The sequence below is a fragment of the Eubalaena glacialis genome, chromosome 6 (assembly GCF_028564815.1).
Source record: "Eubalaena glacialis isolate mEubGla1 chromosome 6, mEubGla1.1.hap2.+ XY, whole genome shotgun sequence".
In the NCBI taxonomy this organism is placed as follows: domain Eukaryota; kingdom Metazoa; phylum Chordata; class Mammalia; order Artiodactyla; family Balaenidae; genus Eubalaena; species Eubalaena glacialis.
Genome location: NC_083721.1, coordinates 14795334 through 14859478, shown reverse-complemented (window position 1 = coordinate 14859478; position 64145 = coordinate 14795334). Strand labels below are relative to the sequence as shown.

At 36.1% G+C, this 64145-nt stretch overlaps 3 pseudogenes; all 3 read left to right on the top strand.

The window, feature by feature from the left end:
* Positions 1-39284: 39284 nt before the first annotated feature.
* On the top strand, positions 39285-39872 carry LOC133092923 (keratin-associated protein 13-1-like; annotated as a pseudogene).
* Positions 39873-44139: 4267 nt separating this feature from the next.
* On the top strand, positions 44140-44685 carry LOC133093174 (keratin-associated protein 13-1-like; annotated as a pseudogene).
* A 6529-nt stretch (positions 44686-51214) lies between these two features.
* On the top strand, positions 51215-59203 carry LOC133092922 (keratin-associated protein 13-1-like; annotated as a pseudogene).
* Positions 59204-64145: the final 4942 nt, after the last annotated feature.

Below are 64145 nucleotides of genomic sequence, written 5' to 3'. Positions count from 1 at the left end.
AAAAGAAACATTAAATAAATAAATAAACAAATAAAGCATTAAGAAAATGCTAAATTAGGTTACACCCAAGGTAAAAAATTATACTATAAAGAAAATGGATTAGAACATATTTATTTGCATGTTTATGAGCTTTGGGAGGGAATGGAGTATACTATTGTGTACTTTATTGCGTATTTAAAATGTTTAGGAATTGAGAGCATAAATATTTGGTTTTGGGCCAAATGAAAGATATGATGTTTATGGTTCACCAGAGAGTTAGGTCAAGGGAGCCATATGCATTTATTTTTTTGGACATAAGTTACATACATTTATAGTCTAATAATAGGTAACATTTATAGAGTGGTTTCTGTATTCAAGGAACTCTTCTAGTTGCTTCACATATCTTATCATTTGCTCCTCATTGTAATCTTCTGATATAAATACTATCATCATCTCTATCTTACATTTAAGGAAATTGAATTTTTGAGAGGTTCCACACTATGTACAAGACAAATAGCCAATAACTGTTAGAATCAAGGGATTCAAATATACATAGTGTTTCTTCTTAAACCCAGTTTAAATGAGTTCACTCTCACAGCAGACAAACTGATGTCCAAGTGAAAAAAAAAATTATTATCGAAATGCTTACATAGTCTAAGGACTCACTCTGAAGCATGAAAACTTGGAAATTCTCTAGGTGGGGAAACCAAAGTGGGGACCCAGACTGAGGCATCCTGAGGATCAAGTGATCTCGTTATCTGGAGGGTGACAAGGGAGCCCAGGCCCAGGTTGGGAGGTCAGTTGGTTAATGGACAGGACAGCACTGATTCCTTTGTCTTATTAATGGGCTTGATCCCTAGCGGCTCTGTACCTAATATCAGATGAGCTATCCTAGTTGCAGTTGCATTTTGGGAAAAAGGAGTCACTGCTGATAAACACATTATGACTTACCAAATAGGCTTGCTATTCAGGAACCGTGTGCATGACAACGGGCAGGAATTCTTTGGACAGTATCAGTTCTACATTGTTTCAGCAGGTTGAAGGCAATAGGCCTTCATTCTCTACTCATATTGGCAAGACTTCAAAGTTCAAGAAGCAATGATAATAACTTACGGTATTCATTTGTTTTGAATTTCAAGACCATTAGTAAGCAATTTTCTGTTTGGCATTCCCAAGAAAATCATGATAGAGACATGACTGGTACTATTACCCCCAAGAATAGGATCTGGTGGGCTAATGTGTGGAGCTTTGTTTCCATAGTCATGTTTTTCTGACTTCAGTGTCTCTCATCATATGCTACAGTGATTTATAGAGATTTATCCAAAGTAGTGTCTCAACTGGTAAGGACCCTCTTAAAGAAGGTTTGAATATTTTTTGCCTGTTTTGCTCTCACCCAACATAGCAATCAGTGAAGACTTAGGCAAGAAAATATATTAAACTAGTTACAAGTAAACTTTGGAACACACATTTATTTTTCTCCATATTTGAAAAAGCAGTTGTTATTTTGCTCATGCTTGAAATAGAGATGCCCTTTGCATACATTTTGAAATCTCAGTAATGCAGACCAAAGTCTATTGTATGCTCTTCCTGCTTGCTAAAAGGAGATTAATATGTTAACACTAATTGCCAAATATATGATAATCACATTATATATCAAGGGAAATGCGCTCATATGAACAAAGACGTCTGAGGCACAATACCTTCCATAAATTCAAAATCTAAACACTCCTACTCTTCATTACATAATTCTCATATATATTCCTCATAACAGCTCTATGAATTAAGTAGTATTATTTTCACTTTTCAGGAAAAAAAGCATATTGATATGTTAAGTAATGTGTAAGAAATTATTTTAATAAAAACTTTATAAAGCCAGAAAATGAGACCAAATCTCTCTGTCTTCAGATATTTCATTACCCAAGCCTACTTTCTGTTTGTTAAGCCACAATATAAAGCTAACAAATGCTGAGGACCAAATGCATGACACAGATGAGTCGAAGTTTTATTACTAAGCTCTTGAACGCTTAAAAATAGGATTTAAATAGAGAAAAAGAGGATAATATCCTAGGCAAAGTGTTAAACCACATGACAAAAGGTGTTGGGTAGGAAAGTAAAGGCAAGCCATTTTAGAATTCACACCACATTCTTGTCTAGAATTTGAAAATGAAAAACTTGCTGGGTAGAATTCCATCTTATGACTTCAATAAAGACAGGCTCGCTGCACAAAGCATTTCTCCCCACATGTTGACAATCGATTAAGAGAACATTTCCACATCACTATCCCAGAATGAAGTTTGTAGCTCCAGAGGATGTGCTAAATGTGGTTTGACTGTTTGTTTTTCTTGCTTTATCTCGTGCAATAATAGACCGTGAAAAATCACCCTAAAATTTTTGAAGCGAAAGCATTTTTCAAATTTGGTTTATAAGCTGGAGAAGATGAACAATCAATGACACCGTTTCACCTTGCAATATCCAATATTCATCCACAGAAAGTGTAGTCCCCTGGAATCAATTTTATGGTCAAGACATTAACCTCTGCGGTCATTTGCCCAGCAGGAAGAGTAAGCTGTTAAAAACACAGAATCAGCCACTATTCACTTCTTTTTATGATTATGAGTGTGATAACAGCTTCCCCTTCAATTACGTGACTGGGATTATTTTTCTGGTAAAGTACCAAAAGGAGTGTGTATTTCAAAAACAAATTTTGTTTTTATCTCTTTGCAGAAATTCCCTGAAATAAGAGAAATAGCTCATTACCTGGAGTTTGGATTTATTAAAATTAATTTTTACTAAAAATTACAATATTATCTGGACCAAAAAACTTAGGAAAACTTATGCTGTGTCTCTGCCCACATCACCATGGAGAAGAGAGGGAAGGAAACACTAATTCTCCCCTCTTCATTTGGAAATTCACAATATGCTTAAGCATAATTAAAAACTCTGAAAGGGGAAGAAAGCAAACCTGATTAACTTGGTTAGTCCAATATTCATTGTGTAAATGCAAACACTGTATCTCATCTACTAATATCCCTTAAGAACAGTGTTCCAAGAAATAAACATTGGCAAGTGGAGCTTTAGTCATTTGGGATTGATGGGAGTGGAAAGATTGGACTGATTCCATCAGGAAACAAAATAGAGATTCATGGGGAAATCTTACCAATTCTGAAATAGACACGAATGGAACATGGAAGAAAAGAAAAACTCTGGGCAATGTCTAATTTCACTTTATTCACTTCATAAATTTTATAATTTTCACTTTATTCCCAAGGCCCACATTCACCCTTAGCAGATTAGGAGCTCCCATACATCAGTGATAACTGCATCTTGTCACTTTAACTGACAGACATTAGTGTGCCTATATGAATCTTCCAGAAACATCCATTATACAACTTATAACACATTTTACCAATCAGTACCCTACTTATGTTCTCAACATACGGTTAACGTTCATTAAGCTTGTGTTTTCAATAATTATAGGTTTACAGGAATTTGCAAAAATAGTTCATAGAATCCCTTTAACCTTCACCCTGTTTCCCCCAAAAATGACATCTTATCCAACTGTACTACAGTACCAAAACCAGGAAATTGACATCACTGCAATACTGTTAGCTAGATTACAGATCTCATTCAGTTTTACCAGTTTAAACACGCACTCATTTGTGTATGTGTGTATGTGTATAGTTCTATATAATTATATTTCATGTCTAGTTTTCCCATAACCATGACCACAATCCAGATGAAGAACCGTTTCTTTAATGGTTAACTTTTTAATGTTAGAAAAATTAAAAAGTGTAATGAATCAGAAATATGGACCTCCATTTTGCTCTTTCATATTTAAGTATGTTATTTAAGTTAATTAAATCTGAGGTTTTTAAAGATGAGTAAAGCTGACAGTAGCAGTGTGGGGATTGAGGTGACGTGAGGGATGGAATAGGGCAGGAAGAAAGATCAAGTCAAAATATTGCACCCCTATGTAATCATCTTTTCCTCCAAATTACAAGCAGATGCAGTACCACTAGAAAAGAGTACACTAATAGACTAGATCCTTCTATGATATTGTGTAATTTCTTTTTTCTCCTTAGTTTCTATATTGAAGAAAAAAATGATGTTTACACTGTTGCAATACATCTATTACTATGTTTTACAGTGAGCGTTACTGATTTCACATTCTGTTGTCAGCCAAAAAAAATACTCTGAGACTTTGAAATAAGGGACATTGGAATGAATTACCTTGTGGCCGATCTAGTTCACTTTTCAGGGTATTGCCACTTTTCATTGCTTTTCATCTCTTGTATAATTCTATATACTGTAGAAAATTGATAATAATGCAAATGATTCTTGTCTGTTAAAATAAAAATGGTTTCTGTCTAGTGGAGTTCCATTGATTTTTTCCTCTGTGTACAGTAACCACTTTGTATCTATCTTTGTAAATTTATTTCAGCATCTCTGACAGCCTATGTAAGTGTGTTCTTTGAGTTCCCTTTGAACCAGTTGTGGTTTCTTAATGGTGATCCCCTCATTCATTAATGAGTTAAATAAAATATTTAATATGTGTGTTTTTCATTTGCATGAGGATCTTGATTTTACTTATTTGAAAAGTTCTCTCTTAACACTGTTATGTTTTACATTGCATCACATTTTAAACATTTTCCTTCTGTTTTTCCCTCCCCGGACAACATAGAAGAATTTAAACTATTATGGGGGACATTAATAGCTCACCTCTCACATGCCGCTATTAACCTACTATTATCATATATTATGGATATGTCAGTAATGTTGGAATATTAGGGATCACAGATCATCAAGGACCATCTCACTTTACATATAAGGAAGATGATACCCAAAGAAGTTAAGTGATGTGTGTATGATCAAAATCTTTTTTTTTTAATATAATGTCTCCATTTCCTTTTTTAAATTTATTTATTTATTTATTTTTGGCTGCACTGGGTCTTCGTTGCTGTGTGCAGGCTTTCTCTAGTTGCAGAGACCCGAGGCTACTCTTCAAGTGGGGTCTACTCTTCGTTGCGGTGTGTAGGCTTCTCATTGTGATGGCTTCTCTCATTGCAGAGCACAGGCTCTAGGCACACGGGCTTCAGTAGTTATGACACACGGGATCAGTAGTTGTGGCTCATGGGCTTAGTTGCTCCACAGCACGTGGGATCTTCCCGGACCAGGGCTCAAACCCGTGTACCAGCATTGGCAAGTGGATTCTTAACCACTGGGCCACCAGGGATATCCCTAAGATCAAAATCTTGTTAGCAGAAGAATCAGAAATAGAGCCTAACTCCAAACATATTTTTTACTTTATTTTCCTTTATATGTTATCATAAAAAAGAGAAAATTAAGAGATTTCAGAACTCTAATCTACCTATAGTAATCCTATATATAACCACATTCTTATAAGTTGAAAATTTAGCATATATTTCACAGGAAAAGAAATATTTATTTAAAACCCAGAGTATTCAAAGAACGCACCAGAATACACACACTAATGACAGTTTTGGTGCCAATGAGATAAATCTCCACAATCTTATTTTTCTCTGTCATTTTCTACTTGCTTGTAAGGATCTACTTCATTGCAAAAATAAGCCTTGATATAAAACATTCTAAAATTTAATAATTTTTAGTGGATTAATCAAATGGAAGGGTTAAAGGACAAAGGCTACTTTTCTCTAAGTAGATGGCTACTTGTCCTATTATAAGGGGGATCTTAGAACAAGTACTGTTGATCCAGGGGAAAGACCACAGTCCAGTAAGAGAATGTTCATATTTGACAACAGTTGATTGTGTAGGAAGGGTTTAACATCACTAGAAGCTTGTGTAGCCTTTGCATGAAAAATTTGATCATGCAGCAGTTTGATGAGTAATCCACATATACAGATTTCTTAGTAAAATATACAAACAATTTATAGAAGAAAGCGTGTTTGTGCAAAATGGCATTATTTTGTTCTTTTTTATGTCTGAGTAATATTCCAATGTATGTATATATCACATCTTCTTTATCCATTCCTTTGTTGATGAATATATGTATATGCATAACTGATTCACTTTGCTGTATAGCAGAAACTAACACAACATTGTAAATCAACTATACTCCAATAAAAATTAATTTTAAAAAATAAATAAATAAAGGGAAAGTAGGTTGGGCAGCAGAAACAGAGTCCACAACCTCCAGTTGGCAACCGTTGTGTCCTTAGACCAAAGACTCCGTGTCAGGAGTTTGGCAGGAACTGCAAAATGCAGCAGTTCTCAAGCGACATGCATGTGACTGCCCACACAGGGCATGATTAGAGAGCAGAGGTATATGCAGACAAGGACCAGGGCTAGGGTGAGGCCAGTGGAGAGACTGACATGCAACACTGAAGGATGCCATCACTTGCACAACCCTGAAGTGAGTGTCCCCATAAGAATGAGACGCTCCCAGAAACCAAATTGATGGGATGAGAACAAACATAGCAGGACACTAGGATATCAGAAGATCCCTAAGGGCACAGTTAGGGGAATTCCCAGAGCAGCACTATGTAAGACATGGTGAGAGGTATAATTTCCTGTTGAGTAGCTGGGTAAAGTATTTTAAACTTGAACTGTAACTCACATTGTCTTGGAGTGCACTGTCTCTCAAGTTATAGACTGCATCCCTGAACTCTGCCCTGTGTGTGTTAGCATTTTATTAGACTGCTATTTGCAACTGAATGAGTCCCCACTCACATACATAATCACATTGATTTTGCAACCCGAGAAAAACATGAGCCCCCAAATCATTCCTGCATATTAAATGCGAAGGTTGATCATCGACATCTTGTCACCCCAGACACAAAGCTCAGGTTTTTTCAGGCATAAGTGTTACTTCTGTCTCTTTTCCTGGACCTGTAGGGTTAGGCAATCACACTTTTTTTTTTTTTTTTTTAAACATCTTTATTGAAGTATAATTGCTTTACAATGGTGTGTTAGCTTCTGCTTTATAACAAAGTGAATCAGTTATACATATACATATGTTCCCATATCTCATCCCTCTTGCATCTCCCTCCCTCCCACCCTCCCTATCCCACCCCTCTAGGTGGTCACAAAGCACCGAGCTGATCTCCCTGTGCTATGCGGCTGCTTCCCACTAGCTATCTATTTCACATTTGGTAGTGTATATATGTCCATGACACTCTCTCACCCTGTCACATCTCACCCCTCCCCCTCCCCATATCCTCAAGTCCATTCTCTAGTAGGTCTGTGTCTTTATTCCCATCTTGCCACTAGGTTCTTCATGACCTTTTTTTTTTAATTTTTTTTTTCCTTAGATTCCATATATATGTGTTAGCATACTGTATTTCTTTTTCTCTTTCTGACTTACTTCACTCTGTATGACAGACTCTAACTCCATCCACCTCATTACAAATACCTCCATTTCATTTCTTTTTATGGCTGAGTAATATTCCATTGTATATATGTGCCACATCTTCTTTATCCATTCATCCGATGATGGACACCTAGGTTGCTTCCATGTCCTGGCTATTGTAAACAGAGCTGCATTGAATATTTTGGTACATGACTCTTTCTGAATTATGGTTTTCTCAGGGTATATGCCCAGTAGTGGGATTGCTGGGTCGTATGGTAGTTCTATTTTTAGTTTTTTAAGGAACCTCCATACTGTTCTCCATAGTGGCTGTATCAATTTACATTCCCACCAACAGTGCAAGAGTGTTCCCTTTTCTCCACACCCTCTCCAGCATTTATTGTTTCTAGATTTTTTGATGATGGCCATTCTGACCGGTGTGAGATGATACCTCATTGTAGTTTTGATTTGCATTTCTCTAATGATTAATGATGTTGAGCATTCTTTCATGTGTCTGTTGGCAATCTGTATATCTTCTTTGGAGAAATGTCTATTTAGGTCTTCTGCCCATTTTTGGATTGGGTTGTTCGTTTTTTTGTTATTGAGCTGCATGAGCTGCTTGTAAATCTTGGAGATTAATCCTTTGTCAGTTGCTTCATTTGCAAATATTTTCTCCCATTCTGAGGGTTGTCTTTTGGTCTTGTTTATGGTTTCCTTTGCTGTGCAAAAGCTTTTAAGTTTCATTAGGTCCCATTTGTTTATTTGTGTTTTTATTTCCATTTCTCTAGGACCTGGGTCAAAAAGGATCTTGCTGTGATTTATGTCATAGAGTGTTCTGCCTATGTTTTCCTCTAAGAGTTTGATAGTGTCTGGCCTTACACTTAGGTCTTTAATCCATTTTGAGTTTATTTTTGTGTATGGTGTCAGGGAGTGTTCTAATTTCATACTTTTACATGTACCTGTCCAATTTTCCCAGCACCACTTATTGAAGAGGCTGTCTTTTCTCCACTGTATATGCTTGCCTCCTTTATCAAAGATAAGGTGACCATATGTGCGTGGGCTTATCTCTGGGCTTTCTATCCTGTTCCATTGATCTATATTTCTGTTTTTGTGCCAGTACCAAACTGTCTTGATTACTGTAGCTTTGTAATATAGTCTGAAGTCAGGGAGCCTGATTCCTCCGGCTCCATTTTTCGTTCTCAAGATTGCTTTGGCTATTCGGGGTCTTTTGTGTTTCCATACAAATTGTGAAATTTTTTGTTCTAGTTCTGTGAAAAATGCCAGTGGTAGTTTGATAGGGATTGCATTGAATCTGTAGATTGCTTTGGGTAGCAGAGTCATTTTCACAATGTTGATTCTTCCAATCCAAGAACATGGTATATCTCTCCATCTATTTGTATCATCTTTAATTTCTTTCATCAGTGTCCTATAATTTTCTGCATACAGGTCTTTTGTCTCCTTAGGTAGGTTTATTCCTAGATATTTTATTCTTTTTGTTGCAATGGTAAACGGGAGTGTTTTCTTAATTTCACTTTCAGATTTTTCATCATTAGTATACAGGAATGCAAGAGATTTCTGTGCATTAATTTTGTATCCTGCTACTTTACCAAATTCATTGATTAGCTCTAGTAGTTTTCTGGTAGCATCTTTTGGATTCTCTATGTATAGTATCATGTCATCTGCAAACAGTGACAGCTTTACTTCTTCTTTTCCGATTTGGATTCCTTTTATTTCTTTTTCTTCTCTGATTGCTGTGGCTAACACTTCCAAAACTATGTTGAATAATAGTGGTGAGAGTGGGCAACCTTGTCTTGTTCCTGATCTTAGTGGAAATGGTTTCAGTTTTTCACCATTGAGGACAATGTTGGCTGTGGGTTTGTCATATACGGCCTTTATTATGTTGAAGAAAGTTCCCTCTATGCCTACTTTCTGCAGGACTTTTATCATAAATGGGTGTTGAATTTGGTCGAAAGCTTTCTCTGCATCTATTGAGATGATCATATGGTTTTTCTCCTTCAATTTGTTAATATGATGTATCACGTTGATTGATTTGCGTATATTGAAGAATCCTTGCATTCCTGGAATAAACCCCACTTGATCATGGTGTATAATCCTTTTAATGTGCTGTTGGATTCTGTTTGCTAGTATTTTGTTGAGGATTTTTGCATCTATGTTCATCAGTGATATTGGCCTGTAGTTTTCTTTCTTTGTGACATCTTTGTCTGGTTTTGGTATCAGGGTGATGGTGGCCTCGTAGAATGAGTTGGGGAGTGTTCCTCCCTCTGCAATATTTTGGAAGAGTTTGAGAAGGATAGGTGTTAGCTCTTCTCTAAATGACACTTTTAATTATTATGTAATTTCTTACCTCTCATTGCCCACATCTCACAGTTTAATGAAGAAAAGATCTTGCAGTTTTCCTCCCTAAACCCCACAACATATTCTTTCAAGCAACTGTGCCATAACTTATGCAGTTGGATCTTCCTAAAGGTCTCTTCACACTCACCCTTCACACCCACCCTTCCCACCAAGATAATGGGAGTAAATTTGTCTCTCTCACTAGATGTGAACTAACTCTTGGAAGACAAAGGTCTTGGTTTTTTCTAAGTTCCCTTGTGCATTTTTCAGAGAAGAACTCTAGACAAGGTTAAAGTTCAAAACATATCCAGTGAGCTGAGTTCAGAACAAAGAGCTGATGTTAAAGGGCATTAGACTTGGGGTAGTTGTGAACGAGCCGAGTGAGCTGGAGAGGCAAGTGCCCTATGTCACGCTGAGCTTTTTTGTAACGTCTGATAGATCCCAGTCTTCCCTTACGCTCTCTGTCACCATCATCCAAGTCAGTCACCCACCTAATGTTAGCTGGTACCTAGAGGGGGGATGTGGAGAAAAACAGAGTGTACATAGGCGATGGAAAATCACTGGGAGAGAGAGAGAGAGATGGGGGAGGGGGGGCGGGAGGGATAGATAAGACAAGAAAAATGGGAAATATAGAGAGATATTAGCAGTGATGTGATACTAAGAAAATATTGCAATGCAGAAAATGAAGGATGCAAAGAGTATTCATCTTGCCTGATCCCTGCAATCTTCACACTGTACTTTGAAAAGTTTCAATATTGAGGCATTCTAATGTATGCATTTCCTCTCCTACGCTTTGGCTCCTTGTTTCTATTTTTGACCTCTCACCTCAAAGATTCCATTAGAATGGGAAATTCTCCAAGTCATTCCAGAACTAGATCCTCTATGTCACTGGGTATCCCTTCCTTCCATCTTGGTTTGTTCTCAGTTTTAAACGTTTCTCTCTACTCATCACTCCTTGGTGGGCCTGGGGCTTTCCTTTACTTGAAGTTAGAAGCTTCTAGTTCCATTAGGTTTGCTGAATGTGTTCCCAGGCCTTTCTCATGGGCCATGTTAGTGTGACCCCTTTGAATTCATTTTCCCAGTGGTTTCTTTAGTCCACATGTTACTCATTCCACATTACTTCAAGAAGAATTCTTGCTCAATGCTAATGGCAATAATTCAGACACACAGGATCTTTTCATCTTACTAATGAAAAATTTAAATGCCTATTTATACAAAAGTCAATGAGTAACTCTGCATCTGGATGACACGTTATTATTCATTATAATAATAATTATGTAATTATACTTATTACATTAAACATATGTGACAGAAATCTTATTTTATTTTAATTAGTTTAAACCAAAAGAAGACTTTATTGGTCCATATAATCAAAGTGCATGAAGGACTAGTAAAACTGGCTTAAAGGATGCTGGGAACCAGAGACTCCTGGATCAGCAGGAACCTTTGTGTCACTCTTCTCTATTTCTTTATTTTCTGTCTCTTGAGCAGATTTCCGTACACAGGGGACCTGGTTCCCACACCCCTGTGCTTAGCCATGATTGTCTTTGAGTGTAAGTGAAAAGAGGCCCTCTTTTCTCAAATTCACTTAGAAAAAGATTAAGGATGAAGGAAGGCAAATTAATAAACATTTGTAGCACATGATTGGAGCAAATGGTAATCTTTGATATTTATTTTCCCACTCATGGAGAGTTATTACTAAGTATGTTATGAAAAAGTTTTAACTGAATTCTGGCCCTACATTTAGCTGCTGAGACAAATAACTTGTTCAAATTAAAAGAAACCCCAAATGTATCCTGTCACAGATCTGAATAGATCTCCCTCTTTCTCTCTCTCTCTCTCTCTCTCACACACACACACACACACACACTTAATAATCCATTTCCTATATATTTAAAGACAACCATAATGTCCTTCAACCCATGGTACTTCATATTTTCTCTTTTTCATACCAATATATCAAATTTATACAAATATTTGTTATACTATAACTATTTCATGACCAGAAGTGACATCTTCTGGACAAACTCTAACTCAATACTGTTTTGAAAACGTAAAATCAAAATAATATATGGTTGTCAGCACAAGGTGTCCTCCTTGAAAACATAATGAGAATATTGACTTAATTATGGGCATACTCAATAATAAAAATCCTACCAGTTTTGTTGGTGGAAGACACGCACACTTGTTAGCCCTTAGGCAATGGAGTGCCCAGAAAATTTCCCACACACCAGGCTTGACATCATTTCCTGAAGAAATCCAAACCCATTCCTAGAAAAAAGTACTCTGAAGGCCTGGAGCCTCAGAGATAGATTATAAATCAAACTTAAAACCAATAAAGAACAATGAGAACATATCAGATGCAAGAGTGAATGAGTTTATTAGGTCAAACAAAACTGAATTTCCATGCATCTTGTAAGAAAAAATTTATGTAATTGTGAACCAATTGTTTCAACAAAATTACAGACATGGACTAAATATTTTGGTCATTCATTAATCTCACTGTCTGAAAGAACTAGTCTGTCAGCCAGTGCTTGATGCTAGAGAAAGGATGAAGAGCTGATGGAGAGAGGAGTTAGCTAACATTTCTGAAAAAGGCTATGATAGCAGCTTTAAATAGAGACAAACATTTTGCTCACAAGGTTTGGAAAATCAAAAAGTTGATCTACAGAAGGCTGATCTATAAGTTGGCCTGTAACAAGAAGACTGAAAGCTCCTAGAAGCCAAGTATGTTGGGTAGTAAATGATGATTGTCCTGGCCATTGTAAATAGAGCTGCAAAAAAATTCTGGTACATGACTCTTTTTGAAATATGGTTTTCTCAGGTTATATGCCAAGTAGTGGGATTGCTGGGTCGTATGGTAGTTCTATTTTTAGTTTTTTAACGAACCTCCATACTGTTCTCTATAGTGGCTGTATCAATTTACATTCCCAACAAGAGTGCAAGAGGGTTCTCTTTTCTCCACACCCTCTCCAGCATTTATTGTTTCTAGATTTTTTGATGATGGCCATTCTAACAGGTGTGAGATGATATCTCATTGTAGTTTTGATTTGCATTTCTCTAATGATTAAAGATGTTGAGCATTCTTTCATGTGTTTCTTGGCAATCTGTGTATCTTCTTTGGAGAAATGTCTATTTAGGTCTTCTGCCATTTTTTGATTGGGTTGTTTATTTCTTTGATATTGAGCTGCATGAGCTGCTTGTAAATTTTGGAGATTAATCCTTTGTCAGTTGCTTCACTTGCAAATATTTTCTCCCATTCTGATGGTCATCTTTTCATCCTGTTTATGTTTTCCTTTGCTGTGCAAAAGCTTTTAAGTTTCATTAGGTCCCATTTGTTTATTTCCCTTTCTCTAGGAAGTGGGTCAAAAAGGATCTTGCTGTGATTTATGTCATAGTGTGTCCTTCCTATGTTTTCCTCTAAGAGGTTTACAGTGTCTGTCCTTACATTTAGATCTTTAATCCATTTTGAGTTTATTTTTGTGTATGGTGTTAGAGTGTTCTAATTTCATTCTTTTACATGTAGCTGTCCAGTTTTCACAGCACCACTTATTGAAGAGGCTGTCTTTTCTCCATTGCATATTCTTGCTTCCTTTATCAATGATAAGATGACCATATGTGTGTGGCTTTATCTCTGGGCTTTCTATCCTGTTCCATTGATCTATATTTCTGTTTCTGTGCCAGTACCATGTTGTCTTGATTACCGTAGCTTTGTAGTATAGTCTGAAGTCAGGGAACCTGATTCCTCCAGCTCCGTTTTTCTTTCTCAAGATTGCTTTGGATATTCAGGGTCTTTTGTGTTTCCATACAAATTGTGAAAAATTTTGTTCTAGTTCTGTGAAAAATGCCATTGGTAGTTTGATAGGGATTGCATTGAATCTGTAGATTGCTTTGGGTAGTATAGTCATTTTCACAGTGTTCATTCTTCCAATCCAAGAACATGGTATAGCTCTCCATCTGTTTGTATCATCCTTAATTTCTTTCATCAGTGTCTTATAGTTTTCTGCATACAGGTCTTTTGTCTCCTTAGGTAGGTTTATTCCTGGTATATTATTTTCTTTGTTGCAATGGTAAATGGGAGTGTTTCCTTAATTTCTCTTTCAGATTGTTCATCATTAGTGTGTAGGAATGCAAGAGATTTCTGTGCATTAATTTTGTATCCTGCTACTTTACCAAATTCATTGATTAGCTCTAGTAGTTTTCTGGTAGCATCTTTAGGATTCTCTATGTATAGTATCATGTCAGCTGCATACAGTGACAGTTTTACTTCTTCTTTTCTGATTTGGATTCCTTTTATTTCTTTTTCTTCTCTGATTGTTGTGGCTAAAACTTCCAAAACTATGTTGAATAATAGTGGTGAGAGTGGGCAACCTTGTCTTGTTCTGATCTTAGTGGAAATGGTTTCAGGTTTTCACCATTGAGAATGATGTTGGCTCTGGGTTTTTTATATATGGCCTTTATTCTGTTGAGGTACATTCCCTCTATGCCTACTTTCTGGAGGGTTTTTATCATAAATGTGTGTTGAATTTTGTCGAAAGCTTTTTCTACATCTATTGAGATTATCATATGATTTTTCTCCTTCAGTTTTTAATATGGTTTATCACATAAATTAATTTGTGTATATTGAAGAATCCTTGCATTCCTGGGATAAACCCAACTTGATCATGGTGTATGATCCTTTTAATGTGCAGTTGGATTCTGTTTGCTAGTATTTTGTTGAGAATTTTTGCATCTATGTTCATCAGTGATATTAGCCTGTAGTTTTCTTTGTGACATCTTTGTCTGGTTTTGGTATCAGGGTGATGGTGGCCTCGTAGAATGAGTTTGAGAGTGTTCCTCCCTCTGCTATTGTTTGGAGGAGTTTGAGAAGGATAGGTGTTGGCTCTTCTCTAAATGTTTGATAGAATTCGCCTGTGAAGCTATCTGGTCCTGGGCTTTTGTTTGTTGGAAGATTTTTAATCACAGTCTCAATTTCAGTGCTTGTGATTTGTCTGTTTTTATTTTCTCTTTCTTCCTGGTTCAGTCTTGGAAGGTTGTGCTTTTCTAAGAATTTGTCCATTTCTTCCAGGTTGTCCATTTTATTGGCATATAGTTGCTTGTAGTAATCTTTCATGAGCCTTTGCATTTCTGCAGTGTCAGTTGTTACTTCTTTTTCATTTCTAATTCTGTTGATTTGAGTCTTCTCCCTTTTCTTCTTGATGAGTCTGACTACCTCTTTATCAATTTTGTTTATCTTCTCAAAACAACAGCTTTTAGTTTTATTGATCTTTGCTGTCGTTTCCTTCATTTCTTTTTCATTTATTTCTGATCTGATCTTTATGATTGCTTTCCTTCTGCTAACTGTGGGGTTTTTTTGTTTTTCTTTCTCTAATTGCTTTTGGTATAAGGTTAGGTTGTTTATTTGAGATGTTTCTTGTTTCTTGAGGTAGGATTGTATTGCTGTAAACTTTCCTCTTAGAACTGCTTTTGCTGCATCCTACAGGTTTTGGGTCATAATTTTTTTCATTGTCATTTGTTTCTAGGTATTTTTTGATTCCATCTTTGATTTCTTCAGTGATCTCCTGGTTATAAAATCCATATAATTCTTGATATCCATTAATTTAGCTTAATTAAATTGTGGATTCATAGGCAAAGCCCTCATCCTGCCTCTTCTGTGATACACTTGGCCTTCTCATGTCTGAGCTCATGATCAGAATTAAGGGGTGCAGATAGCATCCTTGGAGTTCAGGTCAATGGATTGCCTTAAAAAGAATGGAAGCCTAAAATGTTTCCTTGGAGGATGTTCTTTTAAGAAACAATAAATATAACTCTTTGAGAGAGATTTTGAATAGAAGTGTTTGCCAGACTTGAATATCTTCATGTATTTTCTGATACATCTGTCTTGTAGTAGGCATTATTCTCTGCTTATGCCCTAAATCAACTCATAGTTTTGTTTTGTTTTGTTTTTTGATGGAAAGACAGATTCTTAGCAGCAATTATTAATTTATACCTTAAGTAAATTTTCAGGATTGGTTAACAGTTTCTGAAACAACTAACTTGAAGTATTAGATCTACATGGGTCTTTACCATCCTCTGACCAATGTACACATAAAAAAAATGTCCCAGAGAATTTTAATAAATTTCCTTTAATTGTTCAGTAAGATTGAAACAAAATTGAAGCTTGAACTATGATTTCCTCATGCAGTCAAGATTGAAGTACTCTGCAAAGAAAAAAGCAAATTCAACTTTTACTTGTCTCAAAAATGAATCTTAAGCCTATTTATACTAAGATACAAATGCCTAATAAAGCTTTATTTACTTCTCAGAATATTTGCTTTGAATAGTGTTCCAGAGTAGAATTCCATGATTACATGCATCACTGGTCTTTATACATTTAAAGTATATTTTACCTTCTAGCCCAAGAAAGAGAAAAGATCCTGTATAATCCATACTTAGATTAATGGGAAAAAAAAAGAAGAAGAAAAAGGGCTTTTTAAATCTGGTTTTGTGGCCATCTGTCTTCTTTTAAATCTAACATTTTATTTGGTTTAACTAAGTGAAATAGCATTCACAATTGTCATTGGAAAGAGAGCTCCTTAACTACCTGAAAATTAAGTTGCTTTATTCCAAAGCACGCTGCTTCAGAGCACTTAGTGACTTTGTTTTATGATTATCTCTCCCATGCAGAATCCAAAGTGTGGCATGCATCACATGAAGTGCCCTTGTGCAATACTTAAACCATCATTCTAATTCACTGAAGTAAAATAAGCTATGCTTTATGAATGGATACCTATTAAATTTACTAAAGATGTATGTGTCACCCCCAACACATGGGATTCCTTATAGTGCCAGGTTTTAACTCCTTTAGAATGGATAATATTTATCTCTTCCTATTAATAGTTGGCTTCTGCTTAAAAAAAGAAAGATGTTCTAATATGCAGAAGTTCTTGCTTTTCCAGACCAGCTCTCTGTGTCTGGGAATTAATATTAAAATAATTCAGGAATAAGTCAATTCCAGTTAACATTCCCCCCAGCCTATTCCTAATAGGTGAACACTTTTTGTTAGTCATTTGTGCACTTTGTACAAATGCTAATTAATAACTCATGAATGCTAATAAATGTGTCCCTCTGAAAGGAAGAAAAAGCAAAACAAAACTAGAGTAGTTTTAATAGTTCAGAAGTACATCCTGGAACTAATAAAAATACTCTGTGTGCTCTGTACACACAGGCAAAGTGTTTAAGAGGAAAAAAATATTACTATCTGGATAAGTCAGAGGAAAAATGCAATACTGGAAAACTTTTTTTTTTTTTTTTTTTTTGAGAAATAGAGGAATGCCAACATTACATAGGATAGAACAAATATTAGAGTACCCACTAGTCATAAGTAGCTTCCGATCTGAATGACTTGAATAGTGATGTTTTTTCCAGGTCACCATATTAATGTAGCTCGGTCTTAAAGATAACAATCTCCTTTGCAATGAGTTTTCAGAGATTTTTGAAACCTTTCTAATTAGGCAAATACTAGGCAGAAATAGAAAGAGTAGAAATCCATATGTTCCAGCCTAGAACTTTTTCCCTTCCTGTTCACTTTTCTCCTGTGTCCTCAAAACTGCCTTGTTTAGACCTACAAAACCCGTGTATTGCCCCTTCCCCAAAGGCTCTTCTTCATAACAACTATTCTTCACTACGATTTAAAAAAATTTTTTATAAAGTTTTATTTTTATTTCTTTGTTTCCAGTTTTTTACTCATCTTATTTTTTTATTTTTTATTATTTTTTGGCCACATGACACAGCATGTGGGATATTAGTTCCCCAACCAGGGATTGAACCTGGGCCCCCTGCAGTGGAAGTGTGGAGTCTTAACCACTGGGCCTCTGGGGAAGTCCCTTCACTAACATTTTACTTTCCAAATTTTCTTACTCAGTAGGTGATCCATCTGTTAAGCATTATTGCTAGGTATGGGTTGAAAGATCATTTCTCGGTAAAGGACTTGAGATAAACCACTTGATCTCTTTGCTCTGGCCTCTGTCCCAGGCACTCATGGAAGTCTGCCCTTGGCTGCTGCTTTTCCAGAGGTCATCCTGCTTCACTGTTAGAGATTCTTCTTGATACGGGTACTCCACTTGCATGACTGAAGCTTTTTCCTGCTTCAGATTGGCCCATTTTACATCTGCAGAACTGCATCATCCATAACTTTTATTTGAAGTGAAAAGGCCAGGGTAGCTGACTTCTAAAGGGTTCTTCTTACAGACTCTCTGATCTTACACTTGCATTTACCCATTGAAAAATGGAAACCATCTTTAAAAAATAACGTAATACTAATATACCTGTCCTCTTTCAGATGTTCATTCAAATCAAATTTTATTGCTTATCTTTATTAAAAGTTTTTTAAAGAAACCAAACATGTTTTAAATCCTATTAAATTTGATTGCTTCAAAATAGAATACACGCTCCAGCTGAATAGATGCCCCAGTTGTCTTATTGCCGTCATTTTTTATGGACATGCCTGGCCACTTTTCTACCTCACTTCTTCTTGCTGCCACATTTAGCGGTGTGTTACTAAGGGGCAGAAGGTGGTGATAGGTTTCACCTTGCGTTTGAAGTGAAGATCCTTTCCTGGGGGCTGGATGGATCATTTAACTGGTAGAGGTTAGTGGAAGTCCTCAATCTCCAGTTTGCTGGTCAGTTAATAAACACTTCTGACTCTTCTGAGAGGATTGAAAAATATCTAACTCCTATTTCCAAAACTTAGCTTTCAAATCTCCATCTGGAAAACTTTTAAAGATGTGCATAATCTGGAAAAAATTCTTAAGGGACCAGAAAAGGAGTCCAGTATCATATTCAACTGTAAGTTTTTTTTATTTTATTGTTTTGTTTGTTTGAATTCAGCATCGTGGACAAAACAGAAAAGCGCCTAACTAGGAATTGAGCAAAGCACAGACATATTTCACAGAATTAGATATTACTGAACCTACCAAGGAAATGCTAGTGTGTGAAACCATGGATTATAAAGTCTGATTTCTTACACTGATAAAGATAAGTTTTAGTGTATTGTGATGCGAACAACATTGAGTTACAGCACTGGCTATTACATACATCAGAGGCAGGACTGGATGGCTGCTGAAGGTCCTGACAATGGCGAAATTCTATGACTCTGAGGCAAAATTCATGTTCTGATAATTCAATCTCCACCAGTTTTCTTATGACTACATTTTGTTCTTTTTTTTTTCGTTTTTTTTTTTTAAATTGAAGTATAGTTGATTTATAGTTGATGTTATATTTGTTTTAGGTATACACAGTAAAGATTCAAAATTTTTATAAATTATCCTGTATTTAAAGTTTTGAAATATTGGTTTTATTCCCTATTCTGACTGTGAAGGAAAGGGTACATTCCCTCCCTAGTGAAGTTCAAACAAGATTTGAGAAGCACATGGTCAATTTGATTAGAGAGGATACAGATAACAAACATTAAGGAAATCATCTATTTCTTGAAGAGTGTATTAGAGTTCTCCAGAGAAACAAAGAATGAGATGTGTGTGTGTGTATATATATATATATATATATATATATATATATATATATAAAATATGTGTCTTTATACAAGATATGTATACAGTATACACACTTATCTGTAATGTGTACTTATATGCAAATGCATGTGGAGACAGAGAGAGAGATTTATTCTTAAAAATTGGCTCATGTGGTTGAGTCTGAAACCTACAAAACAGACCAACGAGTTAGAAGTTCAGACTGATGAGGTAGTCTTAAGTCTGAATTCTATAACACAGCAGGCTGGAAGCTCAGGCAGGGTTTCTATGTTGCAACCTTGATAATTCCTTCTGAAAGAAACCTCAGTGTTTGCTCTTGAGGCCTTCAATTCATTGGTCGAGGCTCACCCCCATTATGAAAGGTAATCTGCTTTACTCAGAACCTACTGATTTATATATTAATCACAGCAACATCTGGATTGGTGTATGGCAAACAACTGGACACCATATCCTTGGCAAGTGGAAACATTAAAGTTAACCACTAGAGATGGTTCTTAAGGCTTTAAACAATACCTGCAAATCAAGTATTTTCAGGCATTAAAGTGTTAGCAAACAATGTTTTCATCAGAAAAATGTAATTATTTGTTGCTGTACCATGTTCTCCTTTTGTTGATTTAGTATTTATATGTTTGTTTCAATAATATTGATAAAATAGAACTTGTGGAAATCTCAATACCTTTGAGTCATCAGGATGAAGTTATATTTCAAATTGCAAGCTTTAAAACCTCAACAGCACTTAAAAAAAAATAATAAGAAGCTCTTGATACAAGTATTTTGCAAAAGTAAAGCACCATCTGGGAAAGACGAATTCATCTTGCTTACATATATAAGAAAGAATGTTTCAGAATATTCATATACCAGTGCTATTAAATGTAAACTAAATCTATATATACTCTAAACCTCATCATAAAGTTGAGGCTTGTGTATTTATTTACCAAAAAGTATAAATTAATTTCCCATAATATTGAAATGTTTATTATAATAGTTTTAAGAACTCTTGGCTTTGAAACATGAGACTCTAAATCTTTGTTATATAGGAAGACACATTTGTTAAGATATATTTATTCACTTAAAGTTGTAAACTATATTTGCCATTTGCTGTAGGATGTGAATTTTCCCTCACTATACTTGTGGTTATTAATATTTTAACTATGACATTACTGAATTAATTATCATTAACTCGTGCAAGCAGTGGGAAAGCCCTGGAGAGATCTTTGAAACTAGAAACATATAGGAAAGCATTCTTAGTTCTTAAAAACAGAAAAGTAGGTAAAATAGATTGCATGGTCTAATGACTAATTTTTTAACACAATGCCTAATCTCAATTTTCTCTCTTAATAAAATAACATTAGTGAATAATATTTAATCAGTGTTTTATATGGGCCAGACATTGTGCTAAGCATTATACATGGTGAATAAGGAATCCTATTTTACTCACAGTAGTTCTATAATGATTTATATCTTCTCACAGATGAGCAGAGACTATATACCATTATAGATTTATCTGTGTCTACACTCTTAACCGTGTACTGTCTCAGTAACAAGGAAGATGGATAAGGATGGTGGGGAGGGTCAAGAGTAAAAAATTGGAGGCAGGCTAAAGAATGAGAAAATATTAGAAGATCAAAGTGAGAAATATTGGAATAATTAGGGTTGAGGAACGCTTAGGATCTATTTTGGTTGCAGTTATCCAATTCTGTTGAAAATAAATTTTAATTAGACTGTAGTCTGTGTATGATTGAACCAAACCAGAAAAACCAATACCTAAGACCTAAATACTACAACTTCATGCCACCCTAGGCTTCAATGACACCAAAAATGTTCTATATTCCTTAATAGAAAAAACAAAATCTTCCATCCTGATTTTCTACTTATTACAAATTCTTGAATCTTTCCTGAATATCTTCGTCTTCTTTTGATTCAACTTTTGATTCAAAGAGTTGAACTTTAGATCCACCTCAAATAATGGTACTCATGAGGACTTTCTAGCTTTGCTCTGACAAGATCCCTTTGGTGCAAATATATTCATCAGCATTATCCTTTTTTGTCAACTCTGAAAATTTTAGTTTCTAATTTACATGTCATAGATTATAAGCATACAAAAATCATTAAAAAGACAAATTCAAGACTACTAATAATCAGAAGCAAGCTCATACAGGAGAAAACATAGTCACAAATAATAAGAAGTTGAGAAAATTTAATCCAGAAAGTCTTTCTGGGTACAGAGAGATTAAAAAAAGGGGATATGGAGTAGCATAGAGGTTAGATGGAAAGGAAAGAAAGTAGAAGATTCAATATGTATTAAACAAACAAAAAAAGCAACTACATACCAGGAATTTTACATATGCAAACTAATTTAATTCTCTTAAGAAATACATGCCATTATCACTCACATTTTCCAGATGCAGAAGCAGAGACAAACAAAATTTAGCAACTTATGTAAAGTCATTTCTTATAAGTGATAGATTTAAGATTCAAGTTCAGGCTTATTTTACTCCAAATTCCATTCTTTTCATTCATTAATTAATTTACTTTTTCTATTCATTTAATTTGCTCTCATAAGTGTGAGCTTCTTACACAGAATAGGTATTTTATTAACTTTGAACAGATGAGTTGATATATAGATACACAAACAATAGAGCAAATGAAGAAAGTCTGAATTATTAGTAGCAAATCCATTCCCACATTCTCCCAAACTATGACTTTGTTAGGAGCCTGCAATATATTTCTGGATGACAAGAACTGTATTCTGAACTTAGTTTGAATTTGTATTCTGCTTCTTTGAGATAACACTTAGGTCTCAAATGGAACAGCTAACATGAAAGATAGATCTTTCCTCAGCACATTTCTTAAGTTGTAGTCATTGCTTTACCTCACAAGGGATGGGGAGAGGCTAATTATTGTTTGGACTTTTAAAAAATATCTTGCTTGGGGCTCCAAGTTTGGATAGAGACCAAGAGAGGAAAATAGAGAAAAAGGAGAGATGATTAAGAAACTAACTATAACAATGACTTCAATATCTGGGGCACCTGGCTTGCATATTCTCCAGAAACTCTATACCTTGCAGTTACATGGTATTGCTTAGGGGAAGCAGGACCAATGTATGTTCATGCCAAAGAAAACTGAGCAAAGGCACACAGAACACACTGAAATACATAAATAGAAACATAAACCTGACTTTTTATCCTAAGTTAAGCAAATTATTGTAAAATAAGCTGGAATCTTTCTATTCTTTTGTGACATCCTAGAAAGAGATGATCCAGAAAGTAGGGAAAATAAAATGTGTTCTGGAGGAGAGGACCTTCAAGATGGCAGAGGAGTAAGACATGGAGATCACCTTCCACCCCACAAATACATCAAAAATGGATCTACATGTGGAACAACTGCTATAGAACACCTACTGAACGCCGAAAGAAGACCTCAGACTTCCCCAAAGGCAAGAAACTCCCCCAAGCACCTGGGTGGGGTAAAAGAAAAAAGAAAAAACAGAGACAAAAGAATAGGGATGGGACCTGCACCTCTGGGAGGGAGCTGTGAAGGAGGAAAAGTTTTCACACACTAAGAAGTCCCTTCACTGGTGGAAATGGAGGGTGGGCAAGGGGGAAGCTGCGGAGCCACAGAGGAGAGCTCAGCAACAGGGGTGCAGAGGGCAAAGCACAGAGATTCTCACACAGGGGATTGGTGCTGACCAGCACTCACCAGCCTGAGAGGTTTGTCTGCAAAACCGCTGGGGCTGGTGGGGGCTGGGAGCTGAGGCTTGGGCTTTGGAGGTCAGATCCCAGGGAGAGGACTGGGGTTGGCTGCGTGAACACAGCCTGAAGGGGACTAGTGCACCACAGCTAGCTGGGAGGGAGTCTGGGGAAAAGTCTGGAACTGCTTAAGAGGCAAGAGACAATTGTTTCGGGGTGTGCGAGGAGAGGGGATTCAGAGCACTGCCTAAACAAGCTCCAGAGATGGGCGCAAGATGCGGCTACGAGCGCGGACCCCAGAGACAGGCATGAGATGATAAGACTGCTGCTGCAGCCACCAAGAATCCTGTGTACAAACATAGGTCACTATCCACGCCACCCGTCCCAGGAGCCTATGCAGCCTGCCACTGCCAGGGTCCCGTGATCCAGGGACAAGTTCCCAGAGAAAACACACGGTGTGCCTCAGGCTGTTGCAACATCACACAGGCCTCTGCCACTGCAGGCTCGCCCCGCATTCCATAGTCCTCCCTCCCACTGGCCTGAGTGAGCCAGAGCACCTTAATCAGCCACTTCTTTAACTCCCTCCTGTCTGGGTGAAGAACAGACGCCAGAGGGTGACCTACATGCAGAGGTGGGGCCAAATCCAAAGCTGAACCCCAGGAGCTGTGCAAACAGAGAAGAGAAAGGGAAATCTCTCTGTGCACCCTCAAGAGCAGTGGATTAAATCTCCACAATCAACTTGATATACCCTTTCTCTGAGGAATACCTGAATAGACAACAAATAATCCCAAAATTGAGGCAGTGGACTTTGGGAGCAACTGTAGACTTGGGGTTTGCTGTATGCAACTGAATAGTTTCTGATTTATATATTTTTCTTAGTTTAGTTTTTAGTGCTTGTTATCATTGGTGGATTTGGTTATTGGTTTGGTTGCTCTCTTCTTTTTTAAAAATTACTTATAAATTTTAATAATATATTTTATTAATTTTTATTTTAATAACTTATTTTAATTTTTTTCTTCCTTTCTATTTTTCTCCCCTTTCTTCTGAGCCATGTGGCTGACAGGGTCTTGGTGCTCCGGCCGGGTGTCAGGCCTGATCCTCAGAGGTCAGAGAGCCAAGGTCCGAGTTCAGGACATTGGACCACCAGAGACCTACTGGCCCCACGCAATATCAGTCCGTGAGAGCTCTCGCAGAGATCTCTGTCTCAACACTAAGACCCAGCTCCACTCAACGACCAGCAAGCTCCAGTGCCAAACAACTAGCAAGATAGGAACACAATCCCACCCACTAGCAGAGAGGCTGCCTAAAATCATAATAAGTTCACAGACACCCCAAAACACACCACTGGACTCAGTCCTGCCCACCAGAAAGACAAGGTACAGCCTCATCCACCAACACACAGGCATCAATCCCTCCACCAGAAACCTACAAAGCCCACTAAACCAACCTTACCCACTGGGGGCAGAAAACAAAAACAACGGGAACTATGAACCTGCAGGCTGTGAAAAGGACACCTCAAACACAGTAAGTTATGCAAAATGAGAAGACAGAGAAATGGGCAGCAGAAGAAGGAACAAAGTAAAAACCCACCAGACCAAGCAAATGAAGAGGAAATAGGCAGTCTACATGAAAAAGAATTCAGAGAAATGACAGTAAAGATGACCCCAAATCTTGGAAATAGAATGGAGAAAATACAAGAAACTTTTAACAAAGACCTAGAAGAACTAAAGAACAAACAAACAATGATGAACAACACAATAAATGAAATTCAAAATTCTCTAGAAAGAATCAGTAGCAGAATAACTGAGGCAGAAGAACGGATAACTTAGCCGGAAGATAAAATAATGGAAATAACTACCACAGAACAGAATAAAGAAAAAAGAATGAAAAGAATTGAGGACAGTCTCAGAGACGTCTGGGACAATGTTAAATGCACCAACATTCGAATTGTAGGGGTCCCAGAAGAAGAAGAGAAAAAAAAAGGGACTGAGAAAATATTTGAAGAGATTATAGTTGAAAACTTCCCTAATATGGGAAAGGAAATAGTTAATCAAGTCCAGGAAGCACAGAGAGTCCCATACAAGATAAATCCAAGGAGAAACACGCCAAGACACATATTAATCAAACTATCAAAAATTAAATACAAAGAAAAAGTATTAAAAGAAGCATGGGGAAAACAACAAATAGCATACAAGGGAATCCCTAAGGTTAACAGCTGATCTTTCAGAAGAAACTCTGAAAGCCAGAAGAGAGTGGCAAAACATATTTAAAGTGATGAAAAGGAAAAGGCCTACAACCAAGGTTACTCTACCCAGCAAGGATCTCATTCAGATTCGATGGAGAAATTAAAAAATTTACAGACAGGCAAAAGCTAAGAGAATTCAGCACCACCAAACCAGCTTTACAACAAATGCTAAAGGAACTTCTCTAGGCAGGAAACACAAGAGAAGGAAAAGACTTACAATAACAAACCCAAAACAATTAATAAAATGGTAATAAGAACATACATACCGACAATTACCTTAAATATAAATGGATTAAATGATCCATCCAAAAGACATAGACTTGCTGAATGCATAAAAAAACAATACCCATATATATGCTGTCTACAAGAGACCCACTTCAGACCTAAGGACACATACAGACTGAAAGTGAGGGGATGGAAAGATATATTCCATGCAAACGGAAATCAAAAGAAAGCTGGAGTAGCAATTCTCATATCAGACAATATAGACTTTAAAATAAAGACTATTACAAGACACAAAGACAGACACTACATAATGATCAAGGGATCAATCTAAGAAAAAGACATAAAAATTGTAAAAATTTATGCACTCAACATAGGAGTACCTCAATACATAAGCCAAATGTTAACAGCCAAAAAAGGGGAAACACAATCATAGTAGGGGACTTTAACACCCCACTTTCACCAATGGACAGATCAACCAAAATGAAAATGAATAAGGAAACAAGTTTAAATGACACATTAAACATGATGGACTTGATTGATATTTATAGGAAATTCCATCCAAAAACACCAGAATACACTTTCTTCTCAAGGGCTCATGGAACATTCTCCAGGATAGATCACATCTTGGGTCACAAATCAAGCCTTGGTAAATTTAAGAAAATTGAAATCATATCAAGTATCTTCTGAGACCACAGCGCTATGAGTCTAGACATCAATTACAGAAAAAAAAAAACTGTAAAAAATAAAAACACATTGAGGCTAAACTCTATGGTACTAAATAACCAAGAGATCACTGAAAAAATCAAAGAGCAAATCAAAAATTACCTAGAAACAAATAACAATGAAAACATGACAGCCCAAAACCTATGGGATGCAGCAAAAGCGATTCTAAGAGGGAAGTTTATAACAATACAATCCTACTTCAAGAACCGAGACAAATCTCAAATAAACAACCTAACCTTATACCTAAAGTAATTAGAGAAAGAAGAACAAAGTAAACTGCAAAGTTAGCAGAAGGGAAGTAATCAAAAAGATCAGATCAGAAGTAAATGAAAAAGAAATGAAGGAAACAATAGTAAAGATCAATAAAACTAAAAGCTGGTTCTTTGAGAAGATAAACAAAATTGATAAACCATTAACCAGACTCATCAAGAAAAAAAAGGAGAAGACTCAAATCAATAGAATTAGAAATGAAAAAGAAGTAACAACTGACACTGCAGAAATGCAAAGGCTCATGAAAGATTACTACAAGCAAATATATGCCAATAAAATGGACAACCTGGAAGAAATGGACAAATTCTTAGCAAAGCACAACCTTCCGAGACTGAACCAGGAAGAACTAGAAAATATAAACAGACCAATCACAAGCACTGAAATTGAAACTGTGATTAAAAATCTTCCAACAAACAAAAGCCCAGGACCAGATGGCTTCACAGTAGAATTCTACCAAACATTTAGAGAAGAGCTAACACCTACCCTTCTCAAACTCTTACAAACTATAGCAGAGGGAGGAGCACTCCCAAACTCATTCTACGAGGACAACATCACCCTGATGCCAAAACCAGGCAAAGATGTCACAAGGAAGAAAACTACAGATCAATATCACTGATGAACGTAGATGCAAAAATTCTCAACAAAACACTAGCAAACAGAATCCAACTGCACATTAAAAGGATCATACACCATGCTCAAGTGGGGTTTATCCCAGGAATGCAAGGATTCTTCAATATAGGCTAATCAATCAATGTGGTACACCTTATTACTAAACTGAAGGAGAAAAACCATATGATAATCTCAATAGATGCAGAAAAAGCTTTCGACAAAATTCAACACACATTTATGATAAAAACCCTCCAGAAAGTAGGCATAGAAGGAACGTACCTCAACAGAATAAAGTCCATATATGACAAACCCACAGCCAACATCATTCTCAATGGTGAAAAACTGAAACCATTTCCACTAAGATCAGGAAAAAGACAAGGTTGCCTACTCTCACCACTATTATTCAACATAGTTTTGGAAGTTTTAGCCACAGCAATCAGACAAAAAAGAAACAAAAAGCATACAAATTGGGAAAGAAGAATTTAAACTGTCACTGTTTGCCAATGACATGATACTATACATAGAGAATCCTAAAGATGCTACCAGAAAACTACTAGAGCCAATCAATGAATTTGGTAAAGTAGCAGGATACAAAATTAATGCACAGAAATCTCTTGCATTCCTATACATTAATGATGAACAATCTGAAAGAGAAATTAAGGAAACACTCCCATTTACTATTGCAACAAAAAGAATAAAATACCTGGGAATAAACTTACCTAAGGAAACAAAAGACCTGTATGCAGAAAACGATAAGACACAGATAAAAGAAATTAAAGATGATGCAAACAGATGGAGAGATATGCCACGCTATTGGATTGGAAGAATCAACATTGTGAAAATGACTCTACTACCCAAAGCAATCTACAGATTCAATGCAATCCCTATCAAATTACCAATGGCATTTTTCACAGAACTAGAACCAAAAATTTCACAATTTGTATGGAATCACAAAAGACCCTGAATAGCCAAAGCAATCTTGAGAAAGAAAAACGGAGCTAGAGGAATCAGGCTCCCGGACTTCAGACTATTCTACAAAGCTACAGTAATCAAGACACTATGGTACTGGCACAAAACCAGAAATATAGATCAATGGAACAGGATAGAAAGCCCAGAGATAAACCCACGCATATATGGTCATCTTATCGTTGATAAAGGAGGCAAGAATATGCAATGGAGAAAAGACAGCCTCTTCAGTAAATGGTGCTGGGAAAACTGGACAGCTACATGGAAAAGAATAAAATTAGAACACTCCCTAACACCATACACAAAAATAAACTCAAAATGGATTAAAGACCTAAATGTAAGGGCAGACACTATAAAACTGTTAGAGGAAAACATAGGCAGAACACTCTATGACATAAATCACAGCAATATCTTTTTTGACCCACCTCCTAGAGAAATGGAAATAAAAACAAAAATAAACAAATGGGACCTAATGAAACTTAAAAGCTATTGGACAGCCAAGGAAACCATAAACAAGACGAAAAGACAACCCTCAGATTGGGAGAAAATATTTACAGACGAAGCAACTGACAAAGGTTTAATCTCCAAAATTTACAAGCAGGTCCTGCAGCTAAATATCAAAAAAACAAACAACCCAATTCAAATATGGGCGGAAGACCTAAATAGACATTTCTCCAAAGAAGATATACAAATTTCACAAAAACACATGAAAGGATTCTCAACATCACTAAACATTAGAGAAATGCAAATCAAAACTACACTGAGGTATCACCTCATACCTGTCAGAATGGCCATCATCAAAAAATCTACAAAAAATAAATGTTGGAGAGGGTGTGGAGAAAAGGGAACCCTCTTGCACTGTTGGTGGGAATGTACATTGATACAGCTACTATGGAGAACAGTATGGAGGTTCCTTAAGAAACTAAAAAGAACTACCATATGACCCAGCAATCCCACTACTGGGCATATACTCTGAGAAAACCATAATTCAAAAAGTGTCATGTACCACAATGTTCATTGCAGCACTATTTACAATAACCAGGACATGGAAGCAACCCAAGTGTGCGTTGACAGATGAATGGATAAAGAAGATGTAGCACATATATACAATGGAATATTACTTAGTCATATAAAGAAATGAAATTGAGTTATTGTTAGTGAGGTGGATGGACTTAGAGCCTGTCATATACAGTGAAGTAAGTCAGAAAGAGAAAAATAAATACTGTATGCTAACACATATATATGGAGTCTAAAAAAAAAAAAATGGTTCTGAAGAACCTAGGGGCAGGACAGGAAAAAAGACGCAGACGTAGAGAATGGACTTGAGGGCACAGGGAGAGGGAAGGGTAAGCTGGGAAGAAGTGAGAGAGTGGCATTGACATATATACACTACCAAATGTAAAAAGATAGCTAGTGGGAAGCAGCCACATAGCACAGGGAGATCAGCTTGGTGCTTTGTGACCACCTAGAGGGATGGGATTGGGAGGGTGGGAAGGGGAAGCAAGAGGGAGGTGTTACGGAGATATATTTATATGTATAGCTGATTCACTTTTTTATACAGCAGAAACTAACACAACCATGTAAAGCAGTTATACTCCAACAAAGATGTTAAAAAAACAAATGTGTTCTGACAAAGGGAGAGGAAGAGAAAGGGAGAGAGAGAGGTGGGGAGTGAGAAAGAGAATGAGAGAGAGAGAATTTCAGAAGTAATAATTTGCAGATTCCTAGTTGTAGCTTGAATTATTGGTGAATTAAAAAGTTTGAGTTAGTGATTAAAAATGGATTGTAAAAGTGTAATTTCTTGGAAATTTATAGGCAGCTCCTGAGTTAGCAGATCTGAAATTTCCTTAGTAATAAAGTTTAAAGAAATTAGTTCTTTGAGATCTTGGAAATGTGTCACACTGACCTGTGTACTTCTGAACACACATGGGTTGGGAATAAGGTGAACCAACCTTTCCTGGAGAAACAATAGGACTGTCCAGGAACCCCAGTCCATCCCTAGAGGTGAGGAAGGTCCCTGATCCATAGCCCAGAGACTGGAAACCACAGAGTCCACAGCCTCAAACACACAGTCTCATCTTCCAGATACACTGATGTGGAAGAGCTCTCATATGTGGTCACAGGATGGCTGGAAGGTTCCCTGGTGGCCAGAAAAAACTTGATAGACACTGGGCATAGGAAGTCACTGTGTTCACTCAGTTCCTGGGAAGGGAGGATCCCCCCTTTGACAGTAATGTCCTCACTATAACTTGATTACATCTGTAAAGTCCTATCTTCTAACAAGGTCCTGTTAGGAGGTATTAGGATTTAGGACTTCAACCTATGAATTTTTGCAGGGGCACAATTCAACTCATAACAAGAGACAGTCATTCAAAATGGAAAAAGAGGCACTTTACAAAGTTGATCAGATACAGTTTCCCAATTTCAGCTTTCTTTGGGTTTAATGAGGAATTGGGGTGAATTTTCTTCTAAAGAACTTTATAGACCTTTACCACTGGGTATGGTATATGCAGAAAACATCCTGGTAAAGTCCTCTGGGGTCTCACTAATCAGTTATATAATTAAAATGAAATTAATTTTCCCCTGCACAGACATGGCTGAATATGTTTTATTCACTTACTTAAGAGACACAAATCATTCTTTTCTCATTGACAAAATGAAGGTTGCTATTTTCAATGCCAATAATCCAATAATCACCATGCAACAAAGCAGCGCTCCCTGCTCACTGTACGCTCTCTGCCATCTTACATTGACAAGATGCCATGCTCTTTTATTTCTGTTTCCTAAGGAACAAGGCAGCACAATCTCAGTTCATGAAGCGATGATCAGGTATTTTCAATTGTCAACAAGTAAAAATGATAAAGTCAATACTAAGAGTTCTGATAGTCATCTTTTTAATAAATATTACTGAAAGTCCATTGTGAACCAGTAACTGAGAAAAGGACATCATCCTTCTCACCTAGGTCCTTCCAATCTGGTAGATTAAGACATGATGACAAGGGATTATTAATATCAAAAACACAAACAAACAACCCCAATCAAAATATGGGCAGAAGACCTAAATAGATGTTTCTCAAAAGAAGATATACAGATGGGCAACAAGCACAAGGAAAGATGCTCAATATCACTAATTATTAGAGAAATGCAGATCAAAACTACAATGAGGTAGCACCTCACACCAGTCAGAATGGCCATCATCAAAAAGTCTACAAATAATAATTGCTGGAAAGGGTGTGGAGAAAAAGGAACCCTCCTACACTGTTGGTGGGAATGTAAATTTGTGCAGCCACTATGGAGAACAGTATGGAGGGTCTTTAAAAACTAAAAATAGAGTTACCATATGACCCAATGATCCCACTCCTGGGCATATCTCCAGAGAAAACTAATTCGAAAATATACATGCACCCCAATGTTCACAGCAACTCTATTTACAATAGCCAAGACATGGAAGCAACCTAAGTGTCCATTGACAGATGAATGGATAAAGAAGATGTGGTTTATATATATTATGGGATATTACTCAGCCATAATAAAGAATTGAAATAATGCATTTGCAGGGACATGGATGGACCCAGAGATTATCATATTAAGTGAAGTAAGTCAGACAGCGAAAGACAAATATCATATGATATTATTTATATGTGGAATCTAAAAATATGATACAAATAAACTTATTTACAAAACAGAAATAGACTCACAGACATAGAAAACAAACTTATGGTTACCAAAGGGGAAAAATGGGGAGGGATAAATTGGGAGTTTGGGATTAACATATACACACTACCGAATATAAAATAGATGAACAAAAGAGACCTGCTGTATAACACAGGGAACTATATTCAGTATCTTGTAATAATATATGATGAAAAAGAATCTGAAACAGAATATATATGTGTATATACACATGTATATGTATACGTATGTATATATTTGTGTGTATAACAATGACTTTGCTATAAACCTCAAAATAACACAATTTTGTAAATCAACTATACTTCAATAAAGAAAAAGTGATTGAAATTCTAAAAAAAAGACATGATGTGCACAGCTGAAGATTCCTAAAGCACCATGTAAGAAACAGACTAATGCTCTGGAAACCAGATATGTACAGTTATGAACTCAGTTTTATCAGGGGCACAGTTGCAAGTCATCTTGAAATTGTTTGACCTTGGCAATATTGGCATTATTACACTGAGATTTCAACATTTAAAATGAACAATGGAAATTTTTCATTCAAATATTTCTATTCTAAAATTAAAATACCAATAAAACTAATTAAATTTCAAGCATTCTAAGAGAAATGAGTAGAAATGCTTAACTACTCTTGGAAATGACATAAAGAAGCATCAATTCTATTCAACCCATGAAACAAATAGAAACATTTCCTTGAGAGTATTACCAGTTTAGAAAGTTAAACCAAGATGAATGGCAAATGAAATAAAAAGAAAGGTAAAAAAGAGAGAATGGAAAGAAGGGAAAATTAAGAGATGGATGGAGATGAGAAAGAAAGGAAAACTAGAGAAGGAAGGATAAAAGAAGCAGCACATCATGTGAGCGCAACCTGAAACCATTCAGTTAAGAAGTCATTTATCACTGGTTTTGAACCGCTGATTAGTCCCATATAGGTTTAAAACAGTGCTTTCTGCATGGGGTTGCAATTGTTATGCTCTTAGTTTTAAACAAGTATATTTTTTGAAATCCCAAGTTTCTCATTTAATCAGAGACATTTGGCTCTTTGGCTAGAGGATGACTCAGACGATAAAAATGTACTTCAGAGATTTATAGCAGTGATTCTTAAATTTGATTCTTCAACACCACGTGGGAAGTATTTTCTTTGTTTATTTGAGCAAAGATTTACATATATTCCTTACTAACTGCCAGGCAGTACTCTGGATATTTTACATTCATTATGTCCTTTAATTCTTATAATAATACAATGAGGGAGGTACTATTATTTGCATGTCACTGGTGAGAAAAGTGGGGCATGAAGTTCTCAAGTCAATGGCACAAGATCTCAGTACTAGAAAAGGCAGTGCAGGGGTTTGCCTCCCAGGGATTCTGATGACAGAGCCTGTGCTTTAGCTTCTACCTTACATTGTCCATCAATTGGGATGGGAGGCCCCCTCCTCAGAGCTTCTCACTGTGCTGGTGGGATTCTGAGATCTATGTTTTATCTCACCAGAGTTTTACATCCTGAGTGGTATATATACACAATGGAATATTACTCAGACATAAAAAAAGAATGAAATAATGACATTGGCAGCAACATGGATGGACCTAGAGATTATTATACTAAGTGAAGTAAGTCAAAGAAAGACAAATATCATGTGATGATATCAAGTGATGATATCACTTATATGTGGAATCTAAGAAATAATACAAATGAACTTATTTACAAAACAGAAATAGACTCACAGACATAGAAAACAAACTTAAGGCTACCAAAAGGGAAATGTGGGGAGGGATAAATTGGTAGTTTGGGATTAACAGATACACACTACTATATATAAAATAGATAACCAACAAGGACCTACTGTATAGCACAGGGAACTATATTCAATATCTTGTAATAACCTATAATTGGAAAGAATCTGAAAAAGAATATATATAACAGAATCATTTCGCTGTATACCTGAAACATTATAAATCAACTATACTTCAATAAAAATTTAAAAAATGAAAAGAGTGAAGAATAATATGTTATCAGTGAATATTTTGGGGTGATAAGATTCAAGTGTTTCTTACATATTTATTTGTTGCTTATCCGTACTTTTCAAATTTTCTGCATGAAATACTTTTGTAATAAGAAAAGCACAATAAAAACATTATAAATTTTTAAAAAATAGATAAACATCAAGGTCCTACTATATAGCACAGGGAACTATATTCAGTATCTTGTAATATCTTATAATGGAAAAGAATCTGAAAAAGAATATTTATATGCAACTGAAACACTTTGCTGTACACCTGAAACTAACACAACATTGTAAATCAACTATAGTTCAATAATTAAAAAAAATAAGATTCTGAGTGATCAAACATACTTCATTCCACAGTGCCCTATATGTTTGTTTGTTTTATTTAAATTCCAAGTTTTTAGAAATAAATCAAATAGTGGTTTTAGGATAAGTTCAAAATTCAATATCAAAAAAGATAATAAGAAAGGAAGAAGGAACACTGTGCATAACACTTTCCTAGAAATAAATGGACTAAACTATGACTTACAGCCCTTTAACCACTCTTATCAAAACCTTAGTCTACTTTGTCTAAGACAGAACTCTCTGGGCACCAGCGATGTTGCCAGAACCAAATTTTAGCATCATAGAATTTGAGCACTGCAATGGGAAAATAAATAGAGTTAAGCAGCTTACCCTGCAAGTTAAGCGAGAAAACCAAAACAAAGGCCCTAAATTAGAGGTTTCTCAGGTGTCAGAGCTCTCTCCAGTTGTCTCCAACAGACATTGGGATACCATGGCCTCTGCTATGTCTGTATCTCCAATCATCCAACCACTGCTGTGTTCAGCCAACCTAGCACTGCAAAACCAGTCCGCTCAAGAGAAAATCCGGCTCCATTCCTGTCTAGGGCTCCACCTAATTACAGGGGTGAACAGCCTAGGAAACAAAGAAATCTCAAGTATCCTCTACTTTTAAGGCTCTGAAAATCCAGAAACATCTTGGGATAAACTTTTCCTCTTCAGCATCCTTTTTCCTGCTCTCCCCTCCAGATATTCCCTACCCATATTCCCCCAACGCACCTACCCCTACCTCTCGAGATGAAGAGAGTTTATGAACAGAAAGCTCATCCAATCCTATGTTACCTTCCAGAGGTTAGAAGAATAAATACAGAGTAAATATGGGTCTGCCTTCTGTATGCCACTCATCATGCCTTCAATCAGCAAAGACTTTGGGCAAAAAGAAATGAGGCAGGGGATGGTGACAACCCCAGATCAGGAAGAGGCCAAACCTCCACAAAGTGTCAGGAGAGGAAACGTGCTCACACACACATGTCTTCTAGCATTTTCTCTTTCCCCATCTCACTACTCTCCACTAGCTCAGGACTTGATACCAGCTGGATAAATCCAAGCCTATGAGTCTTATCTGAGCATGACTTCTGAGGGGAAAAATTTCCAAATCTGTTAATAGGTATAGTCAACCTTCACTCAGCTACCCGATCAAAGAAAGAACAAACAAAAAGTGGCTAATATTTGCATAACCTTCTTACATGCTTTATTTCATTTAGGATATCTGCTATCTAAATTCCCTTTTCCGTCAATCAACATATATTTATGGAGTGTCTACTATATGCCATGGACCGTCTCAGTTCCACTCATATATTCAACATGCCATTCATCTGATTTTTAACTAAAAAGCCCTCTTTATTCCACCTCCCAATTGTAGCTATCATAGTCTGTCAAAATTGCTCTTCTCTCCTGTATTTATAGTGAGTCATTACTAGTCATCATGAGGCCATCTGCACTGTGTCACTGGGTAGTGACACGCAGCCTTTGTTCAATCCCTAAGATGCCGCATCTTGCAAGATGGATATTAATGTTACTAAATCCATCTTCAACATTCCCAAACAACAGTGTTCATAACAGCTATTATATTTCTGCAGTAACAAGAAGAAGGGGTACTGCATATTATTAGCAGAAACCTCCCATTACAATAGAATTATGATGTTATAAACAGAAAATAGATTTCCCTTTCTCTCTTTTTAATGTTCTGCTTTATATTCTTGGAAAGACAATTCCTGTACAAAAGTGGTTACACTTGTCAGGCATGTAGCATGATTTCACACAGCTATAAGCATCTCCTATGGGCTACCAGCTAGATGTTAAACCTTTAGTTTAACAATGGTTAAATTCTGATTTAACAATCAGAATCATATATGGAGTGGCCTGGGAAGGAGTTCAATCATCTGGGTTATTTTTAATTGTTTATGTATTTTTCAGGATGGTTTGTTGCATATTCAGCAGTAAGACACCACTGATTTAAGTCTTTGCCCAGTATATAAAAACCAACTCAAATTCTGCTGGCATCTAAAGAACTTAAGTCAGAGGATCATCATCATAAGTGAGGTGGTCCAATTGGCTTGTGATTTGTTCCATAACTGATGTTTTATATTCCAGCCCATCAACACAGATATATGGTATTTTCCTATTAAACACGGAAGAATATCCTTCAAGTGCACAAGGGAGTTGGTTTTCACAAATTGTCTTAACACCCAAAGCTTCTAATTCATCTCTCATTCTCCCATTTATGATGGAGGCATTAACTAACACAACAAATAGTAGTGCCAGCTCAATGACTAATGGTAACTGAAATTAGCGGAGTGGTTAGAGTTGTTGGGAATTAGAGGGAAGCACACCCCATACGAATGGAGCAGCTTGTATGCAGCTCCAGGCAACGACAAGCAAGGGAGCCCGGTGTAGCTAGAGTTTCAGAAATTTTGGAAGTCATAAATCCACATTTTATGTGAATTCTTTTGATTTTTAAATATAGGCAACTAATTTGGTGTTTAATTAAAAGCCTATGGAGACCCACACTTGTGCAATAAACAAAACTATGTAGGTTGGATTTGATAGAGGACCTGAGAGTTTGTGATGTATTATTTCAACTGGTATCATTGATTACCACATTGATATAAGGACGGTTAGAGGTGTACTGAGGAGAGAAGGGCATCATTGCAGCCAGAAGGTTGTGTCACTACAGACAAATTTTGCTGAATTTATTATTTTAAATAACACTGGTCCTGCCTTGAGCCAGTAAAAAGTCATTCTTACTTGTGATAAGGCAACTATTTTCAAGAAAGAAAACAGAGATTTGAGAAAGGCATGGTCTTCACAGCATTGGATGGGCTAGGATTTTTACCCCAGTGGCTAGGAGTCCATATGAAAAAAATTAGAAAATTAAAAGATCGTAAGATATGCTTTTAAAAAGTAGCTGATTGATGTGGGTACAGCTACTTCATCATTCCTTTGACTTATAAAAATGCTGGATAGTGCTTTCTTTTTTTAAGTGGCAATTAAACATATTTTTACATTGAGGAAAGGTTGATAATTTAAGCATATATAGTATAATTTTATTTCATTTTTATTAAATAAAGCTACAATTCAGCACCATAAGCCACGACATTAACTTCTTGAGTTCCTGATAACACATATTTGACCATTGGTGTGTGTTACATCAGTGCATTTCTCTTGAAATTGTCAGAAACATAGCAATATACTTAAAGAATAAGATAAATCTGTCAGACATGTTCCTATGTATTTTAACTTGGAGTTAAAGAAGATCAAAGACAAATAACAAAAGCAACAATAAGTTATAACAATGTAATGATCAAAGCTTAGGTTGGAGCACTGGAGAGAGACGTTGCCATGGAAGGTATCTTGGAGGGAGATCTGGGCACTCCACGTAGGTTCCTGATATCTCAAAGAGAACATCAATAGCACATATTCAGACCTCTTGGGCAGGGTATCTAAGGTAAAGACAGAGACAGATTTAACCTAATGAAGCTTAAGTGTGAGGGTCCTCCTGAGGATTCTTTCGCCTAACTTTTTCCAAAACTCTCTTGGCACTCCTCCGGGGAGGCTTGGAGAAAGCTGCTGCTCCAGCTGGGCTGCTATGGACTGAGTGTCACTTCTGTGTCCTTGTGGTAGTGCTGGGGCTGTGGATGAATCCAGAGAGCTGCCTCTACTACCTCTAGCCAACAGAGTCAACCTGATGAACCTCAGGACCTCAGGGAGCTTTGACCTCAAGAAGAAGGATTTGAACCAGGATACTGCTCTGCTACCTGCTAGGAGGCCACTAAAACCTAGGGTCCACAGCCATTTGCAGCTGATCCTCACACAAGCCCCCAAACCCCAGGGCCAGAAGACTAGGAGGGGAGGTGAACCAGGACACCTGGCAGAGCTAAGCATAACCCCAGGCTTGAAGCTCTGACCAAGAAGAAGTAACGGAGGATGTTACAGGTGCAGCATTAGTAATAACAAATGGCAATGTTGAAAGAAAATTTTCCATGTCATCAAAAATAACTTAAGTGTTTTTTGATATACAATTCTAGAGAAAAACTCAATTATATTTCTATTCTTTCCAAAGAAAATCATGTTGATAAAACCATCACCCTACGTAGAGGTGATCAAGGACTGTGTAGCCAAGAAATGTTGGGGAAAGTTTATAGATGATATATTAATGTCTTGATTTTGTAATATTTGTGTCTTTAGTCAACCTGTAGGTTTTTGTTGGTTAATATTATCTTTATTCTAAAGTAGTATTCATATTTATATCTACTATTATATTCACAGTGTTGTATACTTTGTGCTAAAAAAGGACCCTGAAGTTATAAACTTCACGGTTTTCAAAACCTGGGTCCACCTTTAGTAAGAAAGCTGGGACAGAATCATGTACTTAAGTAGGGATCTACCAAGGCCTTGGAAATGCTCAGAAGGCATTCAAAATTTTGTGATGGGGTTCAGAAATATCGTGGGAGGGGAACCCTAGGACGTTCTACAAATATAAATGTATCTACAAAAATCATGAACTGAGCTCATTTTGAAACAATTTTGATTTGGTTGAATTAAAAGTAGAGTATCCATAGGTTGTCCACTGGGTTAGAAGAAAATCCTGGCAGATTTGTCCCTCTTTCTACCACTGTCACTAGTTTCCTCACTTCATCTCCATAGTTTCTCCCACTTTGTGTTTCTTCACATATGTCCATAGTGGTCTGTTCTTGCTTTAGAATTGATTAGCTTTTTAAACAATTTAAAAAAAATTATTCAAGGTTATCCCCATTCCTAGTGATCTCTCTCAATCTCTTTGGCATATTTTATATGGCTCTTCTAGATTGGACATAGTAAGCACTGCTAATAGTTAAGCAAATTGGAAATAATAAGTAAGTAAGATAGAAAATTATGTTGGAGAGTGAGAATCAATGGTTTGCTATAAAGGCAATGTTTGTAAGGTTTCTCATCAAGACCTGATTTCTCCCTCTTGACAATTGGCACAAAAGGGAGATGACAGCATTTCAGTCCCCACTCTAGGAAGAAAACCTTCCCCAGCCGGACCAGGAGTAGATATACAAGTAGTTATTGCCCAAGAAAATAAGAGGAGCTTCCTTGGCCATGGTGAAGTAGACATTAATTCCATACTGTCAGACCATTCATAACATAGATGTAATTCATTGACATAGAGCTATAAAAACGAGTTCACTTATAAACATAAGATGAAGGGAGTTAGTTAACTGCTATTACAAAAAGAATTACTGAGTTACATGTAAGCAAATGAGTGGGCTCAAATATGGAAAAGATGTTACTGTAAGGTGCCACACCCATTACTGTGAATATATAAATACCACAGTCCAGGAGTAACATTCAAAATCAGAATATTCTCACTGTAATTCAGCTGAACTCACATCTCCTGTCAATATGTCCTACAACCGCTGCTCTGGAAATTTCTCCTCTCTCTCCCTTGGGGACCACCTGTGCTATTCAGGCTCCTCCTGTGGCTCTTCTTACCCCAGCAACCTGGTCAGCTGGGACTGGTACTGACCTCTGCTCTCCCACTTCCTGCCAGCTGGGCTCCTCTCTCTACAGTGGCTGTCAGGAGACCTGCTGTAAACCCACTAGGTATCAGACATTCTATGTGGTGTCTAGACCTAGCCAGATATCAGACCTAGCCAGATATCCTGCTATCACTCAAGAACCTCCACACTCTGCAGGCCCTCTAAGACAACTTATTCTGGGTCTCTAGGCTTTGGGTCCAGCAACAGCTACTCCCTGGGCTATGGATCTGGAAGCTCCTACTTACCAGGCTGTGGTTCCAGTAGCTTCAGATCCGTGGCTTGCAGAGTCCGTGGTTTCCCTTCTCTAAACTATGGATCTGGATTCTGCTACCCATCCTACTTCACTTCTGGGAACTTCCAGTCTTGTTACAGACCAACCTGTGGATCTGGCTCCAACTGATCATCTTACATAATTTTTAATCTTGTCCAATGTCTTCAATGACTCTATTCATAACCTTTATTGTTTTCATCATCTACAGGAAGAATTGCCCTCTTATTTCTAATTATCAAATTGTCACCTTGTCTCTGGTCCTGAACATTGGCTGACAAACTTTATCTAAAAATTTTTATTATTAAAGCACTAACTCAAAATAAAGTCTAAAGTCTGCATCAGAGATAGAATTTACATTGTATTTTCTTCCAAAATTGTGTGAAAAGTCATTATAATCTAATAAATTAATTGATTCTGATATCCAGCTATGTTTATTGTTGTTAGTGTTTATTATTGTTTATGTGATTGTAATAGATAAATGTATGTATTGACTAGGGTTTGATTGTGATAGATAAAAGAGATAATATGAAAAGATCAATATGCACATGGGAATAGGTTCTGAAATCCTACAAAGTTGGGGATTTGAACAAATTTTAGAGGACCTCAGATATTTTTCTTACTCAGACTATAACTGGTAGAAGAGTATTGTTTGAATAGAATATCTCAGAATCAGAAATTAGATTGATTCCCTTGTAGGATGTGGATCTCCACATAGATACAGTTATAGATATAGTTTTATATAGCTATAATTACCAATGAATATATAGCTATAAATGAATATGTAAATATAGATGAATATATAGATGATACAGATATAGTTATAGTTTGATATCCAAGGAAAATTTATCAGACTTCAAAAAGTTAAGAAATTATTAAAACCAAAATATGCGTTATATGGTATAAACAGACTTACAAGGGATTCAGTAAATGGAAAGGTAAGACATAGATCTTATAATAACTATAATCCATATGCTTAGGAAATAAAAAGATAGAAAATTTTGGCAGAACATTGAAATAAATTAAAAGAATCAAGTAGAAATTCTAAAATTAAAAAATGCAATAAATTAAATGTAGAATTGGTTACAATTGGATTAAAAGTAAATTAGACATAGCTGAAGAAACAATTAGAGATTGTCCAGAAGAGTATGTTCAAACTAAAAAGTTAAGAAAGCATAAAAATATTGAACAGCACTCCAGAGCATATGGAACATGGAGAATATGGAAAGGTCTAAAAATTTCAACTGGAGTCCTAAAACAAGTTGTGTGTGTGTGTATACATACACATATATGTATATTTATACACAGACACACATATATATACATATATATAAATATATATATACACGTTGATATTCAATGAAAAATTAACAGCCATTGACAAGTCAAGACATCACCAAATCTAAGAGAAGAAGCATGGAATAGAAACAGATCCAGAGATAATTTTCCAAATAGAGGAAAATCAATTCACAAATTCAAGAAATGTTACAAATCCCATGTATGACAAATATGAAGAAAGGCCCACACCTAAGCACAATGGAGTCAAACTGATGAACAAGAAAAAAAAAAAAAAAAATGTAAAACAACCCACGGGGAAAAAATCAAGTTACCTTCAAAAAAAGCAACAATAAAATTGACAACTGAATTCTAAACATATAGAAAGGGGAAGGTAGGAAAACAATTAAATAGCCTCAAATTTGTGAAGAAAGAACAATTTAAAACTAGGATACATGACTAGTGAGTATCTGTTTCAAAAAGGAAATAGAAATACAGATATTTTCAGACAATTGAAAACTTAGAGAGCTTGTCACTAGCCTTCCAGCACAAAAATATATTGTTAAAAGTTATACATAGTCAAAAGCAAAATGATCCTAGCATATAGCAAAAAGATGTAGGAAGGAATAAAGAGTAAATAAAAAATATATATTGGGTACATTTAAGCAAATATTGCCTGTAAAAACATGGGGACAAATATTTATCAATATGCATAAGCATACATAAAGCGAAAATACTAACATAATAATACATGAATTGGGGTAAGGATAAATGGCCTTAAGATTTCTAACATTCTTGCATTGTACAGAAAACAGTAAAAATATGAATTTATATTAGCAGATCAACAATCGGCTGTGATCTTTAAGGCAGCACTGCCCAGTAGAACTTTCTTTGATGCTGAAAATATTTTTTATCTGCAGTTTCCAATATTTGGTATCCATTAGCCACACGTTATCTGTTGTGCACTTGAAATGTGATGAATATGACTGAGGAACTGAATTTTAATTTAATTTAATTTAATGTATGCAAATTGAATTTGATATATGTGGCTAGTGCCTACTCTATTGGATGGTATGGCCTTAGTGTAACATTTAAATAACTAATGAAATAATGTGCATCCTCCTGGAAGTCCGACAGATTGATTGTTAAGAAATATCTTGCTTAATATACAATAAACTTCTTAACATATAGCAAACTTTGAGATTAATAAAGTAGAACTAGCATTTTTGTTTCTTTTGCCGGATATATCTTTTATGTTTCCTTTTCTGTTTCCTCATATTTAAGAAAACCTCTTTTTTTTTTTTTTTAAAGAGAAGAAATTCGCCATGTATTTCTTCTTTAGGTCTTTTTTTCTTTTTTAAAAAAATTTATTTCTATATTTATTTTTGGCTGTGTTGGGTCTTCGTTTCTGTGCAAGGGCTCTCTCTAGTTGCGGCAAGTGGGGGCCACTCTTCCTCGCGGTGCGCAGGCCTCTCACTATTGCGGCCTCTCTTGTTGCGGAGCACAGGCTCCAGACGCGCAGGCTCAGTAGTTTTGGCTCACGGGCCCAGTTGCTCCGCGGCATGTGGGATCTTCCCAGACCAGGGCTCGAACCCGTGTCCCCTGCATTGGCAGCCAGATTTTCAACCACTGCGCCACCAGGGAAGCCTCAAGAAAACCTCTTTTATGTAGAAAATAGTTTTGATTTTCATTCCAGTCTGATATTCTAAGTCTTTTATATGGACTATTTTGTCATATTATATTTAACTTAATTATTGATACAGTCAGATTCTACCTACATATTTACTATTTTCCTGTTATTTAATCCATCTTTTATGTTTCTTTTTGTCTCCTTTCATGCATTTGAGGAGTAATAAAATGGTTTAATGCTGTAATTTTACTCTTTTGTTATTTTTTCCAGGCTTTTCATTTTTAAGCAAAATCTTAGATTTTAATGATCATTCTTAATTTATTATGTTTATTTCTTCTTATATATTAAGAACCGCTTTATTAGTGCTGTGTACAATGTCTATTTAGACATAATTCACTCATATTTCAGTCTTCTTTTCCTCTCCTGCAATTCCAAATTTCCCTCTGAGATTACCATCTTTTTAATTTGAGAAAATCCTTCAATATTCATTTTAGTTCAGGTTTACCTGATATGGAAAGCTCTATAAAAAGAAGATATCTGGATATTTCACAGTGGAAAAATAATCTTAAAGGAATAGAGTAGGTAAAAAGTATGTTTTACAGTGAAAAAGAAAATCATATGAAAGAATCTGAAGGTAGAAATGTTCAGAAGGTATTGCTTGATGGGAGTTGTTCTAGAGAAGAAAGACCTCTAGAAAATTTTAAATATAGATGACAGAAGGGACAATACATATATGAAAAGCCATAAACTATACTCATATTGAACTTTTTAATTTAAACTACAGAGATGGAAAACCCCATAAAGTCACTCCTTATCTCCTCTTGCCTCTAAAATATTTGACTCTGAGTCTTTTCACATGTGCACATATTGGCATCCCCTGAGTCTCTGTTTCAAAGTTGACTTCTTTAGTCATTTTTGCCTCTAAACATTTGTTCTGGTTTATCTCTGTGATCCACCATATTTCTTATTCAATTTATCTGATCTATTTTCTCTTTCTAAAGAATTTGAGAAGCAATTTTATAAAAAAATATATAAAAGTAATTTTAGGCAATGAAATAAAGTTAGGGAAAGAAAATCATTGGTGGCAAATAGGGTGCCTTTATTCCACTGACAAAAAAAATTTACTTCATCTTAATCTCTCCCCTTAGAGCTAAGCATCCCCCAGCCAATATACAGTCTAATGAACAAAGAATCTTGGCCAGTGAGAAGAGTAGGGGATTTTCTGGTCATGATGAGATGGCATCAAAGGCATGTAGTCATAGAATTTCTGACTTTGGAACAGGTCACTAGCTTAGTGCTTTAACAACACAGTGAATTCACCCATGAATATGAGATGAAAGGAATTTTTCATCTGCAATTACAGAATATATTATTGAATTACACATACAGAGATGAGAGATTACAAGCGTGAGAAAGGTGACTGTGTAGAATGCCACACCCATGGCTAAGAGTATAAAAACACCCCAGTTCAGGAGGTGACATTAAATCTCAGAATCTTCTCTTTGTCACTCACTGGAACTCACACCTCCTGTCAACATGTCCTACTACCGCTGCTCTGGAAACTTCTCCTCCCGCTCCCTTGGGGACCACCTGCGCTACTCAGGCTCCTCCTATGGCTCTTCTTACCCCAGCAACCTGATCTACAGCACTGATCGCTGCTCTCCCAGCTCCTGCCATCTGGGCTCCTCTCTTCAGAGTGGCTGCTATGAGCCCATCAGGTGCCTTACATCCTGTGTGCTATCCAGTCCCTGCCAGACATCCTGCTACCGCCCAAGGACCTCCATGCTCTACAGTCCTTGCTGGACAACTTATGCTGGGTCTCTGGGCTCTCGGTCAAGCAGAGGCTGCTCCCTGGGCTATGGATCCAGAAGCTGTTACACACTGGGCTTTTGATCCCATGGCTTCAGACCCCTGGGTTATGAAGTCTATGCCTTCCCTTAGCTGAACCATAGATCCGGATTCTGCCGTCCATCCAACTTTGCCTCGAGGAGTTGCCAATCACTGTGTTACAGACTAATCTGTGGATCTGCCTTCTACTGATCAGCTTGTCGAACGTTCAGATGTGAGCAATGTGTCCAACCTCTATACAGAGCTTCTATCATCTTCATGCTCTTCGGGAAGCTCAACTCTTCTTCACCTTTTTTCCATTCATAAAATACTGACCAAAAAACTGTCTGCCACATATACTGAACTTAATGATTAATTTTATGGAATAAATTAACAGAATTAGTAAAATAAATGAAATATATTACTAAATCAATTAATGAAATTCATGTTAACAAACAATGAACTAATGTTAATGAATTAATGGGATCCTTGTTCATGCATTTTATTCACAAAATGGATAAAAACCTAAGTGAATATAATCTAATAAACTCATTCAATCTGGCTTGCAAATATGCTACTAATTTTATTGTTAGTTTTAACTAGTTAAGTGTTTCTTTTTTCTTTTGCTTTTTTTGGAGGCTGTTTTTGAGTTAACGTTTACTATACCTCTGAAAGCAAACTTTGAAAAACTAATATTGATAGATTTGAACTAATTTATTTGAGGGTTTAAACATTTTCTTCTTCAAAGCTTCTGTTTTCTGAAATCCTTACATTGCATGCATAAACTTCACGTGAATAATAATCTCAGGAGTGGCATAGAGCACAGTTTCTTCAAAGGATATGGGGTCTTGATGTTTGCTGACTGAAGGAGACAAGCAAGCAATTTGGAAAATACAACTGAATGGGGAAAATTTTTAGGTTATATGAAAAGTTTTGTACGTTAGTTTAGAGAGCTTTCTTTGATTCAGTCAATGTTGGGTGGCAAAAAACCATATCCCTTCATCTCACTGAGTACCTTTGTATGTAATTGATTTCTTCACAGGTGTAAAGAGGAGCCAATTATACTTGGTGAGAATTAATTAGGTTCATGAGATGTAGAGTTTCACCTTCTTGTATCCAAGATCCAAACTAAACATGGCTGGAAAAAACAAGGCTTTCAAACCATCAGAAGTCACTATTTCATTCATATCGCAACACACATTTACACATTCCTTGTTTTTATGTTTTATGTTGCCATTCTGACATTTTATAGGTCACATATTTCAGAAAACAGCATAGTGCTAAGATAGATAACGTATTGATAAGGTCTAAAGCAAATAACAAAGAGACAGTATCTTTATACAGAGATAAAGAACAAGGTTCAAAGAATTTTCCTATTCATCATTTTTCAGACCGCTATAAGAATCATGAGAAACACACATTTATGAACTAGTTATTTTACACAGAAGGAAATAAAGACTCAAAGCAGATTAAGGGTTCGCTATAGGTCCCAGTCTTAAAATAAAACCAAGATCCAAGACTTTATGATAGATGAGGACTCATATAAGAAGTGAAGACGTAAGCAACATGGGAGAGAATAAGGAGAATTCTGAGAAGGTGAAATAAAATGATCAAAGCAGAGAGGTACAAAGGTACCTGTGTTCAGGAAATTATTGAAAATCAAGTTACAATTTGTATGGATTAGTAATGGAAAATCAGCTAGAGAGGTATAATAGGTCTCTTTCACTTCATTGTTTTGGATATCTTGAGTTTTGGATCACATTAATCTTAGGATTCATCTTCTCTTATTCATACTGTTAAAATAGCTTTCTGCCTGCTCATTTTCATTCTATTTTCTACTTATTTAAACATTTTAAAATACTTCATAAAATAAAACTTTTGTCAAACATTATGTAAGATAGTATGTCGTTATATTCCCTTATTTTATATAAATATATTCATATTAACTATATAACATAATATAAAAAAATAAAATATATAACAAACAGTTAAATCTCTTAAATCCTCTACTACAAATAAAGTAGCAGAGCATCTGGTAGGCTTTTTGGGGTTCTGGAACAAACATACTCCCCAAGTAGAAGTACCTCTCTGGCCTATACACAAATCTTCCTTTAGACCAGGAGCAGGAAAAGATTCTGTAGGTCTAGTCTCAGATGCAAGCAACCCTACTAGTTGGGTCAAACAATCTGGCAGACCAGATCTGGGGTTAGTGGCATCTGTGGTATTGAAAAAAATAAAAATAAAATAAAATAAAACTGCAGTGTGGAGTTTACGGCACACCTCAGTGGGAAAATCACAATGCAGGCAAATAAAGTTGTAGAACAAGGTCTTATAATCTGTAGTTGAAAATTAACATATCTTTGGATAATCAGATCCTTGGAAACTACTTGGATCTGGTAGAGATACAAGACTTGACTGTGGGACAAGTGATCATGCATCTGTAGCTGTCCATCGTGAGCTGCGTTCTGTTGAAACTTCCAAGTCATGAAGTCAGGTGGACTCAGTAGCAATCCATTGTAAGACGGAAATAGCTCATACAGGAATGAACACTAGCAGAACAAGAAAGTAGGTTCCATGAGCAGAAGCCCAGACCCCCATGTCACCGACCAGCATTGCACCACCACCTCTTTCTCACATCACATGTGCGGTCACATTTGGTGCCTCAAATGACCAGCTGAAGGAGGAAGGGAAAAGCCCAAGCAAGGCTTGCAGATGGATTGGCTCATTGCATGGATGCCTTTAAACACCGTGATGAGAAAAATATTTTCTCTATGTGTAGAAGCATATGTCTAGCACCTGGTTATTCACTTTGTATAAAAGAGAAAAGTGGTCCCAGTTGATGATACATCTAGATTCCTGGACAGTCACAATTGACCTGAACAGCTAGTTAAAAACCTGGAAGGGAGAATATATAATATTCAGATAAAATCTGGTATAGAGACATATGGATGGATATATGCAAGTAGGTCCAAAGTGTCAAGATCTTTGTATTTCTTCTTAATGCCCACCAGAATGCATCTATCATGGAAGAGGAACTAAAAAATCAAGTTGACAAAATGACTCTGTCAGTCGAGCTAGCTTGCCTTTGCCAGAAGTCCTCACAATGCTGGTAAGATGAGCATGTGAATAAGTGACCACAGAGGCTATGAATGGGTCCAACAGCATAAGCTCCCACTTACAAATCTGATATAATTAATGCCACTACAAATGTCCAACCTGTCAGCAATGGAGGCTAATGCTAAACTCCCAGTATGGCACTATTCCTCAAGGAGACCAACCGGTCACTTGGTTACAAGTTAACATGGCCCCCTTGTGCCCTGAAAGGATCAGTGGTTCATCCTCAAACACATAACTACCTATTCAGAGTAAGCCTCTGCTTTTTGTGCTTATCTCAGCAGCAATATTATTCAGGAGCTAATGAAAAACTTGATCCACCAGCATGGAATTCCTCACAAGGCAGCATCTAATCAGGAAATCCACTTCATAGTAGAGATAGCAAGAAGTGGGATCCACAAGTTATATCAAAAACCACAGGACTCTGAAGCTGTCTGCCTGATAGTGCATTAAATAGCCCCAGTGACAGCAAAGCTGAAGTTTGCTTGGAGCATGGAAGCAATCTCCTCAAAGATTGGGTCCCAAATATCCACTTACTGTCATCCCCAATGACCCATTTAAGAACTTTGTGCTTCCTATTTCTGCAACTGGAATTTCCAAGGATAGAAGACCTATTCCCAAAAATAGACTTTCTAATGGACATATCAAGGGTCTCATTGAACTACAATTATGACTGCTGGCTGAGCACTTTGAGTTCCTTGTTTCAGGTACCAGCAAGCAAAAAAAAAAAAAAAAAAAAGAGAGAATTACCATCTAATCCAAGGGTAGATAATCCTGTTTAGCAGAAAATAGTAGGGTTACTGTTACACAGTGAGGGTAGGAGGGAGTATGTGTGGAGCTCAGTCGATCTACTTAGATGGCCCTTGAAAACTCCTGCCCAATTGAGGATGTGATTTGTCATATGCAGTAACTATAGCAAGAAAAGGGTATGGTTATCAGTGTTCATACCTCTTAGGAAAGGGCATAGGTAATACCACCAAGAAATCCACTGAGACCAATAGAAGTGGTAGCTGAGGGTGAAACAAATTTCTAGTGGTTGTGAAGGAGGGAAATAATGAGTACCCACCTCAGGTCCAAGATCAAATGCAGTGACAGAGTCTGCATTTCATCCCACTGAGTCACTCTTGAATATTTCCCCTCAGGAAGGGAGGCCAACCAGAGCTACGGAGAATCTCTCTCCTGATAAGTTGACCCTCAAGGTGAAAATGGTAGACTGTGACAGGTACAGATCTGCACTGGAACTTACATCACATCACTTCAAAAAAAGAATAGCTATCCAGCTGTGACAAGTGAGGTTAGCTGACAGCCTTTCTCTGTTGGCTTCTTTTGAATCTGCCTCGATTTCAAGCCAAGGTCAGGTTTTTCTCATGGCAGCCCCTTGTCAATGACTGAACAAGATGGTAGAATGGCTTTTTTTCTTTCACAAGTGTTACTCTCTTACAAACTTTTTGTTCTTCCATTCCTGTCTCAGTGCCTGCTTCCTGGAGAATCCAACTAGCAAATATTCTATTCTTTCTTGAAATTTAATGTCTCCTTTTAAGATTATTTTCCTTCATCCTAAAGAATTTCTGTGTTTATTTCAGTGCAAGTTTATCTGACATAATTAGCCCACTGGAAATTAACACTCAGCTATTATATTATACAACAGAAAAAAATAAAATGGAGAACAGGGGTGACAAAGGGAAAATATTTTATATTTTTGAAAGAAATTACAGAAAAGGAACTGACTTTGAAAAATGCACAAAAATCATTCACAGTATGAGCAGAGAAAAGCCTGAGTTGTTCTAGGATGCAGAACCCAGGTTCTTTTAAATTTTTTATGCGGTAAATAAAAATATATGAAAATATATAAATTATATTCATTTTTGAAGTGTTTTTTTTTTTAATGGCATTTAGATCCATAGTCTCAAAGCAAGTAGGAGAGATACCTGAAATCCCTGTCTCTTCATCCCTTTTCCCAGTTTTTCAAACTACCATCATTATCCCCACTCCCTCTTCACATGCCCCAAATCAGTTTCTTCCTGTGGTTCCATCCCAATTCAGTCTTCTGGAGTCACTTTGTCTTTAAATGTTTACCTGGTTCCTTTCTGTTTCTAGCCATTTCTCATTATGTGTTATTTTTCTTCCCTCAATTGGATATAAGGAGCATGGTATAATAATATGTGATAGATGGAAAATAAATTTGAAGAATGTGAATCAGTAGTGACAAGTAGAATCAATCATTAGAAGCATCCTTATAAAAAACAAAGCTATGCCACTGATCACTTGACATGGTAGAAAAGTGACAGAAGAAATCCCAGAGCAAAGCAGGAGTAGATATACATGGAGTCATGGCCAGGAAGTAAAAAATGGGCTTTCCTGGCCTTAATAGGAAGAAGATAACTGACAAATTGTCCTAGAATTTCTGTACAGGAATGGTCATTGGCTTTGTGTTATAATAAATCATGGCACCAGTAAATACAATAGGTAGGAAACTAGTCAACTGCAATTACAGAGACGATTAATGAATTACACACATGCAGAAGAGGAGTGAAAAATGTGAGAGGATTACACCAGTACTGTGCCGAACCACTGACAAGAGTATATAATTACCCAGTGCACAAGATGACCTTAGACCTCAGAATATTCTCAGTGTAATTCTGCTGAACTCATATCTCCCATCAAGATGCCCTACAATTGCTGCTCTGGAAACTTCTCCTCCCACTCCTTTGAGGGCTACCAGTGCTAGCCAGGATTCTCCTGTGGCTCCTTCTACCCCAGCAACCTGGTCTACAGCACTGACCTCTGCTCTCCCAACACCTGCCAGTTGGACTCCTCTCTCTACAGTCAGGAGACCTGCTGTGAGCCCACCAGGTGCCAGACGTCCTGTGTGGTGTCCAGTCGCTGCCAGACATCCTGCTACCGCCCAAGGACCTCCACACTCTGCTGGAAAACTTACCCTGGGTCTCTGGGCTTTAGATTCAGCAGCTGAAACTCCTTGAACTCTGGCTCTGGAAGCTGCTACTCATTGGGCTGTGGATCCAATGGCTTCAGACCCAGGGTTCCCTCTGTTAGTAGCTTTCCTCCATTCCATTTGTAACATTGCTGGGCCTTCTCCATTGGATATGAGATCTCTGCATTAATATTTAATACTTGGAAATTAATTTTGGAGAAAAAAATGAATAGTCACAAGTAGTTTCAATCTTTAGAAGGCTTTTTAGAAGGCCAAAGCTATGCCTCTAACCAAATAAAAAAGAAAGATGGTACCATTTTGATCTTCATCCTTAGAAGGAATGCATACCCCAGCAAAGCCAGACTCAGATACACATGCAACGTATACCAGGAAGGAGGGACATTCTTGGCTGTGATGGGATGGTCATTAATATAAAACGGTCATAGCATTTGTGACATGACTAGTTTATTGGCTTTGTGTTGTAACAAAAACTATTATAGCGCCCATAAATACAATGTATAGGAAACTATGCAGCTGCAGTTACAGAAATGATGATTGAGGTAATACTATATAAATGAGGGAGCAGACATGTAGGAATGGTGACCTTACCTAGCTGTAAACACCTGTTTCTGAGCGTATATAAATGCCATAGAATATTCTCAGTCTAATGCCACAGAATACTGTCAGTCTAATTCAGCCGAACTCACATCCCCGGTCAACATGTCCTACAACTGCTACTCTGGAAACTTCTCCTCCAGCTCCCTTGGCAGTCATCTGTGCTACCCAGGCTCCTTCTATTCCAGCAACCTGGTCTATAGCACTGACCTCTACTCTCTCAGCACATGCCAGCTGGGCTCCTCTCTCTACAGTAGCTGTCAGGAGACCTGCTATGAGCTCACAATGTGCCAGGCATTCAGTGTGGTGTCCAGTCCTTGCCAGACATCCTGCTACCGTCCGAGGACCTCCACTCTCTACCATCCCTGCTAGACAATATATGCTGGGTCTCTGGGCTTTAGGTCCAGCAGAGGCTGCTCCCTGAGCTCTGGATCCAGAAGCTGTTACACACTGGGCTGTGGATCCAGTGGCTTCAGACCCCTGGGCTATAGAGTCTGGGGTCTCCTACCTTGGGCTATGGATCCTGATTCTGCCACCTAACCTATTCTGATTTTCGGCCTATCTGTGGATCTGGCTTCTAAAGATCCATTTATTGAATGTCCAGATCTTTTTGCAGAATGACAACTATTTTATTCTCACAAGAAACAACCCTCTTCATGGTCCCCAAAGACTCGCTGTTCACTCACTCTGCAGCCACCCAACCTAACTTACAGATTGGGTCTTGTAGAATGTAAAACTAAGTAACAGACCTAAACTTTAAATCATATACCTACATTGGTGATGGAAATCATCCAATTACTAGATATCCTTCAAAATTTAACAGTATCTAATTATCTTAAGTAAATAAACACATTTATTCTGGCATCCATATATGTTGTTGTTATTATTATTAGACTTAGTATAAATAAACATCTCAAGAGCTATAAAAGCCTTGTTCTTTAAATCATGTGTCCTTATATCTCTCTTCACAGAAGAAAACACAAAAGTTAGTGAATATGTATGGAATGCAGAGAGAAAGAATAAAATTTAGATATACTGCTAGGTTTGTACATAAAACAAAAATTAAATATAAATCTAACTTGTGTCTGTATATTTTCAGAAAATACTAAATATAAAGCTTAAATAACTTCTATTAAGTTCATCCAAAGTTGGTTGGTAAAAGTGACCGAATTTGTGAATCTCAGTAAGTACTTTTCCACCAAAGTCATTTTTTTACAGCATGTAAGAAGGAAGCCAATTATTCTTGTTGTGAAGAATTTTGATTCAGGATGTGTGGGTTTTTATCTCTATGCTTTCCAGTGGCTCAGGCTATATATAGCTGAGAACCACAACCCTTATGTCAGCAAAAAATGGATATCCTTTACTTTCATTTTTTTATAGTCATGTGCTAATCTTTTTTATAGGACACAGATTTCAGAAAATGGTACATTGCTGTTGGACACATTTTGAAAAGGAGACAAATCTAATAATAAAAGGGCATTATCTTTGTGTTGAGCTAAATAAACGTTCAAAGAAATTTTCAAGTCATTATTTCTTTAGAACCTTAAATAGCACTCAGAGGAACATAAATTTTGTGTGCTACATGTTTGTATGTTTGTTTGTTTGTTTGTTTTTTAAACATGAGGCAATGGAAGTTCAAAGGGACTCAAGATCTGGCCAAAGATCCCAGTCTTACAGAGAAATTGATGTTCACAATTTTCCTAAAAGATGGAACCTGCTATGAAAAGCAAAAACAGAAGTAGTATAGGATATAATAGAAAATGTTTGGAAAAATAAAATGGAATGGACAAAGCAGAGAGATATAAAGTTACCTGGTATGTTCAGGGAATATTTGGGCAATTAATTTACAGTGGGCAATTAATTCATTTGGTAAATAGGTTTAGATAGCATTTCTAATGGCTGCACATTACTCCGTCATTTTGAAGTTTGAGTTTTGAATGATGTTAATGACATTAATCCTAGGTTTCTTATCCACCTATTAAATTTAATGGAACAGATTTCCAGTGATAATTCTCATACCAGATTTCTTGTCTATTCTAAATAATTTTTCATATATTGTAAAATAAATATTTTTACCAACCATCCTTATATATAGAAGTGTAACATGATATTATTTACCAAGTATAACTTTTGTCAGCATCAGAGTGGGTAGTTCAAATCACTACTAGAATGCTAGTAAAACTGGATAAAATAATCTGTGCACAAACACTGGAGCATTACGAGGCTAAGAACTGCTAGATCAAAATTAGGAGAGGTTTTAAGTCAAAAGAAATGTTGGTATTTGGGCTGATTTCTTCCTAGAGTTGCCCACTAAATCCAAAAACATCAATGGGCTCATAGTGTGAATGAACAGAATTAGACTCCCATGGCATTGTAAGGAACTGGGGATATTGGTAAACATTCTAGGCTTTTGAAACATTATAGGATTTTAAAGACTCCACTAGAATTTTAAGGGTATGCAAACAGAATATGTTTCACAGGAACTGAAGTCAACCTTTGAATTACATCAATCTTGATGATATGACAATATTAGTAATCTTACCCCAGCTTGGTACATCCAGAGTAAATTCTTCTGCAAATAGACCTCAAATTACCTATAGTAACTGATTAAAAACTATCAATACTACAAAAAAAAGCAAGACAAGAACAAGAGACAATATAGAGTACAAACAAGTCTACAGGAGATCCAGATAATGAACATATTAGAAATGAACACAAAAATAATTGTGGTTATTTTTCTTAAGAAATTAAAGACAAGTTTAAGAATTTTTGACAGAGTGCTTGAATATATAAAGATGAAAATGAAAAATGCAAAAACTGTAAAATACAGTAACTAAAATGTACAAAACTCAAATGACTTCAAAGGCAAACTAAAACAGTCTGAAACTATGGGTCAATATCCCTCCCAGCTGAAATAAAATATAATAATGAGCTCAGATCAGGGAGTGGCAGAATACCTGGTCAAAGTATAGGCAAACTAGAGGTTCAATCAAGCTGATTAAAATTTGATGACATATATACACTAATATGTATAAAATGGATAACTAATAAGAACCTGCTGTATAAAAAAATAAATTAAATTAAATTAAAAAATTAAAAAAAAAATTAGAGACAGTGACTGCCTAACTCAGTTATTAGAGGAATATTACTGATAAGCCCTTGACCCATCTAACATGCTGAAAAAAGGACTTACATTCTCTTGAAAACATTAAATCAAAATATTTTCATATATATATTTGTGTGTATATATGTGTATCAATTACATAATTATATAATCATATGTGTACAAAAATATAAATATTTATACTACAAGATACACTGTTCTTTTATATACAATGTCCTAATGCCATAAAACATTACAAAAAAAAGTCAGAAAGCATGTAAGTGTTACTACCCCCATCAAAAGAATAACAATCAACAAGAGGAGATTCACATTTAACACACTTATTAGAATTAGTTGGCTAAAATGCCCATGATGGATATGTGAATAATTTAAGAAAAAGATGGATATAACTAATAAATATATAGGGAATTTTAAGAGATATGTACATTTAAAAGCAACAACAACCTAACGGATATTCTCAAACAGAAAGTTAAAGATTTAAAAATTTTTAAAAAGTCAACCTATATCAGTTCAAAATATCCTTCAAAAATAAAGAAAAAATAAAAACGTTTTCAGAAAAATTTTATTCTCAAAAATTTTCTGTAAAATAATTAATTTGACCCCGCCTGATTTGATTAACAATTTCTAGAAGTAGGTGCAGTTGAAAAAGTACTATAATCTATGGATAACACTTCTTATATCAGAAAGACTTGGATCCATATCTAAGGAATACAGACTCACAAACAAAAATATTGCAACTCAATATTTCCACAGCAAAGACCACACATATTTTGGAAATGCCCAGTTTTATAATTAAGTTTTTTTTCTTAAAAAAAAAAAAAAGCTACCCCTGGATGCCTACACTGTACAGAATAATCAATACAAGACTGGAGCTGGGTTGACCAGGTTCTGAGTTCCTGGGAAGTCTCCTTCAACTGATAACCCTCATCATTCACTTTAATACAAATGTAGAATTAAAGATGAAAATAAACTAGTAAAGAATGAGGCCATGAGCCTCTTTGATTGGTGCAGAGGTTATGAACTAAGATTCTATACCCTTGGAAAACAAATGGATTAACTTTCCACTTTGTCTAAGAGTAGTTCTGCTTCCTGCTCATCCTGTGGTTACTCTTAAGTTTGCCAACAGGGCTATTTTGAGGAAGTGTTTGGAAAAGAGGGAGAATGAGGAAGGCTAAGATATTTACTTCACTTACTGGAAAAAATGAAAAAAAAATTAATTCTGCTTTGGAATACAGAAAAATAAATATTTTTTCAAATAATTATGTTAATTTTGTGAAGCTATTGGTCACTTCCTTTCTTATACGTTGTTTCTTTTAAAAATTAAAAGAATTGATTTTCTCAAAATCTAAATTTTGACCTTGTTTTTTTTCTCTGTTTTATATTTGACTTCTCTTTCATTGATTTCTGTTCTTACCTTTCTTATTTCTATCTTAAATTTACTTTTGGTTTAAATTGCTATTTTTTTCTAAGTTCCTCATATAAAGTACTAAAAAAATTGATTTCAAGTTTTCTTGAATTGTTATATATACTTTAAAATCTAAAATTTTCCTTCTAAGCAGCTGTACCTCTCAAATTTTACTGGCTTATATCATCATTATGCATTTTAAAATATTTCCAAATTTTCATTCATTTTTTTTCTTTGATGTTTGAATTTTTATGAATGGTGTTAATTAATTTACAGCCATATGAGGTTTTTTTAATTTAAAATTTGTAGCTTATTTTTATCTTATATCTACTGATTTCTCACCTTTTAAAAATGTATTGCCAGCAGTAAACTGAACAATAAACCAAATTTAAAGTCTAATGTCACCATTTGTGATAGAATTTATTTCAATGGATTTTCTCCTCAAAATAAAATTCACATGAATTAAATGTAATAAACCCCTTAATCCAAAAACAATGTGGTGGTTTGTTATCTGTTTATTTTCTAATTTTGTTCTCTTGTCCATTTGTGGGATTAAAACAAAAGATCAATATTCCCCTGTGAATGGGCTTTGAAATCCTAACTCTGTGCAAGGTCTTAACTAATGTCTTCGGAATTTTAAGTGTCTTAATATGGTAATTTCCTGTAATTTCACTGAAGGCACAACTTTCTCTGACTATAAATCTCCGAAGCAGAGGAGAGCTGAATTCACTCATGAACAATTGACTATGTGTTTGTATCTGCAGAAGGACAGAATTAGGAAAGCAAGGAAATAATTTAGTTCATATGTTCTGGTTCATATGAAAAAAAAGTAAATGAAGGACTAGTGTACATTTGTAAACTTGAGAAGAAAATGCCTATGATCTTTCATTAACTATAATTGAATTAGCCTCATTTTGGTTGGCAAAGGTATCTGAATTTTGCATTTCAACAACCAGTTTCTAGTCTGATTCATTTCTCTTAAGTGTATGTAAGGAGGTTATCTCTAAACCTAGGTGAGATAAAACCAAAACAGATATATGGGCTGCTCTAGAAGCTCTAGAAGGGTCAGGTTCAGAAGACATGTGTTTCATCTCAATGCCTTCCCAAGTCTCAAACTCAAAGCAGCTGAAAATGAGCTTCTAGAACTGCCCATATGTCTGTTTTGGTTGCATCTCACCATGAAATTGGATACTATTTGATTTTTTATGGTTATTTTCTAAGTTTTTATAAATATACATATAATTTCAGGAAATAATAAGTTGCTAAAAATAGAACTTGCTGTAAATGAGCCAAACATAAAAATAAAACGCTATCTTTGTGTACAACCAAGGAATCTATTGAAATTTCCTATGCGTTATTTCATTATACCCTCAAGCAGACCTGCGAGGAATTTGCTCACTATATTTTAAGGTCCTTTTAGCATTTAAGAAAAGAGAGGCTCAAAGAGAACCAGACTTGCCAAAGATGGCATTTCTTTAAGGAAATGAAAATGTCCCACTCTCTTCCTAAGTACATTAAATGTGAGTGACACAAGTAACTGTATAGATCCCCAAGTTGAACTTACTTATTGTATAGATGTAGAACTAGAGAACTAGAAGCATTCATTTCTCGGTCTCTCGGGAAGTTAATGGTAAGGCTAACAACAGAACTCCTAATTCCTATTTCATTTTAATGTAATTTCAGTTGTGCCACACGATCTCATCTTCTCTCCCCTTCAGTCATTTCTCTCTCTTCTTCTCCTCCCCGTTATCATCACCATCATCATCACTATTAGAATGCTTGGGAAATATTCATGGTTTTTAGACTGTTACTGGGAAATCTAAAGGGATCAAAATCATGAGGGAAAATATAGAAATTTTATTTGGCATCCCTGACAGAAATTGAAATAGTAATGTCGGGTTGCTCCCCTATGAAAGTAATCTTATTTTGTTTATAACTTCCATAAGTTTTGAAAATGTGATAATCTAAGTTATCGCCATATGCAAATGCCCACTTTGGTTAAGTCGGAGCAGCCTCTGATGATTAAAAATTACCTGCGTATTTCAGATGTGAAAGTGGTTCTCTGGCCTCTGGAAGGACTCTAGTTAAAAAGCAAACTTCCTTTTAAAGAAGAATCAGGGATAGTTTCAATAATATTTATACAGCCATAAAGTGAAGTACTCACACACAACTAGTAATTATAATGTTGGAAATAATAAATTCGTAATATCACAACTGGTGCTGAAGTTAGATATAATAAAGTCTCATTTAAAGATATAAGTATCAAAGTATAAAAACTTTTACCATTATTTCTCAAGAAACTGTCCCAATCCCATACAACAGCTGCTCTAGAAACAGCCCAACCCCTACCTCTGAAACTGAGCAGGACCCTGTGGAGTTCCTGGGCACAAAAGCCTTTCTGTGTCCCCTTTCCCTGAGTTCCAAAGGGCAGGTTCAAACCGTTGCTAATCAGGGAAGGGAGGGGATGCAGAGATAAGGGAAGAGCAGTCAAGAAACACCGGGGGCAGCCTTGGGGCAGAGTCCTGGTTCCTCCTCAAGGGAAACACATAACAATATCTTTGAGCTCTTCTGCAGAACTAAAACCACCACCAAATGGAAGATGTTAACTACTTGATGAAGCATTCTTCATTCCAGAGAAGGTCACAGTTCAACCCTTATCACCTGATGCCAGATGATCTCTGGATTGAGGGAATGTGGGCCCTGCATGCACCACGATCCCTATCAGTAACCCTGCACCTTGATTATAAAACTCCTTACAACCACTCCTCTCCCTCCCAGTTCTTGGGACACACAGTTTTGAGGGCACTAGCCTGCTGTGTCCCCCTTTGTCTGGCAAAGCAATAAAGCTATTCTTTTCTACTTCACCCAAAACTCTGTCTCTGAGATTTAATTTGGTGTCGGGATACAGAGGCCGGATTCAAATCTTTTTTTTTTTTTAACATCTTTATTGGAGTATAATTGCTTTACCATGGTGTGTTAGTTTCTGCTGTATAACAAAGTGAATCAGCTATATGTTTACATATATTCCCATATCCCTTCTCTCTTGCATCTCCTTCCCACCCTCCCTATCCTACCCCTCTAGGTAGACAAAAAGCACCGAGCTGATCTCCCTGTGCTATGTGGCTGCTTCCCACTAGCTATGGATTTTACATTTGGTAGTGTATCTATGTCCATGCCACTCTGAATTTATCAGGATCAAGATAAGGTTCTCCCTATATTCCAGCAACAGTGATTCTGGATCTTCAGTTCCCGGACAAAAGCAGCCTTGCTCTCTACCAGATTCCCATTATCTCTTTCACAGATCCTGCCCTAACTAGACTTCTGATTTCCTCCTGCTGCTTTCCTTGTCCATCTGTTACACTCAATGTCTCTATGAAATTCGAACTCAGACGTTCAGCTCCCAACCTCCTGCTGCCAAAGCAACTTTATTTCCAGGAATTGCCAGTCATCTTTTTACCAGCCAGCATGTGGTTCTTACTTCTGGGGATTAATGTATTTAATTTCCCAGGAAACTCATCGTGAGTCATTTCCATGCAATTGATTTCACCAATTTCTATTTATTTATTCTTGTCACATTAGTGATTATAGGTAACAGCTTTGTTCTCCCCGGCCTTAACTCCCATATTTTTTATTAGTCATGCCTCAGTAGTACCTTGTCAAACATCTTGTCAGCACCAGTCCTCAAAATAATATTCATTTAGCTCTGTTCTTAAGGAATGCATGATGAACAAATGTTCTATTACATTTTTTTTTTCAGGGAGAATGCATTCATTCATATACTTCTCTATATTAAGAAAAATTTAAAACTGGTTTTTAAGTGGGATTCCCATTTCTCTGAACTTACCAACTAGCAAGGTTAACCAAATAATGATTTAATTACAACAATAAGTAAAGCTGTAAAAGAGCAGTTCTTCAACATATAAGTACATTTAAGAATGAGACCTTAATAACAATCTGAGATGTTAACAAAGCTTCCCAGAGAAACTATTTTATAAGCTAAGTCTGGAGAATGAGTAAAAATGGCTTGATCCAGGGAGAAACTGGAGCAAAGATACCCAATTAGATGATTGTACCAATTTGAACAGAAATAATAAAACCTATAATTAATGAAGTCAGCATATCCACATGTACCCATCCTATATTGCTATCTCTGTCTCTCATTTCTACATAAATTTCTCCTTTTAGTATAAACCAACTGAACTTTAATTCTTCCCTGAATACGTGTGTATTTTTCCTCTCTGCTTCGGTCATTTCACTTCATCTTCATATATTTCCCCTTATCTATTCTCATAGCTTTTGTGTTTTCGATATTTAAGAGAGTCTCAACTTTTAGATTCATTTTTAAATGCCATTTCCTTTATAATTCTTACATCATCGAATAAAAGTTTTCTTTCCATCTTCTGAAATTGGAACTGAACTGAGTTACAGTGAGATTTAAAGAGTGAGGTAATAGGGATAATATGGTAGAGTGAGTATGGCAATCTTGAATTAGACATTTAATTAGTCAATTACTATGTGTAAAGACCCCATTTCCTGATCTCAGGAGAGTTTGAAAATGGAATTCCCAGGCTCATGGGGATAACAGAGCAGGGATTTTGTTGCAAATGCCTTCTAAATGAACTAGATTAATAATATCAGTCATTTTTCACTCAGTCCCTTGGTCAAATATACTTAGATACTATAAACAACAGGCTCGTAAAACTAAAAAGATACATATTTATCAATTGTGAATAGAGAAGGTAGCACACTACCTACTCATATAAACACACACAAAATCAGCCACATTACCATATTCCCACAACATTTCCAGTCATCATAGTACTATAGGTCTTAGCCAGAGCAGTAAACAAGAAAAACAAATAAAAGGCAGAAATATCAGCAAGGGAATAAGAAAGTTGTCTTTATTCACAGGTATAATGATTGTCTACATAAAAAATCCTAAGGAATGTATAAAATTACTACAGAAAACTCTATTTTATTTCTATATACAAACCAAAAATACATGAAAAATTAAGTCTAAAATATGTTGTAATGACAACAAAACATATAATCTAAAAATACATTTCAAGATTCCCATATTAATACTTATAAAATACTGCAGAAAGAAATTAAATAAGACTCAAACTGAGACATATCACAGATTGAAAGCTGTTCAATATCCCTAATTTACAGATTCAATACATTCTTTTTTTAAATTAATTAATTATTTTTTATATCTTTATTGAAGTATAATTGCTTTACAATGTTGTGTTAATTTCTGCTGTATAACAAAGTGAATCAGTTATAAGTGTACATATATCTCCATATCCCCTCCCTCTTGAGCCTCCCTCCCATCCTCCCTATCCCACCCCTCTAGGTTGTCACAAAGCATGGAGCTGATCTCCCTGTGCTAGGGAGCAACTTCCCACTAGCCATCCATTTCACATTTTGATTCAATATATTCTGAACAAAAAAGCCAGCAGGCATTTTAATAGAAATTGAAAAACTGATTCTAAAATTTATATGAGAGCAGGGATAGGCAAAATAATCTTTAAAAAGAGAATTAAATGTGGAAGTCTTTTATTATCTCATTTCAGGACTTAATATAAAGATATATTAAGATATTATGGTACCGCAAAAAGTATAGGTGATTATTCGGGGGAACAGAATACAATTCTGAAATAGATTCACAAGTATACTGTCGATTTCTTTTTATGAAGATGCCAAATCAATTCAAATGCAGAAAAATGTATTTTCAACAAATGGTATTAAAATCACTGGATACATTTAAAGGACTAAAAAAAAAAAAGGAAAAATGTGTTGTGCAACAATCTTATACCTCTGCTTAAAACCATTCAACAGCTCTTGTTGCTTTTAGAAGAAAGTGCAATGCTGAATTAGTACTAAAGACCTGGGGAAAATGGCCCCAAAATCTTTCTGGTCTAATTTCAAGTCATTCTTTCCTTTCCCCTCAATGACCAGACAAAATGGCTTTCAGTTTTATAATGCACTTCTCAAGACTTTAGTCCTAAAAACACTTCTGCAAGCCCCACCTACCTATGCCCTACTTATTCCTTAGACCTGTTTCAAATGCAGTTCCTCTGGGAATCTTTTCTTGACTTCTAAGACTAGATGAGGTTCCCTTGATGTATGTTATTGTAGCATCAAGGACTCATTCACAGCTCATTATTTTATATTTGCTTTCTCTGTTAGACTTTCAGTCCTGTTAGAACAAAGAGCACACATTTTTTTACTCTATTTTTCATTATGGAGTAATACACAAAACAATTTTATTTTAAAAGATATATTCAACAATATATTTCCATAGCAGAGATTTTGGCTCATGGTAGAGGTTTAATGAAAATATTGTGAAAATAGTAATACTGGCAAAATGTTTGACAATGTGTTCTGAGGTGTGACTAATTAAAAAAAAAAAACAAAAAACAAACATGGGTACAGGGAGTTGGGAAGGATAAAGCTGTTCTCTGTAATTACTAATGAGATAAACATTGATAAATAGAAATTGTTATATCAAGTGCCTAGAAATGATTCATGAGAGAATTTCCTGGGAAACTGAGTATATTTATTCTTGGAAATCAGAACTGGAAGCAAGTTGATAGACAGATAATCAGCAGCTTCTGGAAATTTAGTTGTGTGGGTAGCAGCTTGGGACTCAAACCCCTGGGTTCACAGTCTATGATGTTATGCATCTGTGGAAGCATGCAGCAGGAGGAATTCGGAAGCTAGAAGCCAGATAAGTGCCCGCTGGTGTCCTCATCGTTGTGCAGAGTGGGATTAAGTTAATGAAATCTGGATGACCACTATATTATTCACTATACTATAATTAATTGATGAAATAGAGAAAGAATAAAATCTTTACTCTGGGAAATCTTTACTCTGCCAGAGACTTGGGACAGAGGAAGATGCAGTTTTCTGAGTGGTAGAGGCAAGACATCAGTTCAGGAGTTGTGATTCTTGTTGTAAAAATAATACAGTTTTCTTATTTTGACTATCTACCTGAAATGGGATATTATATTCAATTTCAGACATAATTGTAGTATTATAAATTCATGGTCTCCACCATTGAATTTTAGTGTTTGTTTGTGATCACTTCATTATACTGCTAGTTACACTTAATAAATCTTTGAGTTGTTTTTATAAATTTGCTTGTTTACTATTTTGGTAGGGAGAATAATGGCCCCTTAAAGTTATTTATATACCTTTTGAATATGTTACGTTATGTGGCAAAGGTCATGAAAGTAGCGGATGTAATTAAAGTTGCTAACCAGTTGATGTTAAAATAGAGATTGCCCGGTGGACCCAACATGGTTATAAGCATCCTTAAAAATGGAAGAGAGAGGCAGAAGAGTAGGTCAGAGTCATACATTGTAAGAAGGATTTGACCCACCATTGATGGTTTTGAAGATGGAGGAAGTGGGACATTGGCTAAGGAATTCGGATGGCCTCTAGAAAACAAAACAAAAAGTAAGTAAATAGGTTTTCCCCTCAATCCTCTGGAAAGAAATGTAGTCCTTCCAGCACCATGATATTAGTCCAGCGAGATTGCCTGAATTTTGTCCTACAGAATTATAATAAATTGTTGTTTAAGCTATTATGTGTATATGTATATGTATATATATATATATATATGTATGGCTTATTTGATATAATTTGTTATAGCAATAATTTAAAAACTAAGATATTAGTATATTCCTAAAGTCAGAAAACTTTCCACTCCTGCATCTCAAATTGAGAGACATTAATAGATGAGGCATCAGCTTGGCCAAAAACTTCAGTCGTTCCGCATGAGTGTTCTGCAGTTGCTTATGTTTTGAAGTTTAAAATTTGATTATTTCTTTGGTTGGAGATTATGCACATGAGATGAACTTGAATCATTAAGATTCATAAGCAGGACAGTTTACAGAGGAGTTTACTGTTTCTCATTGAAATTTTTATAATGCAGTGGCTGATGAATTTTTTCCCAATTTTTTTTCATTATTCCTTTATTTTTTTCCTTCTAACTATACAGTCACCATAACTATTTCCTAAACATGGGGAGGAGAAGGAAGAGAGATAAGAAGATGAGGAAGAGAAGGAGCATATGAGGGAAGAGAAAAGAGAGGATGGTACAGTTGGATGGAATAAAGTCATTCTACTTCGTCACTCTACTATAACTCGCTGTGTAATCTTGTAAAATTCTACTTAACTCCTTTATGTTTTATGTTTTATCACGTTGGTAGTAAAGGAAGAAGTAAAGAGAACGTGATGAGAAGACTGAGAAATACTTATAAAACTAGGTTTTTGCTAAGCCTCTCATACCCTGCAACCCATTTTCTAATTTCAGGGATGTTTGAGAATCTTATAAAATAAAGATAGGAAAAATATTTGAACATTACTTGTCTTATATGGATATTAAGTTTCCAGTTATTATTATATTATGTCAGTATGTTACTTTGTGTAACACTTGGATGTCAGAAGAATGGTGTAAAATAAAGAATATCCAA